Source organism: Panthera onca, chromosome A1, assembly GCF_046562875.1.
Source record: "Panthera onca isolate mPanOnc1 chromosome A1, mPanOnc1 haplotype 2, whole genome shotgun sequence".
NCBI classification, from domain to species: domain Eukaryota; kingdom Metazoa; phylum Chordata; class Mammalia; order Carnivora; family Felidae; genus Panthera; species Panthera onca.
Genome location: NC_138339.1, coordinates 183577681 through 183649769, shown reverse-complemented (window position 1 = coordinate 183649769; position 72089 = coordinate 183577681). Strand labels below are relative to the sequence as shown.

Sequence of the window (72089 nt, the reverse complement as noted above, 5' to 3'; positions counted from 1 at the left end):
ACTGTGTTGTGCTATACTCTATTTTGGCTTATTCTGATTATCAGTCAAGTTAAATACGGGTATTTTGGATTAACAATTCAAAGAATGTTAATATTATCCATACTGCAAAACATATACAAAGAAATAAAATTATTTCAATGACTATTTTAAAACAAATATTTAGAAAAGTAAAAGAACAGATTCAAATATAATATTACAATATATATTAGAAGTTCTAAAATGAAATTTAAATTTCACCTTATGCAAAGTTGAAATTAGTTAAGAATGTGTTTTTGATTTGTTACTTAAACAAATTGTTAATATTTACAGAAACCTTTTATTTGTTTAAAATAAAAATATATTTCAACAATTTGCCATCTGCATCTATGAAGAGGAAAATATGAATAAGGTTTTGGGTCATGTGAGTTGATGAGGGAGTATGGGAGCAAAGTGCAGGCTACCAGCAACCCCTCACACACAAATACCCAAGGTGGGACACTCCTGGCTGCCTAAGAACAGGGAAAAGGAAGGAAAGCAAATGGTTGACTGATAGAGATCACAGTCATGCAGGACAGGAGTCTCCTTCAGTTTACAGATAACTTAGTTAACTGCAAGAAAAAGGCAATCTTAGCCATAGCCTAATCTCCAGAAACCTATAGACTCTGTTTCCTGGAGCCCTAATGTCACCCTCCTCAAGAGGTCAGGGGATTTAAGTGCTTGCCATGGTGATGTGGGAAACAAAGGCATATGAAAAATTAAATTTCCTTCCTGCCTACAGCCCATTGACAAGTCCTTGAAAGTGGTAGAGTGACCTTCTTCTAGGAGCTCAGCTGCCCTGATGATGACACTTTGCTAGGGGCAAAGGGAATCTTGGCTTAACATTATCCTGACCCCCAAGGATCCTGTGAGTCTCTTTAAACACATAAAAATTCCTTTGGAGACTTCCTTTATCTTTACCCAACCCCCAAGATATATGTTGGCAATCATACTCCAGGCTTATGGCCCCCAATATACATCTGAAGGGTCTCATGACTGAAGTTTTACTAAACAGTAATAAATGATGTTATCCTAACAACAAGTAGTCCCTTAAGGCCCTGGAAACCTTGCTTCCAAATTTCCTAAAGGCCTACAGTCTCTAACCCCTTCCCAACCTGAAGGTATATAATCAGTCACTCTTCATAACCCTAGTGCAGCTTTTTTGCCCACGGGTCCTGTCCCCATGCTTTAATAAAATCATATTTTTGCAACAAAGACGTCTTTAAGAATACTTTCTCCGAATCCCACCATCACCCCAAAACCCCATCAAGAGTCACTGACAACACAACACTAATAAGTGCAACCACACATATTGCACAGAACAGCCATTCCTTTATTCAGGTGGAATGAGAGTCAGTGAAGAAACTATTTGAAGGTGTTTAAGAGCTGCCTCAGGTACACGTTGGTAGTATTTTTACCATCCTAAAAAGTATTTTCCCTTCAAAAACAATGTCAGGGGCTCATAAACACGGGCATTCCTTAGGGAGTCATCATTGTCTTAAAAGACCATTGAATCTGAAGAAAATAGTGCCATTTTTAGGACTGTAATTTATAAAATTGTTATTTTGTTCATGAAACAGTTTTTTTTTCTAGTTTCATGAAGAAATAGCCAATATATATACATGTACCTAATAGAATTGAATAGAAGATGTTGTTTCTAATTTATAAGCACCTATGGTTTCTTATCTTTTTAAGGATTGATGTGGAAACATGTTCAATAAGTGGAGGAGATGAACGCTGTGGAGTTATTTGGGTAAGTAAAACTAGGATTTGCTGGATCAAAGTAATATAACTGTGCTGGCAATTTTTTTCAGTGAGCTAAAACATAATACAAAAATGTAAGTCAGAGAAAACCACTCCTTTCATTAATTGATTTCTTTTAATCTTCACTTAAGATAATCTTAGAAGATATATATCTTTTTTTCTGAGATTAGAAAGAGAATGAAACTATGTTAACCCCAAACAAAAGCATTTTATATAAGTTGTAGAAAGATACCTCTGCCAGTAGTTGAATACATGAGCAACTGAAAATTCCCATGTTAAAGATACCACACTGGTAAGTTCAGAGAGTCATTAGCCATTTTACATAAAGATTTTTAAAAATATAAAAAATAAGTATGTATATTGAAGAAAAGGGGTTCTATAAAAATAGTTTATGTATGTTTCCACAGTTCCACACATTCCATGACACTATTCTTACAAAAACATTAGTAAAGAATTACAGTCAGGCGTGCCTGGGTGACTCACTTGGTTAAGCGTCTGCCTTTGGCTCAGGTCATGATCTCCAGGTTCGTGAATTCAAGCCCCACATCGGTCTCTGTGCTGACAGCTCAGAGCCTGGAGCTGCTTTCGATTCTGTCTCCTTCTCTCTCTGCCCCTCCCCCACTCACGCTGTCTCTCTGTCTCTCTCTCTCCAGAATAAACATTGCAAAAAAAAAAAAAAAAGAATTAGTCACAATAATGAATTTCCTTGTATGAAAAGGAATCGTTTTTGAATTTAAAGGATTAAAATGTCTCATTTTGAGAAGTAGTTAAAAGGTATGAAATAAAGATCACGTCTTACATAAGCCATTAATTAAATAATAACTTAACAATTGTGAGTATTTTGCCTATTGTCATAGAGGATGCAGACATCTTTTCATTAAAATAGTTATCCAAATTGCTGTGACTCATGTATAAGTATTCAATTTATCAGATCAACAGTCAAGAATAGTTTCATTTCTGGGGCGTCTGGGTGACTCAGTCAGTAAAGTGTCCAACTCTTGGTCTCAGCTCAGGTCATGATCTCGCAATTAGTGGGTTCGAGCCCTATGTCTGGCTCTGTGCTGACAACTTACTCAGAGCTTGGAGCCTGCTTCAGATTCTGTGTCCTTCTCTCTCTACCCCTCCCCTGCTCCTTCCCTGTCTCTCTCTGTCTCTCAAAAATAAATGTTAAAAAAAATTTAAAAAGAATCAAAGTATCCTCCTTATATTGCCATTATTGATTAATATCAATTATTTTGAAGTAATAGATTTGTACTTTTTAATGTTTATTTATTTTATTTTTGAGAGAGAGAGAGAGAATACATGCAGAGAGACAGGGAGAGGAGAATCCCAAGCAAGCTCCACACAGGACACGAACTCAGGAACTGTGAGATCACGACCTGAGCCAAAATTACAAGTTGTACGCATAACCGACTGAGCCACACAGGTGCCACTGAAGCAATAGATTTTTTAAAAATAAAGCTAGATAAAAATACTTAAAAAATTAATTTTTGTATTACTCATTTATGTATGTGGAATTACAAAACAATAAACATGCTTTACATTGCTGTTTCAATATTCAGAAATATGCACACCTGGTGGGTCCTAAGTGTGTATGTGTGTTTAAATCTTAGTTATTTCTTTTCAATATTCCACAGAACATTTCGAACATATACAAAATAAGAAAGGAGAGCATAATCATTCCCCATAGATCCATCAAACAACTTCAGCAATTACCAAATCATGCCCATAGTATCTGATGCCCATGACACAACCCTTCCCTTGTGCTACATTATGTTTAAATTAAAAACATCCCAAACATCATTTATTTTCATCCATAAATATTTCTGGGATATACGCATAAGGTTATTCTCTTTTTAAATGAATATAACCAAAATAATACTAAACTAATACACTATACTATACTAATACACTAAACTATAACACTAAAATAATTAATGATAATGATTAATGATAATTCTTTACTATTATCAAATATCCAGCCTATAGTCAGGTTCTTGCCCCCCCCATCCCCCCAGCCCCCTCTTTTTTTTGCTTTCTCTCAGCACATAACTTAAAGTAATAGTTATTTCTTCTCAGTTGATATCTATCAGGTGGTGTATCTCAAACTTTCTGCATTTTCTCTCCCTGAAGAAGTGTTTTTAGACATTTATTTTCTCTAGTTGCCACCCTTCTCCACGCAATTTTATTACCACTGATATACTATATAAAACTGCTTACGTACTGTGGCGCTTTAGAGGGCCAGACAATATTGTAATATCTAAAATATTTTTGTCCACCAAGAACAAATTTTTGTCTCTTGGGGAAGATATCCTCTCTATTAAAATGTATTTCACATATTCCTCCTAACTTCTTGCACATTTTTTATTTATATACTGCATCTACTACATTGGGAAGTCTTATGGCTATTGTATATAATACATTCTGTTTTATAGCCGTCATTTATTTTTAGTTCTCCTGATAAATATGTATCTAATTATCACTCCAGTTCTTATTTACTGTCTCTCTGATTGCTTTTATTCTAATACCTCATTCTCAAGTCAATTCCTCAAGAATGGTTCATGGGAATAACACTCCTTACGTTCTTGACTATTTTTAATAGTATGCTGCTTTTACATTTCAAGATTATTTGGGCTTATATTTTTTTCCTTGAGCATTGAAAAAAATGATACTTCATTTTCTGGCATAAAGTGCTACAGACAAAATAGCTAAGGCAATTTGATTTTCTTTCTATTATAGGTGGCTTTGTTGTATCACCTGAATGACCAAAAGATATTTTATAGTTTTGGAAATATAATTTTACTAAAATACACTGTTATGTTGTACATTCTAGCTTATTATTAGTTTAATATTTATATATTTATATAGAAACTAATATATTTATCTGGTTTATCTTCCTAGGAGTTAATGTGACTTTATAATATGTACTCTCCTTTTGTTCTTTCCACAAAAGTTTTCTGGGATAGTTCTTATTTTTTATTTATTTTTTTAATGTTTATTTATTTTGACAGAGAGAGAGTGTGTGAGTGGGGGAGAGGTAGAGAGAGGGAGAGAGGGGAGAGACAGAGAGAGAGAGAGAGAGAGAGAGAGAATCTGCACGGAACCTGATGTGGGGTTCAAACTCAAACTGTGAGATCCTCACCTGAGCCAGAATCAAGAGTTAGACACTTAACCAACTGAGCCACCAAGGTGCCCCCTTGGATAGTTCTTAGAATGTGTGTTGCTCAGTTAATTTTGGCTCTTCTTTTTTGTGAAGTCCTATGGTATGTGGATTTTTGTCTGTCTTCACGTCTATTCTTTCTCTATAATTAAAAAAAAAATCTCTCTCTCTCTTCATTTCCTTTTGATTAAAAAATTCTCCACCTGCCCAACTCCTTTTTTTCTTAAAGTGATACCCACTGTGTTACACACTTGTGTTTCTTCCAGTTTATTCTTCAGCTGCGATTTTAAAGTCTTTGTTTTTATTGAATTCTTCATCTTTTTTATCAAAATTTAATTTTCTTCAAATTTATTTCTTCTCAGGTGTTCCAGAACATATTTATGCTGTTCTTTCATATTTCTTTTTATTTTAAAAGTTATTTTAGCTCATTTGGAAATATTAGGTGGCAGTTTTCTTCTCTTCTGTATATTTTTGGTGTAATTTTATTGCCTATAGGGATAATATTCTCTTTATTCTCTTAGTCTCTTTCCTCTTATAAGACTTTGTATAGAATTTGACAGCAACCCTTTTTTGCTGCTTATGTTTATGTGATATGGATTTTTCTATCTTTGTGCAAGGGACAAGTGGCTAGAAAGTTTTTCTGGGTTTATGGCCCTCAACTTATTTTTCTGTCCTTTTCAGAAACAGTTGAATATATGACCTTTTACTTCAAAAGTCTTCATCCACTGAGTACTTCCTCACTTCTCTTTCTTTTTTCCCTGCTGACTGCATCCTGCTCATTTGTTATTCAACACTTAGCAGATTCTTCTAAGAGTAGGGTTTTGATTTGGAAAGAAGATTTGGTAACAAAGCAAAGAATACCTCTTGTCCACATGACTCCAGTATGATTTTTTCCCTTTCCCTCTTCCCTTCCAAGTTATGATTGCTCATTTTTACACTGGATTGCCAAGCTATGAGAAGAACACCTACAGATAAATTAAGTATTTCTAGTTCTCAGTGCTTTAGGAAGCCCTGCTGCCTTCCTTTGAGTCCTCCCATCAACTTATCAACATGACACAGGTTCTGTAGCTGTTACAAAATGCATGGAGACTACTGCTGCAAAGTGGAAATTAGAAGGACCCAGTCTGGAAATTTAGGGATTCATGGAGTGGTGCTTAGTACACCATATTCGGCACTAGGAAATAACAAAAATGACAACAACACTATTGAGATAGAAATAGATCTTTTGACAATGATAATTTAGATAGCCTCAAGATGATACAAAATATACAATTAAATGAGAAGACCAATTTGGGTACTAGTAGAAGAGGAGGGAACATGGAATGTGTTACAGAAAAAAAAATCCAAATATTATCCAAGATAGAGGTATATTGTGTTATCACAATGGGGACTATAACTGAACACATCATTCTTCCCCTCTTTGTGGCATTGCCTTCTATGAAGAGTCGTGATGGTGGCTGGTAACAGTTTAGTTTCCAGGTGGTATGTAAAATAACTAAACATCATGCTATAGCAAAAGAGTGGCTGGCAGGAATTTGGTTCTCCTGTATTTGAGATATGAATTTCTTCATCTAACCAAAGGACATGATTAGATACTAAAAAGCTGAGTGGCATACTCTACTGGTTATTCTTCATTTACTCCCCACCTACGTTCCACATTCCATTCTCTGTACTTTTCCTGACTTGCTCTTTCTATCAAAAGTCTGACAACAAAACAAAACAAAACAAAACGAAACAAAACAAAACAAAAACAAAAAACAGAACCAACCAAACAAAAGAGTCTGACCTCCACAGTCTACTTTACAAAAGAACCCCGGTTGCCAGTTCAGTGTTGCTTCCCTTTTCAGTAATCACATCCAGTTTGCCTCCCTTAGTTAAATGCTACCTTTGTTCTCTACACATACTATCACTCCTACAGTGAGTAAGAAGCCTATTTGCAAGGCAGCATCTCTCCCTGTTAACTCCAAACAAGACAATATGGGCCCCAGTGAGTTTTGCAAAGATGTTCTCTTGGTTCTTAGAATCATCATTAGTTAAATCCTGTAATTTCTCTTTAGTGTATATTATTTCCTCAAAGAGCAAGAACTGTATTTCCCTAAGACTTTTCTGAGACCAGACTCCAGTTATCAGCATGGAGACAATAGGGAGAGTGGGCATCTGAGTGTTTTCCGGTAGGACACTTGCCTCACTTGAGGCAACAAATATTTCACTCTACAATAAAAGATGTGTATATCCTGAGATTATTTATTTATTTATTTATTTATTTTTTTTTAATTTTTTAATATATGAAATTTACTGTCAAATTGGTTTCCATACAACACCCAGTGCTCATCCCAAAAGGTGCCCTCCTCAATACCCATCACCCACCCTGCCCTCCCTCCCACCCCCCATCAACCCTCAGTTTGTTCTCAGTTTTTAACAGTCTCTAATGCTTTGGCTCTCTCCCACTCTAACCTCTTTTTTTTTTTTTTTTTTATTTATTTAGACGCCAAGACCCCATGTGTTAAATTGTTATTAGTGCACAACTAATCAAAACCACTTATAAACATAGTACACATTTTGATGAATAATTATAAATATAATAAGTAAGATTTTATTAGAAGTGCCCAATTAAATAAGATAGTTGAGAATCATCTCCAATTATTTTAGGTATCCATAAGACTATTATTACATGTTAGAACATACAGAATTCATTTTTATAAAATTATCAAAATATGCTACCTTTAATTTTGAGTGAAATCAAACCTGAAAATGCTTCTTATTCTACATAGAAATACATAGGAAAGGAAAATGTTTTATTTTTGTTGGAATCATTAAGTTCTTGGAACTTCTTCCAATTTTAATGCCAAAGATCCTGAAGGGAACAGTATTTAAAAAAAATTAATCAGCTATCACCATTATGTCCCCCTTCAATGTTTTTGAATCAACAAATTAGAAACAACCTGATTTTTGAAAGGAGTTATGACTCAGTTATTACTATTATTCACTTCTTAATGCAGATGCCAATAGTCCAAACTGCCCTTTTGTTTGGTGTCTGGGAAGTTTTATAGCTTGTCAATTGGGAAACTGCATTGTAAGGAGAGGCAGAAAAAAAAGAGATCACCACACATCTTCAACAATAGGCCTAATTTCAGACAGATGCCTTTTGGGAAGGAATATATTTGGAAGTGAGTTCTGGACATTGGTTCTCTCTGCACGTAGGGAAAATGTTATGCATTTTTGTTTTACACAACCCAGCTTGATGACCACTCTGCTATTCTTTCCTTAGAATTTCTTATAGCTTGTGCATGGAGAAATATAACTAATTCTATCTTTCTTTTGAAATACACACACATGATAATTTTTCTACATTTGTTAATTATTTCTTAGATTATAAATTTTAAAGACAACATCCAGCTATGCTTGTATTTCATTAGTAGAGCCATGGGACTTATCATACAGCCAATGTATACCGAAAGAATATTGACTAATAAGAGATATTTTGTATGGGTCAAAATATCTGCATTTGCGTCCTGCTCCTTTCCTTCTCATATTTGGGACTGATGCATAACTTCTCAGATCCTCCATCTATGCATTTGTGAAGCAGGCATTTTAATAGCCTTTATCTCAGGTAGTTCTTTGTGAAAATTAAATAGTTTAATATACCAAAAGCACTTACAACACCATGAGGAATATGGTGAGTGCTCAGTAAATGTTAACTGGTATAATTCCTCTTAATATATACTATATCATCCCCATAGTATTAGTTATAAAACTAATGGCATCAAAATTTTTAGTTAGACTTGCTACAAAGTTTTTATATCTTTCATAATTTTGAGTCCTTTTTGGTTGCAACCCAAATTAATACTAACATCTCTAGAGCCTGAAAGTTTTTGTGGTTCTATTCTTTCATATCTGGCTTTTCTATGAAAAGACAGACATTTTGGGTTGTGCACTCTATCTTCAAATCACTTAGACACTTCCATACAACTTTCTGATACATAATAATGAATAGGCTCTCTATAATCTCTGTACTCCAAATAGTATCCAAGTTGAGGAAAAGGCCTGTAGCTGAATTTCCTTATAAATCACAACAGGTTTCTATTTTGAGATAATTTAGAAAGGTGTTTTTTCATTTGTTTGATTTTTGCCTTTTGGAAGTTTTTTTGCAAATGTAGAAGAAATCATTATTGAACCTTCACTCGTAATATCAGATTGAGTTGAGGACCAGCAAGTATCCCAGATCACATCTCAAGAAATTTGCAAAAGAATAAAATCAAACCATTCAAAATTAAGTATGTAAATTAAGTGTGTATTGCTTTTGATGTTTTATAGAAATATTCAATTAAACAACAATATTTAAAAAGGTAAGTGTTATGTAGGACTCATGTAAATTTGGGGAGCTTGATAAGAAAAAGGGATCAAAAGAGAAGTCAGTTTGAGGAATCAAAAAATTAATAAATCTCCACACTCATCAAGTAGATTGCTAAAAGAAGTGTAATATACTCCTGATTCCCATCAACTCACTTGAAATGTCATTCACATCAACATCTTTGAAAATTTAGTACAAAGTTTAAATTTCTATCATCTTTCCTCTTCAATATATAAGAAAAAAAAGCAACCATTTATTATAAAATACATTTCCTAGATTCCATGATTCATAGCAGACCTCTTTTTTGAAAAGCAAAAACAGCAAGCGAAGCCTTGCAGTTTCCAGTACATAAATCATCACGATAGCAATAACAAGGGGGTGGGATAATGTTGACTATCTTATGCAGAAAATTCTGGTATAGCTCACTGTCGTGTGCAGAGCATTCGAATGGATTAATCACACCTTTTTTATATTACCTTAAATGATGCATTCTTTTAAAAAAATATTATTATTGTCCAGGCCATTTCCCTTCATAAAATCCTTCCCACAATGCTACCATAGAATCTTAATTAAATGAAATTCCAATGGCATGATTATTTCATTAATGGAGATTAAGGAAATGTATCCTTGCTAAAAATCTTTAGAAAATATATGTGCCTGTGTGTCACATTTTCCTTAAAAAATTATACTGTGAATGGAATATTTTATAATTCTTTGCTGACCATGTTTTTTTTTTCCAAGTCACCATTAGGAAAACTAATTCACTAGTGAATAGAAGAGTATTTGGTAAACGTGAAGGAGACTGTACCAAATCTATCTACTCCTCCAGAATTGAAGAGATTTGTTTCATTTGTTTTCTTTTCTCTTAAAAAGATAGTCTAGAAAAACAAATACCCTAACAGTTTTGTTGGTTAGTTTTCTTTCAGAAAAGCTACTAAATATACAACCTCAAAATATACTTGACAGTTTACCAGGCTAGCTTATTTTAATTTCATATATATTACCATCACTCCTTTATCAATTATCCTTATAGGCCTCCATTGCCTTTAGAGGTGCTTCAGAAAATTATAAGAAATAGCCCATATCCTCTCTTAAAAACACATCTAAGTAGAATGTGCTGTATTTCTTAGAGATCACTTCATTCCCTTTGTTAACAGCAGACATACACTTGTCTTCTTCTCCCTGGTTAATAGCACATGTCCAAAAAAGACCTCAGAATTATGAAATCATCCACATCTATGCCTTTTCCCTCAGCTTTGTGAAAATTATCACCTAAATACCTTGGTTGCCCCTTTTCTGAGAAAAATTCTATGAGTCCTGTTTCTTTCCAATCAATTTTCCATAATCAGAGTGATTATTCTGAAAGAAAATCTGTTCGTGTCATTCCCTTACTTAAAATCATTCTGTAACCTTGCTCTTTACTTGTCCTTCCCAGACACACACAAAACTTAACTCATCAGTTTTATGAGAGGCAGTGTACTGTTATGCAGTGTTTTTCAAGCTGTGCTTTATGATCTAATATTAGCAGGTCATGAAATCAATTTAGTGGGTCATGTGACCCGCAGTTTTAATAAAATAAAATTTAATAGACTATGATATAATAGAATAGAAAATAACATAGCGCACACGATTACTAAACTCATGGAAGATCTAGGGCCTTGGAGAGCAATGGTGAACCACAAAGAGACATGTATAGACAAGATAGAGAGTATTCTGTATTATCTGGAGATCACAGACGTTTACCAGAAGGAACTGATTGGATGGATTTTTTTCACCCTTGGGGAGGCTGTGAGTTTCTTTTATGTGTGTGAGAAAAAGTGAAATCCACATTTGGTGATGTTTCAGCTTTCCATTGTTTCATAGAAGACAATCTCTAAATCTTGTGGTTTAATAGCAACAACTTATTATTTATTATCATTCTGTGGGTTGAACAGGTAGTTCCTCTGTTCTAGATGGTGTCAATTAGAGTCATCAACTCAGTTGTATGCAAGTGGCTACTAATATGTTTGAGGTCTTGGAGACTGTAGGCTGGGGCTTCACATGTTCTTTGGCTCCTTATGGTAATTTATTTCCCATGGGCTCTCTGCGGAACTTTCTCCAAAAGAATATGCTAGATATCCTTATAGTTCCTTAAAGACTGTACAGCAAAGGATCACTTCTCCCATATTCTATTAGACAAAGCAAACAGGCCAGCTAGATGCAAAAATGGGGTGGGGGAATATATTCCTCTTCTTCATTAGAAAAGTGGCAAAGACCTTGTGGCATTCTTTCTTTTTTAATGTTTATTTATTTTTGTGTGTGAGAGAGAAAGAGACAGACAGAGCATGAGCAGAGGAGTTGCAGAGAGAGAGGGAGACACAGAACTCAAAGCAAGCTCCAGTCTCTGAGCTGTCAGCACAGAGACTGATGCAGGGCTCAAACTCATGAACCACAAGATCATGACCTGAGCCAAACTAGGAAGTTTAACCGACTGAACCACCCAGGTGCCCATACTTCTGGCACTCTTTAATCCACACAGATTATCGACAGGACCCACTTTGTCAGAAACAAAGCCTGGGTAGCTCAGTCGGTTAAGTGTCCAACTTTGGTTCAGGTCATGATCTCACCATTGATGGGTTCAAGCCCTGCATCAGGCTCTGTGCTGACAGCTTGGAGCCTGGAGCCTCCTTTGGATTCTGTGCCTCCATCTCTCTCTGCCCCTACCTGCCCCCTGTCTCAAAAATAAATAAACATTAAAAAAAAGAAACAATATGTAAGTGCCTCAAATCTCTTTCATTTTTCAAACTGGGCACTTAGGTAGACTATAAACTCAAATCCCTTTGCATTTAGGTGGAATGAAAACTTCTTATGGTCACTGGGGTGTGAGCAGAAATATTTGTTTCTGCAAGTAAATTCTAAGAAAATGTGTATGCCCTTAGACTGTAGTCTTTTTTGATCCCAGGTTGACTAGAAAATTCCAGTGAAGGACCTAAAGGTCATAGGTGATGTTCAGCTACTAGGTTCCTAACTGACTACTTGGATCAGAAAAATGAAAGTGGGAAAAAAAACACAAACCTTTCTTGGGTTATAGAATTTAGTTGTTTTTACAGCATCTACTATTACTTACAATGACTTATACATAAGAAAATATACTCTTTAGTGAAACTCTTATTTCAAAAGTATTTGTATGGGATTGGTGTAGTGGTTCTGGTGTGTGACATAAAATCTATTTCTTTATGTAGATCTCGGTAAAAAAGTTTAGAAGCTATTAGAATCATAGTGAAAAGCACGGAACTTGGAACCAGACAACTTGGGTTCTATTTTTAGCCCCATTACTAGTGGTGTGATCTTGGGCAAGTTACTTAACTATTCTATACCTTATTTACTCATCTATTAGTGGGAATAAAAAGCACCTACTTTTTAAAGTTGTTTTGAGAAGCAAATCCCTTAACATGTGTGTGTATTGGTTGAAGTTCTAGAAAGAAAATAAAAACTAACCAAAGTAGAACAGAGGAATTTAAGATGTGGCACTGATTACAAAAATGTTAAGAGTTGATGTTATAAACAAGATGGTAAGATAACCCACAGATTAACATTGAAAAGAAAATATCTCTCCTAAGGCAGGTGTGGTCCCTCAGGATCTGGAACATCTATCCAGAATTAGGAACACAAATGGAGGAGCTTTCAGGCAGAAACTTGGAAACCTGATGCTGGCCTTGCCCTAGACAGAGACCCTGCCAGATCAGCAAGAGAAAAAGAGGAGACAGACACTGATTTTTCTCTACTTCTTGCCCTTCAATCTCCCTCCAAAGCCTCCCTTGCCTGAATCTAACTAGAAACCAGCTGGCAAAAGAGCCTGGTTAAAGTAATTTTCTGGGGCAGTCTCCTTAATACAGAGCAGAGCAAGAAAGGACAGGGAATGGATCTGAGAAAAAACAAAATAGCATAACATGTAAGAGCTTAAGAATGTAAGCGAACACTAAATAAATATTGGCTATTATATTTCCACTGTCCTTTATGTCAACTGGTAGCTGTGAATCATTTTAGAGAGTTTAAAAAGTGATGTACCAGTTACGAACTCACATAGAATTCTTGACGCAGCACTAAAGGAATCCATCTCTCCCTTTACACACTAAGTTCCTTATTAGCAAATACTAGTTTTATTCACTGGTTTGTCTTACTCACCAAACAAAGCATTCTTCAATGAATGTTTTGTTACTAAACCAAAGAATGTTGTGCTTTCTGAAACATTTCTGTTACTGACCATATTCAAGCAATTAGCACCTCCTTTAGGTAAGATAATTGTTCTTCTCCCAGTCTCTCCCCATTCCACTTGCTATCATACTTTCCATTATTAAAAACAAATATATTAACATAACAAGCTATTACTAATATGACAAACTGGAAAAAGAAAATATAAAAATATGATAGTCCGTTTACTTAAAGGGTATTCTGATGTAACTCCATTATCCAGTTTCAACCTAATTTTCCAGTTCACATTTTCCCTCTGTTCAAGTACAAACAGTCTGTTTGAGCACACTTGGCACAACATACTCTTTAATGACCTTCCTACTTCCTCTCATGAAATATTCTTTCAGTAGTACTTTGTAAGCTGCCTAGTGGTGACCACTTCTCCTTCAAGATTCAATTCAACCTCTTTGGTGAAGTCCTTTTCAATACTCCTAGGAGAAATTGTCAAGTTCTTCAATTGTAATTACTTCCATTAGAGCTCTGTATTGGTTATATAGCTTTGATTCTCAATCTTACCTGCACATTAGAAACATCTGGAGATTTTAAAAAGCTTGTTTAGACCATATCCATATCAATTACATCAGAATTCTGGGCACTGGTAATGGAATCCAGGCACCAGTAGTCTGATAATGTCAATATCAACTTTGAAGAGCACTGTACTAAGCTTTGAATTCTTTTAGAGAAGTGATGGAACCCTTTAAAAACATCTTATTTGTATGGGCCTTAATACGTATAATAGTTTCTAAGGCACAGCACACCCTCAAAAACGTTGATTAAATAAAATAGGGAATGCATACATCTACTCAAGGGTGAAATTTCTCAACTACTTTTAGATTTGAATTATAAAAGGATGGGAATGCTAATATCACTAACGTAAATGAACATTTTTCAGTCCTCTTTTAGAAATAGATAAATGTGGATAACACTGAAAAAATGATAATCAGTCTGGCTACCAACTAATTACATTCACTGATTAAGCTTAGAAAAATTCTCATTCTTTCAGCAATATAAATCTAGATGAGCTGTTACACTTTTATTAGAAGCTGTAGGTAGACTACATATACTGATATATTAAGAAGTTCACACAAATGATTTACAAGTGATTTCCTGTCAAGAAATCACCAGTTTAATATGATCTATTATGACATATCCAAATATTTTGGATTTGTTATGATTTAAATCAAACTTGATTGAGTTCAAGCTTTCCAGAATTGACAAAAAAGTAATCCTTCTAGACATTTAGTGATGTTTTTCCCAGTTAACTATTTCAGTAAGCACTTATCTTAGAGACATGTATTGATTAAGTCAAGTGTATGAGTTTGCTAGTCTTTCATTAAAAAATTTACCTGAAATTTTATCTACTGAGTTTTTAAACATGTAGGATAATAATGATTATTCAATAAAATATTGGGAAAAATTTAAAAAATTTATAAACAATACCAGTCTAAGGACTTTAACAGTTAAATAAAAAAGACCATTGAAAAAAGCCCATTTCAAAATAAGTGCTTTAAGCTAGAGAGAAAAATAATAATAGTCATCTGTGAATTCATGCTTAAAGCCAATAATACTTCTTCCACTAATTAGATATACAAAAAGTGTTTCCTTTACAAAAATCAGAAAATAAATTTTGATTAAAGAGCTATATTATATATCTGCCTCCTGTTCTTACCCTCAGTTTCTAGATTATTCACTTTGGTTGGTTTCCCTGGCATGATATTTTATTCTCCTTTTTAAATGAGAACTATCAGTGCTTTTTTGCTTCTTCCTGGGTATCATTTGGATCTTGCCCTTCTGCTGCACTCTTTCTCGGCTCAGAGTAAATTCTCATATTCTTTTTTTCAATCGAAGTATAATAAATGTACAGTGTTGTATTGGTTTCAGTTGTACAACATAATGATTCAACACTTTTGTACATTACTCAGTGTTCACCATGATGAGTGTAGTCACCATCTGTCACCAAACAACATTGTTAGGGTTTTGTTGATTATATTCTCTATGCTGTATTTTCCATCTTTGTGATTTATTTATTGTGTAACAAAGTTTGTACATCTTAATCCTCTTTATTTTATCCATCCACCTACTCAGCTCCCCTCTTGCAGTGACTGGCAGTTTGTTTACTGTATTTAAGAGCTTTTTGGTCTTTTTTTGTCTTTGATTGTTTTATTTCTTAAATTACACATGAGTGAAATCATATGGTATTTGTCTGTTTCTAACTTATTTCACTTAGCATTATACCATCTAGGTCCATCCATATTGTTGCAAACAGCAAGATCTCATTCTTTTTCATGGCTGAATAATGTTCTATTCTATATGTATATACTGCATCTTTTTTATTCCTTCATCTATTGATAGACACTTGGGTTGCTTCCATATCTGGGTATTACAAATAATGTTTCAATAAAGATAGGGGTGTATACAACAGGCCAATATCTCTGATGAACATAGATACAAAAATCCTCAGAAAAATATTAGTAAATCAAGTTCAACAATACATTAAAAAAATACATCACTATTAAGTGGGACTTCTTCCAGGGATGTAAGTTGTTCAAATATTTGCAAATCAATCAATGTGATATATCACAACAAGAAAAAGTATAAAAACCATAAAATCATCTCAATTGATGCAGAAAATGCATTTGACAAAGTACAACATCCATTCATGATAAAAATTCTCAACAAAGTAGGTTGAGAGGAAACATACCTCAGTATAATAAAGGCCATATCTGAAAAATTCACAGCTAACATCATATCCAATGTTGAAACACTGAGAACTTTTCCTCTAAAATCAGAGATAAAGCAAGGATGTCCACTCTCAGCATTTTTATTCAACATAGTACTGAGAGTCCTAGCTGCAGCAATCAGACAGGAAAAAGAAACAAAATTCAATCAAATTAATAAGGAAGAAGAGAAACTGTTACTCTTTGCAGATGACATGATACTATATATAGAAGGCACTAAAGACTCCCTCAAAAAAGCTACTAAAATTGATAAATGACTTCAGTATCATCACAGGATACAAAATTAATATGCAGAAATATCATATTCTTTAAAAGTTCCCTTCCAGACGTTTGAAGTAAAGATCCCATCATTCTTTCCTGCTGGCATCCGTATCCAATATTTAACAAACTTGGGACAAGCTCCAGATCCCTAATTGCTTGATTCTCTGTATGCATTACCCCCCAGAAACATCCCTAGAAATTTCATACTTCTCAGGGGCAAACAGGAAAGTTAAAGTCCACTACTAATTAAAAATGGCATAGAAAGGCAAAATTTGTCTTCACGTTGACCATGATTTGATCACAATTTGAAAATATTTATGCATACACATCTATACACATACCTATGAGTATGTATGTATATTTCAAACAAGAATGGGTTGTCAATTATTTATTAAACATTTATATTTCAAAAATGTGTCGTGCCATTGAATAAACAAAAAATATTATGTAGACTCATTGCCTGACTACAAACAGCTAACATTCCAGCAGGAATGTTAATAAGTACAGGAAATAGAGAATGCATCTATAGATCCTACTTATTAACTAGATTGCAAAATAATATGCAAAAAAAAGTTAAGGACATCTATTGATCAAATTGACATGTTTTCAAAGAGAGATTATGTCGTGGAAGAATTTAATAATTTATTAAACATGGACAAAGACTATTAAATCTCAAATAAACCATAAATGTGATTAAATGAGACATCTAAATCTCTAGAGTAAAAAGGTAATTTATATTAATAATGGCTATTTTGAATTGAAATATTTAATTTTTAAGTGTGCTTCTCTTCTAATTTATTTTGTGATTTCTCATTCAAATCTATACTGCATTAAAAATGGGGGACACCTGGGTGGCTCAGTCAGTTAAGTGTCTGACTTCGGCTCAGGTCATGATCTCACATGAGATGGTGAGACCTTGGTTGGTTCGTTGGTTCAAGTCTTGCATCAGGCTCTGTGCTGACAGCTCAGAGCCTGGGGCCTGCTTGGGATTCTGTGTCTCCCTCTCTCTCTGCCCCTTCCCCTCCCTGCTTATGCTCTGTCTCTGTCTCTGTCTCTGTCTCTGTCTCTCTGTCTCAAAAATAAATGAACATTAAAAAATTATATAAAAATGAATCCTGGCATGGCATATCTGGTATTTCCCAATTAGCCAGAATATTTGGATAAGCTACCCCATTCTCCAACAAGAATGATTTTAATTCATAGAGTGCATGTTGTTCTAGGCTGCAGGTTTATATAATCTCATAATCCTCACTTGAGAAGAAGCTTATGGAAGCAAGGTTAACCAACTTCTTCAAGGTCACACGGATCATTAGCATCAGCCAATATCCCACTTTAAACAGCTAAATTGTCTACTCCTGGTATGACACAAAATTAATAGAGAGACTTATGTACCTTTGAAATAAGGATAACCCTCTTGTTCATTTTCTTCTCATTACACTTAACAATTTGTCCCAATTCACACAAACTTTTACATAAATCTAAATCTTCTTTAAAAGGTAATGTGTCTTTTTCACACTATTGTCCCTGCCAATATTTCTAATATGTCTAACTTGTTTGAGCTAACACTAAGCTTTTCTCACTGAATGCTATATTTATAAGTACATAGCTCAGTTCTATTAATGTCAGGATTTTCTGCCAAAATACATACCTCTATTACCCTTGCCCCTTCAATCAATTTTTCCTTTTCTCCTAAAGTGGCTGTTCCTGCTCTAGTGACCCAGAACCTCTTATATCATAATTTAAAACCAGTGCCAAATATGACCTAAGAATAGCAGGATAATTTCAAATAGTTTTTAAACATAACCATGAAGGATAAAAGATAAATCTATTATTAAATATAAATAATTTTGTCGTACATTGTCTTTTTTGCTCTATAATCTGAGTATATACTTCAAGAAAACTTTGAATTGATATATTTGAATATCATGAAAAAATCCCAGCATCATTACAGAAAATTCTTTCAAATAAAATAAATATTTATTTATTTATTGTCTTTCCAAAGATTAACACCAAACATCTCTAACATCTTAACATATAGGCCTTTCTACATTTTATAAAAAATTGTTAATGTTTATTTAGTTTTGAAAGAGAGAGAGTATGTGTGTGTGTGAGTGGGAGAAGAGCAGAGAAACGGAGACACAGGATCGAAGCAGATTCCAGGTTCTGAGCTGTCAGCCCAGAGCCCGATGCGGGGCTCAAACTCATGAAGTGAACTGTGAGATCATGACCTGAGCCAAAGTCAGACGCTTAACCTGCTGAGCCACCCAGGTGCCCTGGCCTTGTACACTTTTAATAGTTTTTGCAAGTAGACATGTTACAATTTATTTTTTTAACAACATCTTTCCAAAATTAATGTATTTTGGCACAAACCATCAAAATCAGAGATAACACATCTAGCTACCAAAGTCATTCAGTGACTCCATCAGTAGCACACACTCTGTAGCAGCATTAATCTACCCTCAGGAAAAGAGTTATTAACATCTATAGATGCTCATACTAGGAATCACAACTGTCAAAGTTTCCTAGAATTATTCTTGCCTTATTGACCACTCTCTTACTTAATGTGGAGAAAGATATAGTGGTTACTTTGGAATTTGTAAAATTATATTGTCAAAAGCTTCTTTTACATAACATAAACAAAAACATACAAATAATAAAATATTATTAATTCTTAACATTTTACACATGTGTTTTATATTAAATCAGGTCTTAAATGTAAACAAAATGTTACACTTAGGTCTTCATATTTTCCAAACATGTCCCAAATATGGTGATGAAATGTACAATGAAGCATTATAGTGACTTGTCTCTCTCTCTTGGTAAAAGTTGTCTAACTTTTTTTCTCCAAAGAGTAAATTTGTCAAAAGTGGTTAAGTTGTCAAAATAGTTTGCAATTAAAAATAAGACTTACTGCAGGTGAGATTATAAAATGTTGTATTGTGAACTTAATGAACCTTAAATTATAGAGATGGATATTGAGGAATAACCTAGGAAGCATGTTGATGTCTCATGATAGTGATGACTACTGAAAGGTATGAATGACAATGTCAGGAAACTACTGAGAAAATCTACCATACATTTTTTTTTAATGTTTATTTATTTTTGAGACAGAGAGAGACAGAGCATGAATGGGGGAGGGTCAGAGAGAGAGGGAGACACAGAATCTGAAGCAGGCTCCAGGTTCTGAGTTGTCAGCACAGAGCCCGACGCAGGACTCGAACTCATGGACCGTGAGATCATGACCTGAGCCGAAGTCGGACACTTAACCGACTGAGCCACCCAGGCACCCCCCTACCATACATTTTAAGAAGAATCCTTGTATAACAGCATGTCATGGAGACCCATCCATTGAGTGAACACAAATATTTTGACCATAAAAATTTGATAATTGCATTATTGATTATAAATTAATTTTCAAAAACATTTGTTTTTGTTTGTTTGTTTTAATGTTTATTTATTTTTTAGAGAGTGGAAGAGAGAGAGACAGAGTGAGAGTAGGGGAGGGGCAGAGAGAAAGGGAGACAAAGAATCCGAAGCAGGCTCTAGGCTCACAGCTGTCATCACAGAGCCCAGCATGGGGCTCAAACCCATGAACCATGAGATCATGACCTGAGCTGAAGTCAGACGCTTAATCGACTGAGCCACCCAGGTGCCCCAGAAACTAATTTTCAAATGAAAAACTGAAAACATTTCGATTATTAAAATGTTAGAAGGTCGTTGTGTTTCCCTAATTAGAGGACATTTTGTCCCTGCCAATGATACATTTTAATCAAGTAGAAATAACTATTGTTTTCAAATCCAAAAAAGCACACAGAAGTTAGTTTATAATTATTTTCCTCATCTGGATTTCTTCTTATGTTAGGTACTTGTTGCAATTTAAAATCAGAGTTAATTTCAATTTAAATAAAAATATGTGGCTTTATCTGTAATCATTTTATAAAACTCCCATGTTATTAAGGGGAGTGACTTTTACAGGAGGTTGTCTGTATGCTTAAACATGTCTGCTAAATCCAACCATGGTTGTGAAAGAAAATGGATTCCTTATTATCAGTGCCTATTTTTCCTGATACTATTTTGCTTTTTCTAAAATTCAGAAACTCTGAACACTCAGTAGTTAAGACATCTCTAAGTACACAATGAACACATATTGAATAAATAAGTTGGTGGTGTGTGGGAACTGTATACACATAAATTATCTCAATTATTCTCCAAACAAGTCCATTACTTCAGAGATGCATAAATTAAGTCCTATAAAAGGTTGCTGACTTTCCCACGGTCACATAGCATGTTCAACTTTGAACCAGATTTCCTAACCCAAGTTACCTTATTTGAGGGATTTCAGGTTCATCTCTGAATGAGACTTTTTTGATGGTCAAAGTTTTCTCAGTTATGCTCCTGTGATACATCCCTTTTGATGTTTCTAATCACGACTGGCTATTAACCTGAGTTTCTATCTTTAACATCCAGCTTGGATGTAAACAAAGGTAGCAATTTAGATAATGTACTCAGGAAAAATTATGAACAATCAGCCTTTTTAATATATAGACACCTATAAGAAATCTTTGCTTCTCCATTTAAAACTTATTGATAAAAATAGCTCTCCTTCCAAAACAATTACCTTATGAAGCAATCTTCATCAAATTAGTATATAAATAATCTGTTATCCTTTTTCTTTCTGTTATCGGTTCCCCGGACTCACCTACTATTCCTCTGCATTCAGGTCTTAATTCTCTTCCCCCTCATTCTGTCTACGTATACTTGTTGTACTAGCAAGCACATCTAATTATAGTTGCTTGAGGGTCTAGTGGGAAACTGCAGTATTTGCTCCTATTTAAAAAAAAAAATCAGGAGTTCAGAGAGAAACTATGGCTTTCATTTCTGTAATTTCATCATGAAGTTGTGATTTCTTCATCTACTCAGTGTTCTGTGGTCATGTAATCTTACCCTTTAATTTACCGTATATAATGACAAGTTCTACTTTAAAGGGAGGGATTTTCTTTTTTCAAATAGGCATAAAGATAAATATATAGTATGTGAAAGAAGTAAAGGAAGTTTCTGAGAGAGAGAAAGAAGTAGGAGGGGATTATATGTTGGTCTAGAGTGAAAAGAACAAGCAGAAGATTCACATGTAGTGTTACTAAGATAAACCACAGTGTATCATGTGTCTATAACACAAAAGTTATCTTCATGTATGCAGTGAGAATTAATATTTTGGCCATGGTAACCTTAAATGGACAAAACACCCAAATAGTGAACAAGTAGTCACTACTATGACTACAATGAGAAGTGAACAAGAAGTCTATATATTTGAATGGAATTTAAAATAGTTAGTTTAAGCCTGGATTCCTGAGGCACTCAGCAACCAAGAAGCCAGTGTGGAGGCTGGGTGGGGGGGGGGGGGTTTCTTTAACTCCATCCTAGGTCAAAGCTGGCCATGCTATTGTACTCCCTAGGAACTAAGAATTACTTTTGCTATTAAAAATATTTTTAAAGTTTTATTTATTTTTGAGAGACAAAGAGATAGAGCATGAATGGGGGAGGAGCAGAGAGAGAGGGAGACACAGAATCCGAAGCAGGCTCCAGGCTCTGAGATGTCAGCACGGAGCTTGCCGTGGAGCCGGAACCCACAAACCGTGAGATCATGACCTGAGCCGAAGTCGGACGCTTAACTGACTGAGCCACCCAGGCACCCCAGTGAGAGCATTTTTAATTTGTTTTTTTTTTCCTTTTCCCACATACTTTCTTCAAAATGAACAAGTTTGAGAGGACAAAAATGTACATTGCAGGAATTAATAATTAACTAATCTGTGCTGTAATAGCCTTTCAACAATCAAACATAATCTCTAGATTATACTTTTCAGACTAGGAGCAGTTCTAAAATGATGGTAACTGTTTCTTTTTTTAAATTTTTTTTAATGTTCATTTATTTTTTGTAGTAGAGAGATAGAGCGTGAGCGGGGGAGGGGCAGAGAGACAGGGAGACACAGAATCCGAAGTAGGCTCCAGGCTCTGAGTTGTCAGCACAGGGCCTGATGAGGGGCTGGAGCCCATGGACCCTGAGATCATGACCTGAGCTGAAGTTGGACGCTCAACCCACTGAGCCACCCAGGTGCCCTGATGATAACTGTCTCTTAATTGTTTTCATACATTTAAACAAAATAGACACTCTGCAGTATGTTTAGATTATAAACAGGAGAAAACAGGGATTAAAAATATGAGCAAATACATTTAGGGAGAGAAAGAAGGAAGCATGACTCAAATATTTTTAAATTAAAGGTGACTTTCTAAAGTCCAAAACAATGGGGAGATTTGACTATTCAAGGCACCAGATAAAACATCCCTTGGTAACCCTACTTAAGTACCATATTTGAAATTTTCATTACTTAACACATATAAATTTAAAAATATCTGTTACTATAAAAATTACAATGAAAGCAGTTGAGTTTTAAAAGGCTTAAAGATAAAAAACACAAGCAAACTATAATCAACTTTTTGGTTTTGCATTGTAGTAAGCATTTTATCAAAATAACCTAACATAATGTCTTTGTTTCTCTCTCTCTCTTTCTCTCTCTCTCAGAGGAATGGGGGCTAGAAGTTTGCTGGGCTAATCTTTTTTTTAAGTTAGTTTACTTATTTTGAGAGAGAGAGAGAGAGAGAGAGAGAGAGCATGCAAGCACAAGTGGGGGAGGGGCAGAGAGAGACGGGGAGAGAGAGAATCCCAAGCAGTCTCCATGCCAGCAACACAGAGCCAAATTGGGGACTCAAACTCACAAACCCTGAGATCATGATCTCAGCCAAAATCAAGAATCCCTTGCTTAACCAACTTAACCACCCAGGTACCCCTGAGTTAATCTTATCTTACCAATTAACAGTTTCAGTGTTTTGTGCTTTGACTTCAGTTTTTGTGCCACAAAGATAAGAATGATAAGCAAAAGGCAAATTAAGAATTTCCAAAGTTTATTCTAGTCACAAATGTATTTTTTTCTATGACATTTAAAATTAATTGTAGTCATTAGAATTAACTCATAGTATTTTCTCCTTGTAAAAGGATAAAACATTAACTATAAGGCTTGACCTTATAGCTGTCGACCAGTCCAAACACTTGTACCATTCAATCTCTGAGTCAAAAGAGCTGAATGCCAAACTGTCAGAACCAGGAAACAATTAGTGCAAAGAAAGTAGGGGAACTATGTTAGTTGCTATAACTACATATATTATTATTTAAAAAGTATACAATGAAAAATCTGAATAATATATTTCAATATATAAATTGAATGGCAATCCTCTGATAGATTTGTCAAGTGGCTTCCCATTTCATTCAGAGCAAAAGTCAAAGTCCTTCTGAGGAGCAACAAGCTTCAGTCAGACAATTTTCACACCTCATTTCCAATTACTCACTCATTCCTCAGTCCAGCTGTACTGGTCTAATCAGTGCTCTAGAACACGTCAGGCTCACTCCCATTTAAGAGTGCTGTCCCTATTCCCACTGCCTGAGATGGTGTTCCCTCAGACATACTCTTGGCAAACCCTTTAATTTTTTTCAGGTCTATGAATAAAAAGTCACCTTCTCTACAAGATCTGCCTGAACTCCTTACCTAAGTTTCCACCTAACCTCCTTATTCATCTCTTTATTTCATGGAGCATTGTGTTTCCTTTGCCTTCTTTCCATGCATTTTTTTTTAGTTTATTTATTTTTGAGAGAGAAAGAGTGATCAGGGACGGGCAGAGAGAGGGTGTGAGAGAGAGAATCCCAAGCAGGCTCTGCACTGTCAGCATTCACGAAACATAAGAGTACGATCTGAGTCAAAGCTAAGAGTCAGACGCTTAATGGACTGAACCACCCAGGCGTTTCTCCATGCAGTTTGATTATTTATCTAGTTTCTTGACTAACCCTCTTATAGGTATATAGGAACTGAATCCAGGGATTTTTCCCTGATATGTTCACTGAGGAATTCTTGGTACTAGAGGAGTGTGTGTCATATGATAGGTGTTCAATAAATATTTGTAAGAGGAGAAAATGTATAAAGAAAACCTTTCAATATTTCAACCTGTACACCTTTCATATGAGACCATTTTATGTGTCATAGTCAGTGAATTTGTTCAAATTTTTATTTTACAACTGACATAAGCACAAATTAGAGTAACTTAAATCTCAAAAGTTAGACTGAAATATTTCAAGGATGTCATTAGGACTCTAACTCTGTCTCTTGCTTCTTCTGCTTCCTCTGCTATTTGCCTCCACTTTACTTCATTCTCACAGGATCTCTGTTGGCAAATGGTCCTTTGTAGTTTCATAAATTTTCAAGTGTACAAACCTAGCATCATTCCTAGTTGTTCCAACAGAAGTGAAGACAGACTTTACTTGTTTTGGCTGTTCTTGTGTCTATTTCAAACCATTGATGATGAATGGAGGTTTCAGTTATATAATACCTCAGGTTGCAATTTCATATCCAGGTGGCAGAAAAGATCTTCCCAATTCCTTCTTTTGGATCAATGGTTTAGCAATCTATAGGAAAACATCCACAGAAAAGGATTTCTCCATTTGCATTGAGTTGCAACTTCTTCTGGATTTTATGTAATGTGCATTCAGAAACTCTGTTGTCCAGAAGTAGACTCTTAACCATTCTGGAGGAGGTTCTTGGGGGAAATAAAAATAAAAATCTGCTGCCAACCCAGAAAATCTATTCATAAAAGTAGTAGAGAAAGAAAACGATTTTATTATTGAATAAGCATTAAACCAGAAGGTGATGTGCATCAAAGGAAATCTAAAACATTAAAAAAATGGAAAGAAATCTCACTCTTTGAGATAAACAAGCAGACACAACCTATTACACACATGTTCTCAAATAATAATTAGTTCTTAAGTAAAAGGACTGAAAGGACATTTTGTCACACATATTCATCCTAGATTTACGTGGTGATTAAGTGACTATCTAGGTTTGCTATTTGTTTTTAACTGAAGGAATAATGAACATATATCTTTATGACAAGAGACAGTTCTACAACTTGGAAGGAGAGGCCTATCTGTGTTAGGCTTCTGGCCTCCCATGAAATTTGGGAGGTAGGGACTCTATCTACTTTGATGATTACATTTGAAAGAGATGGATTCTGTGTTCCTAAAAAAAGACATTTCTGGGTCCTGGCAAGAGGCTTATTTAGCAACTAAAAATATTTACATGCATTTCAAAGAGAGAAAGCACTTAAAATTATAAGTTTTCTAAAGTAATGCTCTAAAGGGAGAGTCTCTTTCTTTACTTTCAACAGGGGGAACTAAGCCTCTTATTTTTAATTTGCATTTCTCCTTTCAAGGTAAGTCTGACAAAGGAAAAAGTAGAGCAATATTGAATAAAAGTGTGTTTTTGTGTGGGCAAGTGTAGTAAATAGTTGATTTTTTTAAGGGGACAGCGTGAAATTGTTGGATGTAAAGAAAGGACCACAATTTAATAGAAGACAACATGTAAAAGCTTAGCACTTTAGAGAAAAAAGATCCCCATAACCGTGGTAAATAACTGCAGAAAACTGAGTATGTAGTGCCCCTAAGAGAATGTCCTTTACCATATTTTTCCCCACAGGACTAGCCCTATAAATTGCATTTTTATATCTTACACTTAGAGATAGTAGCTTCATACTGCCCTTCAACGACATTTAGTTAGTTCTCATGCTAAATTTTCCATTTTTAAAAATTAAACATCAGTGTCAGATTTACCTCTTTTTTATTCCCTTTTTTCTAAGTGTCTTCATCTTTTGATTTTTATTTTTACTGTTATAAACACTCTGGTTCAAGTGGCAGGACAAGCTAATATGCAAAGTTCTTCTACCCCAAACTCACTGAAATACAGTTTGAAATATAATAAGAAAATGAGTTATACAACTGAGCTTTAAAAAACCAAATTAAGAAAATAAATGAAAATCCCTAGATACCAAAGTGAAAGAAGGAGGAAGAAAAAGAAGAGGCAGAGGAGGAGGAGGAGGACGAGGCACAATCCAGACTGAGTAAACACAAGTAAACTGTTCAGCCCATGGCAATACCCAATGGGCAGGCCATCTTGTGTACTGGAGCTTTAATGCCCTCACTGTATGTGGTGTGTGTGTGTGGTGTGTTTGGGGAGAGGGACTGATGTGAAAGCTGCAAAACTCAGGCTTGTAGGTCATCTAAAACACTTAAGAGATTGAGTACACAAAAGTGCAGTGGTGAGATCAAATAAAAAATTAAAACTCTCATGCACAACCTCTGCAGTAACCAGTCCAGGAAACTAAACTGCAGCCTCTGTAGCAATCATCCCCAACCTGTTGAAATTTGCCCAATAATTATCAGCTGATCTAATTATTGCCCCTCCCTTATAACTCAGGACCAACTAAAGAAAGCCAAATATGTTTGTCAAATACATCATATAAGATGCCCTGCATCTAGCTAGCCAGGCTCCAGCTTCCCCATGCAAACAATGTCCCATCAGGGAGTGCCTGAAGCTTTTCCTTTTTTCATCCCAGGAACTCAGGGATTTTAAATCACTTTGTGTATGCAGGACTCCATTAAAAAAATAACTCACCCAGAAAATAACCCATTTAAAATATTTAATGTCAGCAAGTAAACAAGATTTCCATGAAAGGCAGCACAGGTAACAAAGAAGAACTAAACAAGAAACGATAGATAATGGACTGTCTTTTCTTATATTCTATCAGTTGTTTTGTTTTACATTCGGGCCATAAATTTGATATAGGTTTTTAAAGGAAATAATTATTTATTTGTTGTTTTAATTTTTATGTTGTCAGATCTTTTTATATATCTGTTGATCTGCAATTGTCTATTCACACTCCAAAAATGGCTTGGTGGATTTCTGCATTTTTTTATTTACTGTTGTATAGAAAGAACTTCTTGTATATTTCTTCTTTGGGTGGGAATTCTGTGAAACAAGGTAGTTTTCCCTTGAAGTATGTGGATTCTCCAGATGTCTGTGGGGGAAGGATTTTTTCCCCAGAACCATGGCGTGGAACTAAGCTTCTTGCATCGTTGCTTGTCTGTTGGGCAAGTTGGTTGGTTTTGTTTTTCAGTTTGGAGAAAATATATCTCAGTTTTGCCAGTCCAAACTTAATAGCCTTTGTTCTGTCTGGGAATGAGGGAAGAATGTGAGAACAGAATGACACAATTGCCTGGTTTTATATCCTTTCATGAGCTCTTACTATCCAGCCCTGCTCCTCAGCTCAGTTTTCTGTAGGCAATTCTGATAGGAGTCCTGAGCCCCACTGATGTCCTAATGGGCACATTGACTCTCACAAACTCTAGAGATGCTCAAAGTATATTCCATAAATCTTACCTTTGGAATTCTGCACATTCCTCTTTCATCTACACCCTTCATGAAATCTGATGAATTATCTCACAAATTGTTGATTAACATCACCTCTCTGACCCAGTCACTATCTTCCCTGCATTGTTAGTATTTTCTTTCTTGCTGCATCTTAACATTTCATTTTAGTGCAATTTTCAGTAAACGGGAAGGCAAAAACATCTTAATATGTGCTTAATATTCATCTGGAACCAAAAATGTTTTTTATACCTAATTACAATGCTATACATTATAAGTTAAAGAGAGTTTTCCTTCCTCATTTTCTGATATTCATGGTTAAGTTTTGTCTTAGAGTGTGTCAAGGAAAAATTGCACAGGATAAAGTTAAACAGGGAAGGAAGACTACTCAAGAGTAAGCAATAGGAGAGAAATGCCGGAACTGAGTGTGAGCACACCCCCACCCCCCACCCCTGCCCCCAAACCAAAAGTGGGAGAGATTTTAAGAGTTGGAGTGGGGGGTGGACAGGACAGGAGATAATTTTACAATATGGATTAAGATGCTCCCAAATGTTAGGCTCCTGTCCTCCTACAGAAAACTGGGAATAGGGATGCCACCTTCCTTCAAGTTTATATTTCAAAAGGATGGCTTCCAGGTCCTTGAGAAATACAGTCCTTGGTCGTAAAACTGACAAGAGGTTTTATAAAAAGATTTACATCTCAAAGGGGCAGAGAAAGGGTTGACAATTACAAGTTTTCTAAAGTAAATGTTCTAAGAAAAGGGAGGTCAGAAGACAAGAATCAAGAAGAAACAGGTCTAAAGGTTTTTAGTCAATCTGAGGGGGATGCAAAGGCCATGATGGTCAAGTGCAATAGATTTTCAGCCAGATTTCATTAACTTCCCTCCTAGACTAGGTCAGTATTTAATGATTAAAGAAACCATTTGGTAGGAAATCCTAAAGACTGAGACACCTTTCCTAATTTATTGTATTTGTCACACCCTAGACAGTCATTTTGCTTGCGTCACTCAAGGAATGCAGTTCACAAAACTAAATAGTATTCTCTTTAAAATTTGGCTTGTCTTCACTCTATTTCATTTTGTTCTTTATTAGAGAAATGTCCTTGAAATAAACAAGGCAATGTAGGGTATTTTATGAGTTGTCACGCTTCATTGCTATTGAAAAAATCTAGTAAATTACAATGCAGTGCAAGTTCAATATCAATCAGAACTTCAAAGATTGTGAATTACTAAACAAATATACAATGGGAAATGATTCTCACATTAAATTTCAAATATTTGGTAGAATGTTAAGGCAGTTCATTTATGTATTATAAATTGAGTAAAGATATCATTGGCACAAGAGATTATTTTTATAAAATAAAACAAGATATACAATTGACACAAAATTATTTAAAAACTTTGATTTGGAATAGATGTCCAACTTCTATGTTAGAGGAATGTTCTGGGAAGATTTTGGCCTTTTTGTTTTTTGAATAATCTGACTGTGCTTTCATTGCTTAGGTTGATCCAATAACAAAAATAATTAGAATTTTTAGTTTGGGTAGCTATAATTCAAGGAAGTTCTACCTCAGGCTGCAGTGCATAAATAAGCAATAACTCATACATAGGAGTTTGACATACAGTGACTGACAAATGTTTGCCCTTGAGTGTACTATTGACTTTAATTATTTTAACTGTTGTTTTTTGGGGGGGGTGAAGTTATATAACCTGTGTGAATATAGACATCAAATAAGCAAACATCTCAATACGTAGAAAAAAAAAAAGACTAAAACTTTTTAAATTGTCAGGTATTTGTAAAGTTTTGAAGTGATCAACATCTTACCTATCATATTCTTAGCCTCCCCCAACCCCTGATAGAGTTTTGAAGAATAGAGTTGTAGGGACAGATCTTCCAGAATCCATTTACTCTATCCTTTTGCCTTTAGGAGGATTTTGTATCATTCTTATTGCACAGGTGGTTTTATCTAGTCTTATATCATATATTTGAATAATATTTTTACTAACACACAAATATGCACAAAAACACAGAAAACTAGGTGGGAAGTGAAACAAGAAATTGAAAGATTCAGTTTAGGATCATGACCATATATTCAATCTGTCATTGGATAGAGATCATATACTTTGTCATAATAACTTTACAGGGTTGTAAGAATTATATTTGTAAATATAAAGAAAAAGACTTTCTGAAATATAAAGTACTATATCAATATAAGGCATTTTTATTAAAGTTGAATTTACTAAACATAAATTCCTGAAATTTCAATCTTCATGCTAAATCTCTTATATTAAAAAATATTTATCAAGTTTAATGTATGCAAACCCAAGCCATGGACTACAACAATCATATATCAACCAACTATAAGTGATCTTGCTAATTACAAGTTGATTCACAATATTTTGAAATCTAATCTTTACAAGGAGGTTCATGCCATGTTTCATCAATATTAAGTCTTATTTGTGGACCAATGTGATACCTGAGCATAGTTAATCCCATTCCCCTATTATTCCTACCAAACTATATTGAGGAAATGATTGTCAAAAAGGTACATTCATGTGACGGTAAGAAGTGACTACGAAGCACTTATTTTATTACTCCAGGGTAGATAAATATTTAGTAATAACTATCAGCAAGTGCAATGTTTGAGAAGCAAAGAAGTTCTTCCCAAGACTCCACGGAGCATTTTGATTTCATTTCAAGTATTGTAAAACACACAAATTTGAGCTATTTTTTTGATATCAGTCACTTAAATAATCAAATGAGTAATAAAGAAAATATGGGCATAGTTGGCAGAGTAATAACATCCCAAGGATGTCCATGCCCTAATTTTCAGGTATTTCAGAATATGTTATTTTGGATGTCAAAAGAAGACATCAAAGATGTAATTTAGATTACAGACCTTAAAATGGGGACATTATCCCAGATTATCCAGGTGGGTTCAAATAATCACATGATTTATTAAAAGCAAATAACCTTTTCCATTTGCAAGCAGAAGAGAGAGAGAGAATGAAAGTACTCAATGCGCTGTTGCTGGCTCTGAGATGAAAAAGTCCACATGTAAGGGGAGAAGAGAGACTTTTAGGAGCCAGGAAGAGCTGCGAACTGACAGCCATCTGGGAAACAGGGACTCAGGTCCTACAACTGCAAGGAACTGGACAACTTAAATGAGTCTGGAAGCATTTTCTTTCCTAAAACCTCCAATAATAACACGGCCTAACTAAACAACCTGATGTTAGTCCAGTGAGAACTGTGTTGAACTTCTGGCCTCCAGTCCTTTAAGATAGTAAGTCTGTGCTGCTTTAAGCTTCTTAATTTGTGGGAAATTACTAAGGCAGCAGCAGCAGAATTCTAATGCAATGGGAAAGCTTCACAAGGAAAAGGGCCACTATTTCTTGATGTACTGGACTCATTTATTTAATCAATAAGTTTTACTGAAAGCCATATATAATAAGTCAGGCACTGCATTGTACTGTGACTTGTCAGTGAAACCAAGGGAATTGGAAACATATACCAACTGCCTAAAATATGGAAAATTAGAATGCAGACTAAACAAGATATCCGTAATTTTCAGCAACAGCATTTAACTCTACAAAAAGCCAGTTTACTTTCACAAATTCAAATAAGAAGGAAAAAAAGAGGTAGGGAAGGGAGAATCAGGAAGAGAAAAAAAAAGAAGAAAAATGAGACACTAAAGTCTATTTTATCAGTATGTAAGAGAAATTAAAGTATTGTATAATACTTAGGTGCATGGAATCACATTCCTTTTTTTTTTTTGTCTTAATCTAATTGTTCTCTGATTAAGAACAATTGCCAGTATGGATGGCACATTCTATTCATAATTAATATGTGAATTTTTGTTAATATACCCACAGGGCAAATTTCTAAAGGCTGGCCTCTTTCAGTTTACTCTGAAAAAATATATTCCTGCAATTTTTACCAATTTTATATAATTTAAAGCACTTATGACACTTTTATTTATAAAAAAAAGTTCTCCGGGCGCTTTGGTGGTTCAATCGGTTGAGGGTCCGACTTTGGCTCAGGTCATGATCTCTCAGTCTGTTAGTCTGAGCCCCACGTTGGGCTCTGTGCTGATAGCTCAGAGCCTGGATGGAGCCTGCTTCAGATTCTATGTCTCCCTCTCTCTCTGTCCCTCCCCCGCTCATACTCTGTCTCTCTCTCTCTCTGTCAAACATAAACATTAAAAAAAAAAATTCTCACTTGTATTTACTTAAATCGGAAAGGAATTAACAAATTATTAGGATTTAACTAAAACAAACAAATAAAAAGCCTACTCTCACCCTGTTTTAACCGGTATGTACTCTTTTTCTTTCTTTTTCCTTCCTTCCTTCCTTCCTTCCTTCCTTCCTTCCTTCCTTCTTTTTCCTCTTTCTTCTTCTTTCTTTCTTTCTTTCTTTCTTTCTTTCTTTCTTTTCTTTCTTCTTTCTTTCTTTCTTTCTTTCTTTCTTTCTTTCTTTCTTTCTTTCTCCTTTTGCTTGTTCTTTCCCACCCCAGCCCTGGCCAGCTTTTCATTTTCAGGACTTGAAAAAGAATTTTTGGTATATTAATTACTCAGGCATTAATAGCAGAAAGAGTGATAACTGACAGTTTATTCTGTTTCCTAAAGCCCCTCAGTTATTAACAACAGCTATATTTAGATGTAAGTAGCTCATAAAATGGTTGTATATGTTTTTCTATTCTCTACTGTAAAGATGTTTGCCATCCCATCTGGGTTTGACTCCCTGTACAATATTTGCTTTATGAGATAGTGATGTATAAAATCATAATAATAATATAATTATTGTGATGGTCTATAATTTACTTTCCAAACTTTTCTTCTGCAGATTTTAGAATTTGGATTTTTTTTTAAAAAAAGATACCAATTCCTAAATATAAGCAATTCACTATAAATTAAATTCAGTCTATAACACCTACCATTCACATCTGAAATTTTTCTAAAAGTTCTGTGATTTTGTTAAGATCATGAGAAAAAAAAGCCTTAAAATTATTGGGTTTATACTACACAAAATGAAAAATTCATTTTGTTAATATTTTCTCAAAGAACAGTCATTCAAGTGGTTGAGGTATTGGGATGGAATTTCTGGCAAAGGAAGGCAATGTCATTAATTCTCAGAAAACATATTTCTTCTGTTCTCAACTCCACCAACTATTGCAGGACATCCAATTTCACCCAAAGATTCCTCCTCCCATTTTATGTGCTGCTCAAAACTAGTCCTTAGTGGTGGACAGGTTGGTGGTGATTATCTTCTGTGTGGATGACAACCTCTAATTTTGTCCTGGGTTACCAACTTTTTCTAATAAAGAAAAAAAAGCTAAGACTCAGTGTAATGGTTGATTTAACATTTCTGGATGGGACAGTACAAAATTTTCCTTATCTTTCAAATTTTTCAAGTTTATGAAAAAATAAACAAGTAAATATAATTGGATCTACCTAACAGGTCAATACATTTAAACTTAAAACTGAGAACAAGTACCTAATCCTTTTATGTACCATGTAATCAGCAATAAAGCACCTTGAATACAATGAAAGTTTGTTAAAAATGACTGATATTTAAATGGTACCAAAAAGCCTGCAAATGGCATTTGAATGTAGATTCAAATAACTTTTACTGAACACCTGCTACGCACACTGAGTACAGAAGAAGAAGACTGTCTTTAAAAACTTTTATGATCTATTGGAATATATTGGCATGTTAATAGGTAGTTTATGGTAGAGATTTCACTGAGACCTTTGGGAGCATATAGGTAGAAGTAAATGCAAGTGAAGTTGAAGATACAACAAGGCTTCCTGAAATAGACAGATGGGCCAATAAATAGGATGTAGGGAGAGAATGATGTACGTTTTTAGGAGCAATGTGTAAGGCAAAAAACAAGAGAAAGCCTAGGGAATTTAGGAAATTCAAATATTTCATCATTGGAGAAGTTCAAGGAATAGAGAACATATTCTAGACTTTGCATTATTTCAATATCATAATATCTGTAAAGTGGGATATTCATGACCAACTTTTTAAATGGACTTTTCATGCCCACTACCTTTTGGTATTGGTTTTCTTCACAGATATTTAAGTTGGATTTGGTCAGTGTCATGCAGCATTTACTCACACTCCTACTCTGAATGCCATAAAGCTAAAAACAACATCTTTACTTGAGCCTTGGAAGGCAAAAATGGAACATAAGCAATCCTCTTGCCATTCAGCTCCTTTCTTCTGGAAAGCAAGGATGTGGAATTGGCTTTGTCTGAAACAGATTTCCAGTGTGCCGTGTGTAGGTTGTGGGTGTTAAAAGTGTTAAAAGGTGATCACATAAGTCAGTGGTCAGAATCAGTGTCCAGTGTCCATCCCCAACTGGTTTATGTCAATACACATTTGTATCTGTGGTGGCATCAGCTTTACGGTCCTAGCCTTCTAAAGAGTAGATAGAGACTATGCTTTGGAATGCAATGAAACCAATGGCAACTTCCTAGTAACTCATGCTCTGAGTGGACAGAGGGTGTAGCTCCCCTGGAAAGTGGAAATTTTCATATGTGCCTTTCTGAGAAGTCTTTCCTTTTATCATTTCCTCCTTTCAATAATTTCATTAGTTTTCATATTAAAATATTGTCTGCTTAAAATATTGTACAGTGGTTTCTGTTTCCTACATGAACTCAACCCTACTCATTGCTATAAAACAAAATGGAGGAAACAATTCCTTGACTAAACTATTTGCATATAACAGTTCAAATGAACATCAATAACAGAAACAAACAAAAGGGTTTTTTTTAAGTGTTTTTTACCTATAGGCAAAATTAGCTTAAGTTATATATTTGGCAGCTTGTTTACAGCACTGAATTATTTCATTTTAGTTGATCCATCCTTATATTTCCTCTATTTCTTAGAGAGTAGTTAAGCTAGGCTTTCTATGCCTCACCAAACAATAAGTTCCTCCATTTTGATATTAAAAAGGACCTGATACCTAAAACTTAAGTCTCCAGAATATAAAATTACAAATTAAATTAATTCCTATTTAATCCATATCTCACCAACAGTTATAACAAAGGTATAGAAAAAGGAGATCCTACTTAAACAGAAATCTGTCAACATTTTGTTCAAAAACAGCAGGTAAACTAAGCCAGTATTTCAATTATTGATACATAAAATGACATTATTGAACTCCACTTCAGATAATGTTTATAACCAGACATTCTCTAGATACTCTTCTTTTTCTAGGCATACTCCAATACAGATATGTAGGGAATTTAAATGTAGCATTCAAGTGAGAGAAGGTATGCTGATCAATTCCCTGAAGGAATATGTAGCTGAGATATAGGATAATGTTGACAATTTATGTAGATCTGTAAGAGGAAATTAACCTGCACCATGAAGCATATAGCATCACTAATAAGGTAGAAAGTAGCCTGATCAAAATGAATGATGTCAGATGCCCTGTAGGCACCAAAGTAAAAGCAGTTTCTCCCTTGGAGCAGAGCCTCCCACTCTGGCTGCAAGCAGGTAAAGACCTCCTTAGCGTTAGCATAGACACAATATCTCAAGAAGAGAAGAAAAAGCTGCCAGTTACAGATATCAAGTAAGAAAAAGAATGTAATAGCAGAATATGATTACTTTCAATGAGAGAAAGGAACAGCTGAAAACCTGGTGTTTCTAAAAATTGTGAAAACACAGAGGAGATAGCAAATCTTTGACCTTGTCTCTACTTTTATATATATATATATATATAGAGAGAGAGAGAGAGAGAGAGAGAGAGAGAGAGAGAGATACAAATGTTACTATTGTAATATGAGCACAGTAGCTCTGTTAATCCATTCATCTAAAACAAATATATATTTTGTGTGTATTGCCCTGTATGATGTAAGGTAAACAGAGACAAGATGGCTAGAATATAAAAGATGATGAGAACAACTTAAGAAAAGCATGTACAACATTAGTGTCTGAAATTATGGGGACAGACAGGAAGCAGGTAAAAATGACACAAAAATGTGTGTAAACTATGTTCCAGGAAGAAAATGAAATGTATGAAGTTATATAGGACAGAACCCTAGGGAATTTCATATATGGAGTTTGAAAAAAAGAGGTGGGGGTGGAAACCTAGAGAAGAATAAGGAGAGTCTGATGGTACAAAAGTCAGGAGAGATGAAATGTTTCCAGGAGTGGTATGTCAATAGTATTGAATACAGTGCTTGTGAAGTGTTGTGTAGGTAGAAAGAATACTGGATTTGGCAAGGTCACTGGTGGCCTTGCCTGGATTGGTTTTTATAGGTAAAAGATAAAAGATTTATCACCTAATAATTTCTTCCTTCTCACTCATGTGGGAGGCAAGCTCATCAGCTGAGATGGCAGAAGAAGGGGGGGGGGTAAGATAATATGTATTTGGAAAAAGAAGAAGACATGATATAATCTTCCTGGGAATGAGAAAGTGAGTAAATTACTGGAATAGTAGAATTATCAGTGTTGCAGCCCACTTGAATTAGAGATATTGAATGTGAAGTAAAATTGGTGTGTTTGCTTGGATGTGTGATTTAGCTGCTTGGTCACAGACCCATGGAAGACATGTTTGTGTTTGTTGGGGAGGAAAAAATTCGCCTCTTCCTTTAGGGTCTCCAGCTGGGCCTAGGAATTGAACTAACAAGAGAAGAAAATACAAACTTTGTTAAATTTTTACATTTTACATAGGAGACTTCACAGGACAATGAAGACTTGAAAAGGTGTTGGAACAAAAACTTTTATGCCTTTTAGACAAAGAAACAATACATTTGTCAAGAATTGACAACTCAAAGGGGTTTGGATGAGGGATAGTAAATGGTAAAGAAGTTAACAGGAAGATAAAATTAGTTTAACAAGGTTTTTTGTACAGGTTTTTGGTCCACCATTTCTGGCGATGAGAATGTCTTCCTTTCTCCTGGTATGGGGGGGGGGCAGTAACTTTCACCTGAGTTTTAACTTCTGATCTAAGGAAGAAAAAAGGAGGGTCAGAGTGTCTTTCTTGGTTCTGTGGTTTTTTATGTGCTTCTAATTCAAAATAATCAATATGCCAAAATGTCATATTTTGGAGTGAGGTATTCAGGTTTTCTTTAGGTTCATTCAGATTTGGAATTTTGGAAGGAAAATGTGGTGATGGGGATAGGGAAGGAGCAGAGGATGGATTAAACACGTATGGAGGTATAGACGAATAATTACATCGTGCACCATAGACTCTAAGCTACTCAAAAAAAGTGAAGTGAGGGAAATGGATAACGGACATATTATGAGCAAACCGTAAGATTAATGGTTGGGAGGATATAATGTTGTGTAGGTGACAGAAGAGTTGAACTGAAAGTACATGAAAAAGTCAACTAAAAGGAAAGAGTTTTGGGGGAAAACTAGAGTTTTTGCATTCAAATTTTTGATAATTAGGGTCAAGTTTTGATGATTGTAATTGTCCTGAGTGTTGTTATAAGAGAAAACAGGTGCTGAAAATTTGGGGAAAATTTTATTAGAGATAATAAACTGAAAAATTATGTGTTGTCTGAAACACCTAGTGGATACTGATGTTGCTGAGAAAATCAACTGTTGGAAAGTAAAACTTGGAGTTAAGAACTACATTTTGACTGGATGAATGGGAGTTAGCAGGAGTTTGGCACATCATGGAAACAAGGAAGATGACTAAGCAGTTCATTCTATGTCTTAAAGAAATGGAAATACTTTTTAGCTTGGAAGATCTGATAGTTACAATAGGGTAAAAGATGACCGCTATTTGTTTCCTATGGAATTGTGATATGAATAAAAATAAGATAAGCACCATGAGATTGAGATGGCCACAAAGGAAGTGAAGACTTCAGGGTACAGTCAAGTTTCTTTAGGAGCTAATAAGTAAAGGAAACATTCTGAAAAGAGATTCAGGATTCCAAGAAGTTTGCTTATCAATGATGTTAAGTTCCAAAAAACAAAAGACCATAGTTTAGGAGGTGGAGATTAGGAACTATGACAGTTTAGGAGAGGCCAAGAAAAGTGAGATAAGAGCTTAGATCATAATGCATGTCTTGGGGTACACAGAAGAAGGACTATGCAACATCAAGGAATCATTCCTGGTTTACATTGAAGCTGGGTAGTGGGTTCTGGTTCCGTGGGTGCTAATGATTTATTCTGCATAATTGTGATATCCAGGAGAGTTATACAATCACACTTCACTTAGAGGTGGCTGATTTTTCAAGCAATATGGAGTTGTGTGACAGAAGAAGAGCTGCTCTAGCTTTCTTGTCACTTATTACATTCTATGACTCACTATCTTGTCTTACCCAGTGTCTCATCTTCCCCAAAGTACAGAACTCCTTTAGGACAGTGACCAGACACATTTATCTTTCTGCTGTGCATATTACTTGCTCTCTGGAACAATGCAAAAAACAATTTTCATGCTGAATTAGGTAGGAGACATAGAAGTTATCTGATACAAATGCTTCCTATTTAAACTTTTTCTCGATTTAAAGGGTGAATTTAATTAATTTATTAAATTATTAACTATTCATTTATTTTTTTATTTACTTATTCACTTATTTAATGGATCAGTTATTTAATTAGGTTCTTTGCAAGAAATTTAGAAAAAAAAGGAAATTTAGAAAATCAATTTTTCAGGATAAACTCAATTTGTGAGAGAAAACACAAAGCAGGGGTAGCCCTCAAGATGAGGAACAACTTTGATTTTTGGCAGAATTTGTGTGTCCACAGCTTTCTGATCAACCTGGTGCTGCTCTGTAATCTCCTATTTCTCCTCTGTGTCGAGGATCTCACCTCCCTGTTTTCTGGTTTTACTCAGCTTCTTCTTGAAGTAAGCATCAGAAAGACGTTTGGGGACTTTCACACTACTGACAGCAATTTCGGGTGGGGAGTGGCAATGATGAATTTCTGGTGTGTTCTACACAAAAGAATTCGATTGAGGGCTGGAGGTCTGGTCACACATAGTGAGTCACTGCTTAGTTGCCTCAAGAAAATCATCCTCTTGCTTCTGTGGTACCCAGTGAGGATAGTCAAAATGGCCTCAGGAGCAGTGCTAGCTCTTGGGTTCTCACATGCTGCCTGAACAGCTTTCAAGGCACATCTTCAGTAGGATAATACATAGGCATTTTGTGAAGTTTAACACTTGAGTACCTCAATTGTTGTCAGCACCAACTGGTTTTGTGACAGCAGCAAGAACTCTTTCCTTCTATTTCTTTTCAACCCTGGATTTAGCCACTGAATGCTTCCTCTTGGCACATGGTCTTTCTGGAATACATAGCTGATCAAGAATATCTACCAATTCCTCTATCTCAGACAGAGTTTTGGCTGTAGTGTGGCTTCCTCTTCTTTGGCATTTTAGCCTTGAGGTTACCCTTTTTAACTTGCCACAGGCATCAGACTTCTTGACTTCAGGTTTCTTCTTAGTAGCCAGCTTCTCAGATTTTTCACCCACCATTGTGCAAGATGGGAACGAGCTAATTTTTAAATTTTTTTTAACGTTTTATTTATTTTTGAGACAGAGACAGAGCATGAACGGGGGAGGGGCAGAGAGAGAGGGAGACACAGAATTGGAAGCAGGCTCCAGGCTCTGAGCCATCAGCCCAGAGCCCGACCGGGGGGCTCGAACTCATGGACCGCGAGATCGTGACCTGAGCTGAAGTCGGACGCTCAACCGACAGCCACCCAGGCGCCCCACGAGCTAATTTTTAAATCAGTTATTCACATACCTTAAAGAAGCACCTACTTCTGCAAAGGTTTTTAAAACAAACAATGAATGGTCTCCAGAATGGCTTCCCTTTTCAATGACCCGCATTTCATTTAGGTGATTTAGTATTTACCTCCTGTCTCCAGTTTAGTTGGATTTAGTACATTTTTATTTTTTTGTTTTTAGAAATCATCTATTAAACTGACATTATTTATATTTAAACCCAAATTTTCCACGAAGTCTAAAGTTTAGAAATGATAAAAATGCCTACTTCATAATTAAAAATATTTTTGCAGTTTTATTTTTTATTTTTGGAAAATATCAAACACACACACACACACACACACACACACACACACACACCTCAGAATAATATTAATTCCTGAACACTTCATGCTGACATTTGGAGTTTTGAATAAACAGTTTTCAATGGTCTTGATCTAAGATGCATGAAAGTGAGATAATAGTTTAAAGCCACAGGTTCATTTCAAAACTGAATTTTCACTAAATGTCACCGTACAGTTCTCTGCCATTTTTCTAGAATGAGTGTATTGGTTCCAGGAAGGAAAATATATTTATGGAAAATCATACCCAGTAACTCAAGGGTAATGTTGTGCTGGCTTTTAACCTGAAAGATCTCTATCCTGCTGCACATTCCCCTTTGTAATTTAAATGCAACCAAGTGCATATAACAAAGAAGTAAAGTCTCCTGTAAAATTGTCTAAATTTACTTGGTTTGAAGCTTATGCATAAGTAGTTACAGCACTTTACATGTGGGTAACAACAACAACAAAAAAAACTTAAACAATCAAATTTCCAGTGAGAAAAATATAGCATTATGCTGTCAAAGCAAGGGGATTCTGGTCTGTATATATGTGTGACTATGTGAGTGTGTGTGTGTGTGTGTGTGTGTGTGTGTTTTGTATTTCTACAATAACTGCATTGCATTATATTGTTTATGCACTGTATTTCTACAGTAAGTGTGTGGTATTTTTAAAATTGGAAATAGTATATAGATATTTTTAGACACACTGAGAAAATCTATGGATATTTCATAAGAAAATATCCAGTAGGTTTTGGATATATGGATTTAAATTCTCAGAGATGAAAAGTCATCTTGAATATTCCAGCCCCAATATACAAGATGTAAAGAACCACATCTCTAGTTAGTTGTAAGGCCAAGCCAAGTTGGCCCAGCCATCTCATCATCCAAGCCACTTTAGCTGAGGTGTCAAACATCACAAAGCACATATGCCATTCTTTCTTTATCTAGAGGAAAAGAATCTAAAGACAAAACAAAACAAAAACAAACCCCACAAACTCATTTTTCCTTTTCTGGTTTCTGGAGAGCCATTGGTGACTATTTACCTCTTCTGAAATAATGGAATGTTAACTAATCACTTTTAACAGCGTTACTTCTTCAAAATATTCAACTCCTTGTAAAATATACTCCTTTAACAAACAAAAACTATGGTTTTCGTGTTCTAGGTTAGCATTAAATAATACCAGTCCTATTAAACCAAAATATCAGTCATGTTAAAACCAAAACCACACTTGAGCATATGAAGGGTATTTGTGGGGTACAGACTGTTTCTTAATCTGGATACTGATTAAATGTGTATACTTCTGGTAGGGGTTCATTATGCTGTACCCCTAATCAGTTACATACTTTTCTCTGTGTATATTGTATTAAATAAAATATTCAATAAACAGTTCATATGATTTGCTCTAAGCAACATGGTTAAATTTTTTTTTTCACATAAAAAGACAAAAGAGTGAAAACCTCTTCTTTCTGCCTTATATCCTTGCCCTACCCTAGTATTTCTCTCCAAAATGATTTATTTTAAAAATTGGTGTGCTTCCTTCTACAAAAAGGACACCTTTCATCTCTTATCTACCTATATGTCTACTTATCCAGCCATCAATCTAATACTTATACCTAACTCCATATCTATCCACTAGTTTGATTTATACATAATGGGTGATAATATATTGATACATTTTTTTGTATCTTACTTTTTACTTTTTTTGTTTGTTTAAATATCTTGCTAACCTTCTACAGCATAGTCATTATTTAAAATAATACTTCATCAAATGACTATACCATAATTTATTTAATTGGTCCTCTGTTGAGAGTCTTTTGGGTTGACTCCAGATTTTGTCCAATATAAACAATAATTCACCACAATTAACTTGAATTAAGCAATTAAGCTTATGGAGGCAAATACACTCGACAACTCTTGGTTTGTCAGTGAAAAAAATATGGTTTTTAAAATTTTTGTTGTGGACTGAATGACTCCCCTGCAAATTTCATATGTTGAAATTCTAATCCCAATATGATGGCATTGAAGATGAGATCTCTGGGAGGTAATTATGTCATAAGAGTAGAACCATCATGAATGGAATTAGTGCCTTTATAAGCAGAGGCCAGAGAGCTAGCTAGCTCTCTTTCAGGCATGAGAGGTCACAGAAAGAAGACAGTTGTCTGTCTGGAGACCAGTGATAGAGCCGAACCAAGAACCAGATTACACTGGCACACTGATGTGGGACTTTCAGGCTCCAGAACTATGTGACATAAATGTTGTTTAAACCACCCAGTCTATGGTAATTTGTTATAGTAGCCCAAATTGACTAAGACCGTTTTCTTTCTTAAAATTGGATATTCAAAGTCTTCACTATTTTTGACGTTTTAAAATCTTTTTGTCTTTTAAATATTGATATATTTTGTCTGGTTTCCCAATGAATTGACTGTGGTATATTTCCTGATTTATATCAGCTCTGAATTAGATTTAAAAAATGAGAATTCTCATTGTCTTTTTTTCTCAGTTTGTTATAATCTGATAAATTATTTTATGTAGCATTTAAAATATTTATATAGTTATATATGTCTATATTTCATTTATAATTTATGAAGTGTGGTACTTAGAAAAGTCTCTTGAACTAAGTGAGCCAGGAGAACCTTGCAGAGTCCTGTCTTTAGGCTCATATTTGTTTCCCAGATTGCAATTGTTCCTTATTTAAAGAAAATAAACAAAGAAAACAAAGCAAACTGAAGTAAATAAGCTATAGCTTTTTTTTCTGTATAGCTGGGTACTTTAAGCCTTGATATTCAAATCTTAAGAGATGTTCATGAAGGATGCAACAAAAAGTATCTCATACTTTGCAGAATTATATCTTTTTCTCTCTTCAGAAGTATTATACTAGTGTAATCTTTTAAAGATTAGGAAAAATTATCTTTATGAACAATACTTAAAAGAGCAAAGTAGTGCAATTGGCCCTAATTGTATCATATTCCAGTCATTAACAAAGAGGCAAACATCTCAAGTTGGGGGCAGAAAGGTAGAAAACTGTTTAGGTACTTTAAAAAAGTGACACAATAAAGTCTCACTTTTACCAGAATGTGAAAACAACATAAATGCATCCAATGTGTTGATTATTCAGATTAAAAATAAAAAAATCCCCCTAATATTTGTATTGGTAAGTTTTAAGTGTTGCTCACTCTACAATTAAGCCAAGCTTTAATCAGGAACTGGATAAAAGAAGGGGCTTCTCTCCTTTCCATGGAAAAGATTTCCTAATAAATAGTGTTCTAATAAACACAATTTATTCTAATTTTTATGTTCTTGTTTTTGTTATTAGAACTTGATTTATGTGGAAATTATTTTTGTAATAAAGGATAAATATACCTTGGCACACACACACACACATGAACACATACACATAACCTGCTTCCAGTATGAATCACTTTTCATTTCCTCACTGACTTAAAATGCCACTTTTATTGTAGACTAAATTTCATGCATATTTTGGTGTTATTTCTGAACTCCTGCCTGTACTCTTCATCTATATGTTTTGATGACAGTAACAAAGTGTTAATTATCCTAGCTTTCATCTTTAGTATCTGTTAAGATTATTTTACCTCATTACACTTTTTAAAATACTTCTCCTGACTAGTTTACCATATTTATTTTATCAGATATATTTGAGTTTCATTTTAGTAAGTAAAATGAATTCTGTCCTGCTGCTATTTTAATTAGATTTCAATTAAATTTATAGATTAATTTAAGGGAATTTTATATCTTTACAATTTGAGTTTTCTTATCCTGAAACACATTATGGTTTTCCTTTTAATTTAGTCCTTTTTATGTCTTTCAGTAGATATTGCTATTTTCTCTCTCTCCTTCTCTTTCTCTCATGTTTCTGTATATATAAACATAAATACAGATGTAGATCTATAGATGCTAAACAATTCTTACAAATTTTATACATACTTTTGTTAGTACTGTAACAGAGTTGCTTGCTGTCATATCTGCTGGTTTTATTTACAGTAAGCAAAAGTGATTTATTTTTATACATTAATTTTATAACATGCCATTTTAGTGAATATTTTATTTTTTATAAAGAGCTTTTTACTTTTTTTTTTCCTTTGGATGATTCCTATGTGTTTTGCATTCAAGTAATCGAATTGTCTCCATATTTTTCTTTCTGGCCTATTGTTTCGTTTTATCATTATTTTTTTTTATTTATTTATTTTTTTAGGGAGAGAGAAAGCAGGAGAGCATGAGCAGACAAAAGGGGCAGAGGGAGAGAGACATAATCTAAAGCAGGCTCCAGGCTCAGCATAGAGCCCAATGTGGGACTTGATTCCATGACCCGGGGATCATGATCTGAGCCGAAATCAAGAGCTAGATGCTCAGCCAGACAGGCGCCCATGGCCTATTATTAAAGCTGATATTTTAACTAATCACATTGGCTAGTACCACTAACATAAGTAAAATAATATTAGTTATAGTCAGAAAAATTAACTGTGTTTTTCTTTAAGCATTTCTACATTTACATATAATATAGTTGATAATATTAGTCAAATAAATGGATATTTATACATATGTATGTGATGTATTAAAAATATAGATATTTATATTCCTTATTCAACTTCTAAAAATTAAATATGAATGTTCTCTTAGTCAATTGGCTTAAAAAAAACTTGATTTTTTAAAGCAGTTTTAAGTTCACAGCAAAATTGAGAGAAGCATACAGAGATTTCTCATACGCTCTTGCCCCAATACATGTGTAGACTCTCCCATTATCAACATCCCCCACCAGACTGGTATCTGTTACAATTGATAAACCCACATTGATACATCAAAATCACCCAAAGTGCATAGTTAATCCAAAATTTCACTCTTGGTGCTGTGCACTCCATGGGTTGGGACAAATGTATAACATGTATCCATCTTTATAGTGTTTAGGAGTAATTATACTGCCCTAAAATTTCTCTGTCCTCTATTTATTCTTCCCTGACCTGCACCTCTGGAAACCACTAATCTTTCTACTGTCAACATGGTTTGCCTCTTCCAAAACGTCATATAGTTGGAATCATACAGTATGTAGACTTTTCAGATTGTCTTCTTTCACTTTATAATATGCAGTTAATGTTACTCCATGTCTTCTCATGCCCTGATAGCTCATTTCTTTTTAGGACTGAATAATATTGCATTGTATGATGTACCACAGTTTATTCACTATTCATTTATTGAAGGACTTCTTTATTGTTTTCACATTTGGCAATTAAGAATAAATTTGCTATAAACATCTGCATATAGGTTTTTTGAGGACATATATTTTCATCTCTTTGGGGTAAATACCAAAGAGTGCAATTACTGGATCATATGCTCAAAATATGTTTAATTTTGTAAGAAACCACCCAAGTGTCTTCCAAAGTGTCTGTCCATTTGCATTCCCACCAGCAGTGAGTGAGAGTTCTTGTGGCTACATGTCCTTGCTAACATTTGGTGTTGTCAGTGTTCTGGATTTTGCCCATTAATAGGTCTCAGGTGGTATCTCATTTCAATTTCTATTTCCCTGAGGATATATTACGGATAATCCTTTCATATGCTTATTTATGATCCACATATCTTTTTTGTGACATGTGTGTTAAGGTCCTGGACTCACTTTTTAATTTGGTCATCTGTTACATTGTTGAGTTTTAAGAATTCTTTGCATATTATTTTGGATTAACAGTCCTTTATCAGATGTTCCTTTCGTAAATATTTTCCCAGTCTATAGTTTGTCTTCTCATTTTCTTGACATTGTCTTCAGAAGAACAGAAGTTTTCCTAATGAAGTTCAGTTTATCAGTATCTCTTTCATGAATCATGCCTTTGATGCTGTATCAGAAACGTTCTTGCCATACCCAAGGCCATCTAAGTTTTCTCCTATCTCATCTTCCAGAAATTTTATACTTTTACATTTTACATATAGGGTGTGATACATTTGGATTTAATTTTCATGAAAGATGTAAGGTCTGTGTATAGATTCATCTTTATGCATGTGGATGTCCAGATTTTCTTCATCATTTGTTGAAAAGACTATCTTTCCTCTATTGTATTGCCTTTGTTCCTTTGTTAAAATCAGTTCACTATATTTATTTGACTCTAATTCTGGGCTCTCTGTTCTGTTTCATTCATCTATTTGTCCTCCTTTAGTCACTGCCATGTTGTCTTGATAATTGTGGCTTTATAGTAAATCTTGACATTGTGTAGTGTCAGTCCTCCAGTTTAGTTCTACTTCAATATTCTACTTCAATATTGAAGACTATTTTGGGTCTTTTGCTTCTTCATATAAACGTTAGAATCAGTTTGTGGAATATAAAAAAACTTTTGAGGATTCTGATTGGGATTGCATTAAATCTGCAGATCAAGTTGGAAAAAACTGAAATCTTGTTAATATTGTCTCCCTATCCATGGACATGGAGTAGCTATTTATATAGTTTTTTCTTTGATTTCTCTCATCCGTTTTGTAGTCTTCCTCATTTTATCACTTTTTAATTTTAATTTTATTTTTTAAAACTTTATTTATTTTTTAGAAAGAGACAGAGTGTGAATGGGGGAGGAGCAGAGACAGAGGGAGACACAGAATCCGAAGCAGACTCCAGGCTCTGAGCTGTCAGCACAGAACCTGATGCAGGGTTTGAACTCACAAACTGCGAGTTCATGACCTGAGCTGAAGTAGGATGCTTAACTGACTGAGTCACCCAGGTGCCCCTCTTAAAATTTTTATTAAATACAAACCTATTTCTTATTTTCTTAGATGGGAGTATAAATAGTATTGAGTTTTTAATTTCCAATTCTCCTTGTTTGTTGCTGGTATATAAGGAAGTGACTAAATTTTATATATTAACCTTGAATCTTGTAAGCTTATGGTAATTTCTTATTAGTTCTAGGAGTTTTTTTTTTTTATTTTTGTTGATCTTTTCAGATTTTCTACATCAGAATCATGTCATCCATGACCAAAGATGGTTTTATTTCTTTCTTTCCCAATCTGTATATGTTTTATGCATTTTCTTATTTTTAATGCATTAGCAAGAACTTCCATTATGAAAAAGAATTGTCAGAAACATCTTTGCTTTGTAGGTGATTTTAATGAGAAAGTTTCACATTTTTCACTGTTAAGTATAATGTTAACTATAGGTTTTACAGATATTCTTTATCAACTTGAGAAGAATTCCCTCTATTTTTCACTTTATTGAGAGTTTTTATTTTTTTTATATTTACAATCTTAGGGTTATTACTGGAATTTCATCAAAACTATAGATTCACTTGGAAGGATTGCATACTTTCACATTGAATTCTAACCCCTGACCATCATATGTTTGCATATTTATTTCAGAGTTTTTACATGTCTTTTGTTAAAGTTTCATAGCATATTTCATAAATGGCTTCTATATTTTTTTCCTATAATTATTATGTGTTTTATGTTGTTATTTTATACGTCTTTGTAAATGGTATTTTTAACTGTTGCAGGTATACAGACATCCAACAAAGTTTGGTCTACTGAATTTCTTTTCAGCTATTTTGAAAAATTGTCTTAATAACTCCATAAATTATCAATGGGGTTTCTGCTTTTTTAAAGTAGGTATCATGTGACTTGGAAAAATGATAGAATTTTTTTTTCTTCTCATGTCTTTTCGATTTTCCTTCTTTTTTTTGGTTTCTTCCTTGTCGTTTTTCTTCCTTGTTTTTCTCTTTTTCCTTTTCTCTTCCTCCTTTTCTTCTTTCCTTCCTTCCTTCCTTCCTTCCTTCTTATTCTAGTCAGTATTTGCATATAATACTTGTATACACATATTGAATAGCATTGGCTACAATAGACATCCACATCTTGCTATTTTGAAAAAGCATGTTTTTAGTGTTTGATAATTAACTTTGCTATTTGCAATAAATTTTTGAAAATTCTGTTTATCAAGTTAAAGAAATCTCCTATTTCTGGTTTATTAAGAGTTCATGTTAACTGATATAGAGATTTATCTGTATTTTTTCTGTATTTGTTATGGTCATTATATGATTTTAATCCTTTAGTATACTTATGAAATCTTATCTCTCTTACCTACAGTTTTTATCATGGGTTAGTATCAATATTATAGTAGCTTAATAAAATAAGTTGAATAGTGTTCCCTCTTATACACTGGAATAATTTTTATACAACTAAAATTATTTATTATTTGAATGTTTGGCTAATTGAGGATTTTAGGCCTACAGTTTTCAATTAAAAAAAAACAGGGGAGAGAAGGGGGGAAGATGGCGGTGTAGGAGGGTGCTGGGCTCACCTCATCTTGCTGATCACTTAGATTCCATCCATATCTGCCTAAATAACCCAGAAAACTGCCAGAAGACTAGCAGAACAGACTCTCCAGAGCCAAGCGTAGACAAGAGGCCCATAGAAGAGGGTAGTAAGGGTGGAGAGGCAGTGTGTGCTACACAGACTGGCGGGAGGAAGCCGGGGCAGTGGAGGGGCAGCACGCCCAGCAAGGCAGAGCCCCCAAGTCTGGCTTGCAAAAGCAGAGGGGCCGGACTGTGTGAGTTGTGACAGCCAGCAAGACTTAACATCTGGAATGTTATAAGTCAACAGCTCTGGTCAGAGAGAGGGAGGGTGAGAAGACACCGGGAGGGAGAGGTGTTGAGCCCTGGAAGACAGAGCTCAGCTGGTGGGGAACAAAGGCGCTGGCCAGCACCATCTCCCTCTCCCATCCCCCAGCCAAAATCTCAAAAGGAACCAGTCCTGTCACTGAACTTGCTTGCACTGGGCAAACACCCAATGCTTTGCTTCTATGGATCCATCCCTCCAACGGGTCTGCCTCCCTCCTGGTGCTGTAGGGCCACTCCTGCAGGGGACCACTGATGGCAATGTGAGCTAAGCCTGCCCTTCCCATCCCTGGCACTTGCAGATCCACCCCAGCTAATACGCCAGATCCTATCAAAGCAGCACCACAAGCCTGGCAGTGTGCAAGTAGCCCAGACAGAGGCCACACCACTCCACAGTGAGTCCTGCCCCAGGGAGAGAGGAAGATAAGGTACACACCAATCTGACTGTGGCCCCAGCAGTGGGCTGGGGACAGACATCAGGTCTGACTGCAGCCCTGCCCACCAACACAAGTTACTCCAGACAGTACAGGGGAAGTGCCTGCAGTTGGCGCCACCCCAGGGACTATCCAAAATGACTACAAGGAAGAATTCTCCTCAAAAGAAACTCCAGGAAGTAGCAACAGCTAACAAATTGATCAAAAGCAATTTAAGCAATATAATGGAACAAGAATTTAGAATAATAGTCATAAAATTAATCGCTCGGCTTGAAAAAAGTATAGAGGACAGTAGAGAATCTATTGCTACAGAGATTAAGGGACTAGGCAATAGTCATGAGGAGCTTAAAAGTGTTATAAATGAGGTGCAAAATAAAATGGAGGTGACCACAGCTAGGATTGAAGAGGCAGAGGAAAGAATAGGTGAATTAGAAGATAAAATTATGGAAAAAGAGGAAGCTGAGAAAAAGAGAGATAAAAAAATCCAGGAGGATAAGGGGAGAATTAGAAAACTAAGTGATGCAATCAAACGGAACAATATCCATATCATAGGAATTCCAGAAAAGGAAGAGAGAGAGAGAAAGGGGCTGAGGTGTACTTGAACAAATCATAGCTGAGAACTTCCCTGATGCGAGGAAGGAAAAAGGCATTGAAATCCAAGAGACACAGAGAACTCCCTTCAGACGTAAATTGAATCAATCTTCTGCATGACATATCACAGTGAAACTGGCAAAATACAAGGATAAAGAGAAAATTCTGAAAGCAGGTAGGGATAAACACACTCTAACACAAAGGGAGACCCATAAGACTAGTGGCAGATCTATCTACTGAAACTTGGTGGGCCAGAAAGGAATGGCAGGAAATCTTCAATGTGATGAACAGAAAAAATAGGCACCTGAGGATTCTTTATCCAGCAAGTCTGTCATTCAGAATAGAAGAAGAGATAAAGGTCTTCCCAAACATATAAAAACTGAAGGAATTCATCACCACTACCAGCCCTATAAGAGATCCTAAAGGGGATTCTGTGAGTGAAATGTTGCAAGGACCACAAAGTACCAAAGACATCACTACAAGCATGAAACCTACACACATCAAAATGACTCTAAACCCGTATCTTTCAATAATAACACTGAATGCAATGGACTAAATTCTCCAACCAAAAGACATAAGGTATCAGAATGCACAAAAAACAAGACCATCTATTTGCTGTCTACAAGAGACTCATTTTAGACCTGAGGACACCTTCAAATTGAAAGTGAGGGGATGGAGAACTATCTAGCATGCTACTGGAAGTCAAAAGAAAGCTGGAATCGCCATACTTATATCAGACAAACTAGACTTTAAAATAAAGGCTATAACAAGAGATGAAGAAGGGCATTATATAATAATTACAGGGTCTATCCATCAGGAAGAGCTAGCAATTATAGATCTCTATGCGCTGAATACAGGGGCCCCCAAATATATAAAACAATTAATCACAAACATAAGCAACCTTATTGATAAGAATGTGGTCATTGCAGGGGACTTTAATAATCCACTTACAACAATGGATAGATTATCTAGACACAGGATCAAGAAAGAAACAAGGGCCCTGAATGATATATTGGATCAGATGGACTTGACGGATATATTTAGAACTCTGCATCCCAAAGCAACACAATATACTTTCTTCTCGAGTGCACATGGAACATTCTCCAAGATAGATTACATACTGGGTCACAAAACAGCCCTTCATAAGTACAAAAGTACTGAGATCATACCATGCACACTTTCAGACCACAATGCTATGAAGCTTGAAATCAACCACAGGAAAAAGTCTGAAAAGCCTCCAAAAGCATGGAGGTCAAAGAACACCCTACTAAAGAATGAATGGGTCAACCAGGCAATTAGAGAAGAAATTTAAAAATATATGGAAACAAATGAAAATGAAAATACAACAATCCAAATGCATTGGGAAGCAGCGAAGGCATTCCTGAGAGGAAAATACATTGCAATCCAGTCCTATCTCAAGAAACAAGAAAAAACCCAAATATAAAATCTAACAGCACACCTAAAGGAAATAGAAGCAGAACAGGAAAGACACCCCAAACCCAGCAGAAGAAGAGAAATAATAAAGATCAGAGCAGAAATAAACAATATAGAATCTAAAAAAATCTGTAGAGCAGATCAATGAAACCAAGAGTTGGTTTTTTGAAAATACAAACAAAATTGATAAACCTCTAGCCAGGCATCTCAAAAAGAAAAGGGAGATGACCCAAATAGATAAAATCATGAATAAAAATGGAATTACTACAACCAATCCTTCAGAAATACAAGCAATTATCAGGGAATACTATGAAAAATTATATGCCAACAAACTGGACAACCTGGAAGAAATGGACACATTCCTAAGCACCCACACACTTCTAAAACCCAAACAGAAAGAAATAGAAAACTTGAACAGACCCATAACCAGCAAATCAATTGAATCAGTTATCAAAAATATACCAACACATAAGAGTCCAGGACCAGATGGCTTCCCAGGGGAATTACACCAGACATTTAAAGCAGAGATAATACCTATCCTTCTCAAGCTGTTCCAAAAAACAGAAAGGGAAGGAAAACTTCCAGACTCATTCTATGAAGCCAGCATTACTTTGATCCCTAAACCAGACAGAGACCCAGCAAAAAAACAGTACAGGCCAATATCCCTGATGAATATGGATGCAAAAATTGTCAACAAGATACTAGCAAATCAAATTCAATAGCATATAAAAAGAATAATTCACCATGATCAAGTGGGATTCATTCCTGGGATGCAGGGCTGGTTCAACATTTGCAAATCAATCAATGTGATACATCACATTAATTAAAGAAAGGTAAGAACCATATGATCCTGTCAATTGATGCAGAAAAACCATTTGACAAAATTCAGCATCTTTTCTTAATAAAAACCCTTGAGAAAGTTGGGATAGAAGGAACATACTTAAACATCATAAAAACCCACACCTAATATCATCCTCAATGGGGAAAAACTGAGAGCTTTCTCCATGAGATCAGGAACACGACAGGGATGTCCACTCTCACTGCTGTTGTTTAACATAGTGTTGGAAGTTCTAGCATCAGCAACCAGACAACAAAAGGAAATCAAAGGCATCAAAATTGGCAATGATGATGTCAAGCTTTCACTTTTTGCAGATGACATGATACTATATATGGAAAACCCAAAAGACTCCAACAAAAGTCTGCTAGACTGATACATGAATTCAGCAAAGTTGCAGGATACAAAATCAATGTACAGAAATGAGTTGCATTCTTATACACTAATAATGAAGCAACAGAAAGACAAATAAAGTAACTGATCCCATTCACAATTGCACCAAGAAGCATAAAATACCTAGGAATAACCTAACCGAAGATGTAAAAGATCTGTATGCTGAAAACTATAGAAAGCTTATGAAGGTAATTGAAGAAGATTTAAAGAAATGGAAAAACATTCCGTGCTCATGGGTTGCAAGAATAAATATTGTTAAAATGTCAATACTACCCAAAGCTATCTACACATTTGATGCAATCCCAATCAAAATTGCAACAGCATTCTTCTTGAAGCTAGAACAAGCAATCCTAAAATTTGTATGGAACCACAAAAGACCCCGAATAGCCAAAGTAACTTTGAAGAAGAAGACCAAAGCAGGAGGCATCACAATCCCAGACTTTAGCCTCTACTACAAAACTGTAATCTTCAAGACAGCATGGTATTGGCACAAAAACAGACACATAGATCAATGGAATAGAATAGAGACTCAAGAATTGGACCCACAAAAATATGGCCAACTAATCTTTGACAAAGCAGGAAAGAATATCCAATGGAAAAAAGACAGTCTCTTTAACAAATGGTGCTGGGAGAACTGGACAGCAACATGCAGAAGGATGAAACTAGACCACTTTCTTATACCATTCACAAAAAAAAAAAAAAACAAAAAACAAAAAAAAAAAAAAAACAAACAAAAAAAAACCTCAAAATGGATAAAGGACCTGAATGTGAGACAGGAAACCATCAAAACCCTAGAGGAGAAAGCAGGAAAAAAACCTCTCTGACTTCAGCCACAGTAATTTCTTACTTGACACATCCCCAAAAGCAAGGGAATTAAAAGCAGAAATGAACTATTGGGACCTCATGAAGATAAAAAGCTTCTGCACTGCAAAGGAAACAATCAACAAAACTAAAAGGCAACTGATGGGATGGGAAAAGATATTTGCAAATGACATATCAGACAAAGGGCTGGTATCCAAAATCTATAAAGAGCTCACCAAACTCCACACCCAAAAAACAAATAATCCAGTGAAGAAATGGGCAGAAGACATGAATAGAGACTTCTCTAAAGAAGACATCCAGATGGCCAACAGGCACATGAAAAGATGCTCAATGTCACTCCTCATTAGGGAAATACAAATCAAAACCACACTCAGATACCACCTCATGCTGGTCAGAGTGGCTAAAATGAACAAATCAGGAGACTATAGATGCTGGAGAGGATGTGGAGAAACGGGAACCCTCTTGCACTGTTGGTGAGAATGAAAACTGGTGCCGCCAGTCTGGAAAACAGTGTGGAGGTTCCTCAAAAAATTAAAAATAGATCTATCCTATGAGCCAGCAATAGCACTGCTGGGAATTTACCCAAGGGATACAGGAGTGCTGATGCACAGGAGCACTTGTACCCCAATGTTTATAGCAGCACTTTCAACAACATCCAAAATATGGAAAGAGCCTAAATGTCCATCAACTGATGAATGGATAAAGAAATTGTGGTTTATATACACAATGGAATACTATTTGGCAATGAGAAAGAATGAAATCTGGCTTTTTGTAGCAATGTGGATGGAACTGAGGAGTGTTATACTAAGTAAAATAAGTCATACAGAGAAAGACAGATACCATGTTTTCACTCTTATGTGGATCCTGAGAAACTTAACAGAAGACCATGGGGGAGGGGAATGAAAAAAAAAGTTAGACAGGGAGAGAGCCAAACCATAAGAGACTCTTAAACATTGAGAATAAACTGAGTGTTGATGGTGGCTGGGAGGGAGGGAAGGGTGGGTGATGGGTATTGAGGAGGGCACCCGTTGGGATGAGCACTGGGTGTTGTATGGAAACCAATTTGACAATATATTTCATATTAAAAAAATAAATTAATTAAAAATAAATAAATAAATAACAAACCATAGCTACTCATTCCTTTCCATTAATGGTTCTAGAATTATTTGTGTCCTCTCATCTCTTGAGTCAATTTTTAGCAACATTCTAGAATTCTGTAAAATGAATTTAATATTTGGGGCCTAAATGTACACACCATATCCTTTCACCAATTTTTATACTATTAAACTATGTATTATATATCTATATGATACATAATCTATATCTACATAAAATGGTCATTAAAATCTATAATATATATCTATATCTCTTTATTACTAATATTTTTTATCTCTGCCTTCTCATTTTCTTATCAATCTGTCTAAAGTTAGTCAAATTGTTGATGTTTCATAAATATCAACTTTGGGTTTTTTTTCAGTATCTCTCTTTTCTAATATTATTATGTTTTGCTCTGATCTTTTTTTTTATATATATATTTGTTTTTGAAAGAGAAAGCAAGTGTGTGCATGAGCAGGGAAGGGAAGAGAGACACAGAGGATCAGGTTCTGGGCTGACTGCAGAAAGCCTACTCTGGGGCTTAAACTCATGAACCATGAGATCATGACCTGAGCTGAAATCAAGAGTCAGAGACTTAACCACTATGCCACCCAGGTGCCCCTGTTTTGCTCTGATCCTTATTATTCTCTCTTCTTTCCATCGTTTTATTCTCTTTTTGTAACTTCTGGAGCTTGATCTTTAGCTCATTACTTTTCAGATTTCCTTCTTGTGCAATGTGAATTTTCTCTAAGCACTGCTTTCAGTATATCTACCATCCTATTTGTTATGTTCTATTTCATTTATTATCAAGTTCTCTTCCACTGGCTTCCTGTCCCAAATTGAACGCTTACTCTGCTTGCTTGCTAGAATTCTGAGGATAATACAGAAATTCCAGAAGTGTCAGAAACTATATACTAAAGTCTTCTCCATTCCTGGTGGGTGTTAATGCTGGTATTTTACATAAAACATAACCGTAATTTTATTTTATACAAAACAAAAAGGTTAGGCTAAAAAAATAAAATAAATATGTATTTTATAAATGTATATAATAATATGTATTATCTATACTATGTAGACATTTATGATTATATACATTATTTATGATTATTTTTAACCTGACGTTTTTGTTTGTTACCCATCTTTAGTCTTGGATTAAAAAGCTTTTGAGATTTAAACTGAAACTCTTATTTCCAACCAGAATTTTGAACTATGATTTTTATAATTTTTTTTCTTAATTTGCCTTAAATTACCATCTTACCTGTAAGCTACCTCAGAGCAGGAATTATTATATATATTTTGATTGTACCCTTCAAATCACCTAGCTCAATTTAAGACCTAAGAGAAATTTTTGATTGATCTGTTTCCTTTTTCTAACAACATCAAAAATTAGGTTTAGAAAATGCTTATACAAAAAAAATTTTTATAGATGAAACATTCAAGTTGTTGTTCAGAGTCTGTCATACTCTGATTTTTTTTTCTGACTACAGTAAAACATGCACGCTAAGGAATATACGGTACAGATGTTTTTTAAGTGTTGTTCATTAAGGTCTCTCTGAACTTCTAATTTTGGGGAAAAAGTTTTGGGGAAAAAAAAGATCACAATAGTCTGTCAGACAATATTTTTAAACAGACTTTCCCAGCACTGAGCATCATCTTATACTTCAGGCTTTAGGTGATTGATGTGTTTCCATTCCAGATATGTCAGGAGTCAAAGTAATGTTTTATTTTACTTTTATATCCAAGGTGTCATTTCTACAAATCTTAAACATGCTCTGGAAAGTTTCGGGCCAGTTTTGAACAGCTATTTAATGAACTGTGAACAAATCTCTGCAGTAAATTGTTTTTATATATAGTAGAATCACTTTCTATATAAGAACCTTAAAGCTCAGTTATCAAACATTACTAGAAATGGAATTTGCATAATGTAGGCCAATTTTTAACTTGTTGCCATCATTAAAAAATATTCTAGTGAAGTTTATTTTATTTATCTACTTGGAAAAATAGCACAATCAGGTCTAGTGTGGTTTGGCAGAATTAACATCAGACTAGACTAGGGGCCAATATTACTGTGGTGGGTTAGGTTATTGTTTATACAGATTTGTTCTTCCTCTCAGTAGATTATTTTTGCCTGCCCATGTGGCTTGCCCACGTCACTTCTCTTCCCCACTCTACTGGAAGATTGTGCATGCATGTCCATTTGAACTAGGATTGCCTATATGATTTACCTTTCTCAATTAAATGTAAACAGAAATACATGTGGCATTTCAAAGAGTAGTTTTAAGAAGGAGATGTGGTTAGCAATGTTCTTTCCTTCCTCCATAGAAAGTAGCAATGTTGAAGATAAAAGCTCCTTTTTAAGCCTGAGTTCTAACATGAAGATACCGTGGATTAAAACAACAGGTAAACATGTAAACATCAATAGTCATTTGATGTGGGAGAGAAAAGCCTTAACTGTTGTGTTCCTACTACAATTCTGAGGTTGTTCTTTACTACAAGACCTAGCCTATGCTGACTTTATCTTTAAACTATCACTCTGGTTTTATAAATACTTGTTAAGTTGATCTCAAGCTGTTTCAATTCCTGAGGTGTCACGGTCATTCAAAAAGAGTATATATATATATATACTTTTAAGTGAAATTCAAATTCATTTATTCCCCCTTTTATTCATTCAAAAATATTTACAACAGTTCTATTGTGTGAATGACTTTGTACTTGTACTGGTAACACTTCAATGAGCAAGAAAGACAATGTCTTCATCTAGCTTATATGGAGAATACAGAATGCTGTTGAAGCTCCTTTTAAGCTTGATTCCCAGAGATTCCTCACTATGAGTTTTGTCAACTGGTTCCAATAAATTGAAAATTGTTAGGTTGTATAACACTGACCTGACTTAGACCTTCCCCAATCTGAGCAGTCTTTTCCCCTGGAGGAGAAAATAGAGATAATTGGTTAATATAATCATTATCTGAAGGGATGGATGGCAATTGAGTGGAACAAACTAAAAAACTTACAAAAAACTGCTGGGGAATGAGATGCCATAGGTGTCTTTGAAGAAATCCCTGGGTCTCTAGACTATATGTATGTGTAGAACTGTGAAGATGCTCAAAGAAATCTGAAAAAGGCCCTGAGAACTCAATTTTGGTAAACCATGAGACTTTGTATCTTCACAAAATGTAGATTAAAGCAAAGCTGAAAACTGTCTGGCTGAGTGTTTAAGACATGCTACAACGTGTTCATAGAGCTCTTTGGCAAAGACTGGAAGACTTATGGTTCCAGGAATTTGAATAAATTTCTGTCCAATCATTAGCTAATCACTAAGCTACAAATCACATAGTGGTCACAAATGAAAAACAGTATAAACTTTACAGAATTTGCTCAGAAAACTAACTAAAAAAGCAAAGTACAATACAATTGGCTACCTTAGGACATTAAAAAAAGACTAGCAAACTAACCTCAAAACAAGCAAAAGGAAAGAAATAATAAAGTTTTGAACAGAAATAAATGAAACAAAGAATAGTGAAACAATAGAGAAATTTTTTTTTAAAAAGTTGATTCTTAAAAAAGATAAAACTGACAAACCCATAGCTAGATGGACCAAGACAATAAAAGAACAAACTCAAACTACTAAAATTGGAAAAGGGGACATACTACCTACTTTACAGAAATAAAAATGATCAAAAAATATATAATAGTTGTATGACAACAAATTAGATAATCCAGCTGAAATGAGCAAAATCCTAGAAAGAGTCAAATTACTGGGAGTGATTTAAGAAAAGGAAAATTGGATAAATAATAAGAATCAAAGGGATAAGTTAGTAATTAGAAAATATCTCACAAACACAATCTCAGAATCAGATGTTTTCATTATTGAATTCTACGAAGCAGTTAAATAAAAATTGATGTCAATCTTTCTCAAACTCTTCCCCACTAAGACAGAGGAGCAGGAAATATATCTCAACTCATTTTGAATAGCCAGTATTACCCTGATGCCAGCATTAGACCAAAGTACTACAAGAAAATAAAATTATTGGTCACTATACCTTATAAATATAAACAAAAAGATACTCAACAATATACTAGTAAAATAAATCCACCCAAACAAAAAGAGGAATAAATCTTATAACCAAGGTGCAATGATCTCAGGAATGCAAGAGTTTTTCAAAATACAAAAAAACAAAAAACAAAAAAACAATGTATTAAAACATAATAATAAAAGAAAAAGCCACTATGTCATTTCAATAGATGCAGAACAATATTTTACAAAATGGAACACTCTTGTGTGATAAAATATTCATCAAACTAGGAAAAGGAGAGATCTTCCTCAACCTGATAATGGGCATCTAAGAAAAACCCCTAGTTAAGGTTGTACTTAAATAGGAAACACTGAAGGATTTCACCCAGAGATCAGGAAAAAGACAAAATATCTGCCCAGGCAACTTTTATTAAACATTGTACTAAAGAATCTAGTGAGTGCAATTAAGAAAAAGAAATAAAAGGCACACACATTGGAACAGAAGAAATAAAACAATATTTGTAGATGACATGATCTTCCACAAAGAAAACGCGAAGGAGTCTATACTTTTGATTCCCCCAAAACCAATTAGACAAATGAGTTGATCAGGTTGTAGGATACAGATCAATATAGAAAAATCAACTGTATTTCTAGGCATTAGAGATGAACAATTATAAAATAAAATTCAGCAAACAATTATATTTAAAATAACACTGAAAAGAATAAAATATTTAAACATTTAAAATAAATTTAACACAAGAAGACTAGTATACTAAAAACTTCACAGAAGTCTTAAAGAAATAGAAAGATACCTCATGTACATGAATTGAAAAATAATATTGTTAAGATTGCAATGATCCACAAATTTATCTATAGTTCAAAGCAAACAAACAAACAAAATCCCTGTGAAATACCAGGTGGCTTTGTTATCTATAGTTCAAAACAAACAAACAAACAAAATCCCTGTGAAATACCAGGTGGCTTTGTTGTAGAAACTGACAAACTAATTCTATGGTACTCTTTTTTCCCTAGCTTTACTGAGATTTGGTTGACAAGCAAAAATTGTATATATTCAGATTGTACAATGTGCCTTTCTTCCTAGGGTGTATAGTGTGATGATTACACACACACACACACACACACACACACACACACACACTGTAAAATTACAAACTAATTCTACATTTTATTTGAAAATACAAGGGATTAAGAATAAACCAAACAAAATTGTGGAAGAAGAACAATCCTGGAGCACTCACACATCTAGACCTCAAAACTTATTAAGAAACTACAGTAATCAAGACTTTATGGTGCTGGCATAAGGAAGATATACAAACCAATATTATTTATGCCAATTGATTTTCCACAAGGATGATGAATATATTTTAAGGAGAAAGAATAGTCCATTTTATAAAGAGTGGTAGGATAATTGGTCCACAGGTATAGCTGGAAACCAAATTTGTACCATATACAAATATTGACATGAAATGGTCCATTTCCTGGACCTGTATGTGTGGTAGAAACACTCTACCAGCAACCACATCATACACACCAATGACCGTGCATGCATCCAGATGAACATGGTGGAGGTTGACAAAGTGACAGGCAAGTTGAACAGTCTAAGTTTAGTCATAAGTTTAAAACTTATGCTATCTGTGGGGCCATTTGCAGGATGGGTGAGTCATGATTCAGATGACTCCAATCTTCCAACTGGCCAAGACCTCTGGCACCATTTCAAAGAACTTCTGACTGGAGAGGATCATGGGTGTGGAATAACTGTCATAGATAAACAGCAATGCCTTCTCCACAAAAAAAAAAAATATTTGTAAATCATATATCTGACAAGAGTGTAACATCAAGAATATGTAAAGAACTTATATATATAACTTGTGTATATGATAGATAAATAACTCAACAATATAAAGACAACCCAATTTAAAAATGGGCAAATGTTGGGGTGCCTGGGTGGCTCAGTTGGTTAAGCATCTGACTTCAGCTCAGGTCATGACCTTGCAATTTGTGAGTTTGAGCCCCGTGTCGGGCTCTGTGCTGACAGCTCAGAGCTTAGAGCCTGCTTTGGATTCTGTGTCTCCTTCTCTCTCTGCCCCTCCCATGCTCATGCTCTGTCTCTCTCTGTCTCTCAATAATAAACATTAAAAAATATGGGCAAATATTTTGAGCATACAGTTCTCCAAAAAGATATGCAAATGGGGAATAAACACATAAAATGATTTTGAATATCATAGGTCATTACAAAACACAAATTAAGACCTCAATGAGTGACCACATCACACCCAAAGCATGAATATAGTAAGACAGGCAATAACAAACATTAGTGAAGTTGTGAAGAAATTGGAATCCTCGTACATTGCTGCTGGTAATATAAAATGGTGAGGCTGCTTTATAGTTTCACTGTTCCTCAAAACATTAAACATAATGTAATCATAGGACTCAGCACTTCCACTCTCTACCTATATACCCACAAGAAGGGAAAACACACTGAAATTTGTACAAGAATGTTGGTAATATTAGTCATAATACATAAAAAGGGAAAACATTTCTCTATCAACTGATGGATAGATATGGAAAATGCACAAAATCCATGAAGTGGAACATTATTCATCCTTGAAAAGGAATCATATTCTGGTACATGCAGCCACATAGGTGATTCTGAAAAACATATATTTATGTGAAAGAAACCAGATATGAAAAGTCACATGTTGCATGATTCCTTTTATATGAAATATCCATAATAGGCATATCTATACAGACAGAAAGGATAGCAGTGATTTCCAGGAGCTGGAGGAAAGGGAAATTTTTTTTATATAACTATATAACTTTATAGAGTTATATAGTTAAAATATGGACTAGGTGGTTGGATATAGAAATCTTTATCTCCCAGGACAAATGCAGTTTGAGGAAAAACATTTAGAAATGATTCATGTATTAATAGTATTTAAGCCTTGGATCAATATGAATTTAGGAAGAAAGTGTAGAAAACAACAAAATAATCAGACACTACTTAATTGACAGGTAGAAGCGGAGGTGGCAAGAGAAGACAAGAATGAACGAGAAGAGGAAGGCAGATATTGCTGTGGAGGAAAAGGGGTAGCAGTTTTTCAAGCAAAAGTGAGTGAACAATAGGTCCAAATGATGTTAAGGGCTAGGAAAGATGACAACAAATGTGCATATTGGACATTGCCATAGCGAGATGACCAGAGCACCTAGGAACTTCACTAGTGGAAAAATTAGGGCAAAAATTATATTCTCACGGGTTAAAGAGTGACTCTTAAATATGCTCTTTGCAAGAAATTTGTGATTAGGAGAAGAGCAATAAGGCTGCGTGAAAATTAAAATTGTGAAACTTCCTCTACACTGAAGAATACTTACTAAATACAAATGCAAATTCATTAGTTATGTTAACGGTGCAATCCAATCTCAATGTTCCTTTTATGAAAAATAGGGGCTTTGGGGGCGCCTGGGTGGCTCAGTCGGTTAAGTGTCCAACTTCGGCTCGGGTCATGATCTCACAGTCCATGAGTTCGAGCCCTGTGTCAGCTGTGCTGACAGCTCAGAGCCTGGAGCCTGCCTCAGATTCTGTGTCTCCCTCTCTCTCTGTCCCTCCCCTGCTCATGCTCTGTCTCTGTCTCAAAAATAAATAAAAACATCTAAAAAAATTAAAAAAAAAAAGAAAAAAGGGGCTTTAGATCAGATAACTTAAGAATCTTTGCAATTTTGTGATAAAGAATTGAAAATACTGTCAATATTTTTAATTTTATGTTTCCTATAACATTTGAAGAAGGATTATTTTACTATTTTTACTTATAAAAACACATGAATATTATACATGTAGTCAAACCAAAATAAATTAGTGATTATTTAAATGGAAAGAAACGACATAGAGTATTGTTGTAGGAATATTTAAACTGTATATTAAATCTGCAGAAGGAATGGTGGGATATATGAATATTACATTAATTTGATTGAAGTCCCCCACGGTGACATCCCGCTTGAACCAGCCTGTGCAATTAACACTTCTTGCCCTCCCCTCACCAAAAAAAAACCACTCTCTCCTTCCATAAGAATCTCAATTTATCCTGAGTGTTAAGCAATCTAATTATCAGACATAAGTGTGAACATCTAAGAAACTTAAGCTCATGTTGTTAACCCTTGAGAGGAAGGGCTTATTTGCATTTTTAGGAGAATTTGTTACCAAATTAATTTCTGGTTATGCAATATCTGTGAAACTTTCTGGCCTAAAAACACCCACCAAGCACCCTGATACTTCAGTCACACATTCTGCATCATCTCTTACATTACGCAGGCTAATTTTCATTTTCACCATTTTGTTCAGTTAAAATATTAAACAGATTTTTCTCAGTAGTATTCTCTGGATGGCATTCTGATTGTTGCTAGGGTAAACATATAAATATGAAATAGTCAAAAACTCAAGCTTTTTGAAGGAATCCAAAAGATTCTAGGTTGAATCTCAGCCTGTCCTATTACTAGCTGTGTAAAATTAGGCCAGTTACTTAATTTCCCTAAGCATTGATATTTTCATGGCAATTAATGTAGTATTAGAAATAGTATGAAATTAGGGGAGCCTAGGTGACTCAGTCTGTTGAGCATCGGACTCTTGATTTCAGCTCAGGTCATGATCTCATGGTTTGTGGGTTTTAGCCCCACATTCTGTTCCACTTTGACAATGCAGAGCCTGATTGGTATTCTCTCTCTCCCTCTCTCTCTACCCTTCCCCTGTGTGCTCTCTCTCAAAATAAACAAATAAAATTAAAAAAAAGAAATGTTATGAAATTAAATACAAACAATTCAGGTAAGACATGTAAAGCAAGTAAAACAGCACTACTGACCCTTGAACATCATAGTACTTGCCTGCCATTGTACTTGAAAATCCCCTATAACTTTTGACCCCTCCCAAACCTAACTAGTAACAGCCTACTGCTGACCAGAAGGCTTACCAATGACATAAACAGTTTATTAACACATATTTTGTATTCTATATGTATTGGATACTGTATTCTTATAATAAAGTTAGTGAGAAAAAAGAAAGTGTTATTAAGAAAATAACAATGAAGAGAAGATGCATTTATAGCATTGTACTGAATCAAAAAACATCTACATATAAGCAAACCTAGGCTTTTCACACCCCTGTTGGTCAAAGGTTAACTGTACTAGGCACACAGTAAACACTAGATAAATCTAATCTATGATGATAGCGATAAGGAGCAATGTTTTTTTATCTCCTTTAACTAAAAACTTTGTACCCTATTAAATTATGACAGCACAAACTCTCAGAATTATTTTCCAAACTAGAAGGATACTCTATTATTACAATGAAAATCCTCATTTTTGAAAATGCCTTCAATTTCACTAATTCATTTTTTTTCATCTTGAGGTTTTCAATCACCTCATGAGATTTTCTCTAAAATTTAGCATGAATGGTGACTCTAGAAACTTATAAACACTTGTTAAGGTTTATTCCAGATAATTGCCACCTAGTAGTCTAAGTATATAAAATTTAATATGCCAAGTAATAAAAATATAATTTTTCATGTTTCAATGAAAGAGTCAAGCTTAGGTTTTCCAGTCATATAATTTAGAAGTGTTTTCTATCAAATAATATATTTATTCACACCAACCATTGTATTCATTATAAGGCGTTGTTAATGCTATGACAAAAAGAACACCTAGCAATGTAAATATAGTGACTGATTATTATGAATATTATAAACTCCATACTCAGAAGGTACAGTCTTTTGGCATTATAAATTATATATTTAATCTATCTGTGCATCTATATGCATGATACCTTCTATGGAAATACTAAGGCTCTTTGACAATATTGCCAATAAAATGTGAAAGAATGTCTTTATTGTCTTAAACTGCGTAGTGCTCTGAAGCCAAAGTGAAGGGATTAGCACTGTGTTCAAAGGCCTATGCCAAAAGAAGCCCTTTCATCTTTTAGTGAATTCCCAGATGTCTGGGCAAAGGCACAGACTTCAAGGGGTAGAGAATTTCATAACCTTGGTTATACAGTGTATTTCTTAGGTGATTATAAAAGAAGGCAATAATTTGCTGAGCTCTAAAAAAGATACCATATTGCCAAGGTGGGCATTTTGTTTCACATTGCTTCAGAGTCTGTTTGCATGCTGTAAAAACAGGTAACAGAAAGTTGAATTTTTGAACAGGATATGGGGTTAGAATTATCATGTCGATAATTCTACATCTTCAATATTATATTAACAGTCTTTTAAATTTTTATCTAGGTTCTTTGTTATATATATATATATATATAAACACACACACACACACACACACACACACACACACATTCCTTTTGGGAAGAATTTATATGCAGTAAAATAGTTATGCATGCATGCTTATGAGCAGTGTGTAATATTTAAAGGCATGCCTTATGCTGAACAGTGTCTTCCTCCTATGTCTTTGAGTCATTCAATGTTATGCCCTGGATTTCTGAATCTCCTTGATGGCTCTCCATATTTTTGCTAAATCAGTTTAATTTCATTTGGATCAATGTTACATAAATGTTAAACAACTTCTATGTTTTTGAGGTACTGGGAATAATAAGAGAGAAAAGGGGAGAAGAGGAAAATTAGAGAGTGGAAAGCAGAAGGGAAGAAGAGGAGAGAGAAAAAGCATGCTTCTAAGCTTAGATATGTGAATCATTTAAAGTTTTTTTTTTTTTTTTCATTTAAATCCAAGTTAGTTAACATACAGTGTAATAATGGTTTCAGGACTAGAATTTAGTGACTCATCACTTACATATAACACCTGGTGCTCATACCAACCAGTGCCCTCCTTAATGCCCATCACCCATTTAGCCCATCCTTGTACCCAACACCCCTCCAGCAACTCTCAGTTTGTTTCCTGTATTTAAGTGTCTTATGATTTGTCTCCCTCTCTGTTTTTATCTTATTTTTCCTTCCTTTCTCCTATGTTCATCTGTTTTGTTTCTTAAATTCCACATACAAGCGAAATCATATGATATTTATGTTTCTCTCACTGACTTATTTCACTTAGCATAATGCACTCTAGTTCCATCCACATTATTGCAAATGGCAAGATTTAAATCAGAAAGACATAGACAAAGTCATATTGATTAAAACAAAGGCTCACACACCTGATGAAGTAAACCAAAAACATCAACAAAAAGTTAATACAGCCTAAAAGTAAACTTAAGATGTTTGTATCTGCTGCTATAATTTTAGTATATGATTCTGAACGTGTATAACCCATACAGGGCATTTCACAAGATGTGACTGCACTGCTACTTCCCCAAAAAAGGAAGAAGAAAAATGAAAGAAAAAAAAAGACTATCATTGATAGCTCCAGTGTCAAGAGGTGTTGCCAAACATGCAACTATCTCACACTAAATTAAAATAAGCTAAGAAAATAACTTCATATTCAGTATAGCTTGATGCCTAGAATATTTGAATTAACTCCTATGTGAAGTTCACCATAGTCCACATTTTAAAAAATCGCATTAGCTGTGTGATGTCAGTAAGCATTGACAAATTACAAAAAATAGCCAATGCAGGGAAACGTGACCTTTAAGATTTTAAAAAGTCAATGATTTCCCAGAAGTTTTTTAGCTTATTAGATAAAGCTTGTCTTCTTTCATACATAAAATTCATTTACTCAACAAATACTAAGTATTTGATACATGCAAGGTACTGGGCTGAATTCTATAAAGAATACAAAGATTTATAAAATGTGGTGCCCAACCTCAAGAATTTACAACTGAGTTTGAAAGAAAACAAAACAAAACAAAACAAAACAAAACAAAACAAAAGCAACCCAGACCCAAATATCACATAAAGCAATATTATTGTTACAGTATAAATGGCACATAGGAAGTTCTCTTGACCTTCTAAGAAAGGGGAAATGATCCTTGAGAGAAGCTATTAGGATCTTGAGATGACCCTGTAAATATATTAAACCAGTGGTAGTTATAAAAGGTTTTGTTTAAACAATGATATTGCATAATCATTGTGTGTATAATATCTGTCAGCTGTGTGGAGGATGAACTAGAGGTGTTAAAACATGTGAAAATGATTAGCCAGCTGTTGCCATTGCAAGTTTTGTTTTATCATGTTTATACAAATGTTTACTATATTATTAATTCTTTTTCATCCTTTTGAGAAACAAGAGTGCTTCTCCAAGATGTTCATGGTTGACAGTTGCCCAGTTATTCTAAATGTAACCAAAATATTTTAATACACTGGGACTCACAGAAGTTTAAATATTTCTGATGAAACTATGTAATGGATCAAAAAACTGTTTCAGTGGGAAATTTGGTGAATTTCTATTTTAATAGTATTAAAATAATATAATCAAGATTAGTAAATCTTTGAGACAATTTTGAGCACAGCATAGTATCACTAGGATGTATCTCATAGCTCAGCCCCCTGTGAACTCATGTCTGACCAGCCTAGATGGTTGGGAAGTATTAATTAAACTTGATAGAGTAATTAGTGAATGTCAACCATTTTTGACAACAATATGAGCTATTCTACTCCCATAACAACCAACCTTATCGTGGCCCAGCTCTGCAATTTCCTTTTATAAGGACTGGTAAATTTGTATTACTAAGCCAATTTGGGATGAATTTCTGTTACTTTCAATTAAAGAAAATCTTCTGACACAAGAAATAAAAGTTAATTTTAAGCCACATGGCCATGTGGAACAATGCTACCATTCATAAAACTTGGAAGATGCGGCAGTGACACCTATTTAGGAATGTGAATGGTATTAAATTGAAGATGGAGACCTCTCTGGCTGAGCAAAATAATGGCAATGATTGTTCACTTGCATGTTTAATACATAGCACTAAGGAATTAGAAATAAAGCAAATATTAAGTCAAGAAATAAAATATTACAAACTAGTGAAAAGAAAAAGAGAGAAAACTACATGGCTCAGAAGTAAACAGTATTTATGGTACTAAGGGTGATTTAACAAAAATAGTGATATAATATTTGAAGGAAGAAAGTATAATGATGAGATATATTCCATAATTATAAATTAATAGTATATAAAACTGAGACAATGCAGTATGGATGTATTATTTGTAAATGTGAAAATACAATAAGAAATAAAAGAATTTGGAGAGGCTTGTTTTGGAGCAGAGTTGGGTGAAGAAGGCATCCAAAGTTTTTCTTTATAAAGGTTTAGTTTCATTTGATTTTTTGAATAATGTTCAAATATTGAAAGGTAATGTTCAGGTTTAAGGCACAAATTGAGTGCATTTTTGCTACCTATCATAAATGCAAGGGTTTTTTTACACTGAGTAATAATAATAAGGCATTTATGAATATCTCTGAATATTTTCCTATTTTAGTGAGATCTTATACTCCCTGACTAGATGTGTGCAAAAAAGGAAACTTTTAAATGGCTATTTTTAAATTAACATATTATTAAACATTTACTATAGTCAGGCTTTATAGTAGATCCTAAGGCTATAAATATAATGGAATATATTTCCTGAAATTGAGAGCTCATAGTCTTCTGGAAGAAATAGATATATGGTTATAAATATGTTTTCAGTGTGTTAATAGATGCAACAGTAATGCTGAAAAAGATTTACACAAAAGACACAGGCTTCAGATGGCAGAAGATTAATCATGATTGATAAGAAAAATAATCTAGAATTTTTAGAGAATTACAATGAAAGGAAGAAATGGTACTTTTGAAGGAAAGCAGAGAGAAATTTGGAAAGACAATCAGAGACAATAATATGAAGCTAAAAAGGAGTTACTGAAGTATTTTAAATAGAAGAAGGAAATGATAAAGTATAGCTTCCCTGTGTGAGCCATAACTGTCCTTACCCTGCTTTCATTCTTGGTGATGTATGTTGGACTTTTCACTTCTCTTTAATTATACTCCCACACAGATTGAAGTGATTATTTTTCTATATTTTATATTCTATATTTTCTATAAATATATCTTCTATATTTCTATATTTTCTATATATTTCTATATATTCTATATATTTCTATATATTCTATATATTTCTATATTTTGGTAATTGCAAAGTCTTTATTAATGTCATTTTAGGTATTCTTCACATTTAAAGTTTTTATCTTTAATTCCTCTTAGTTAACATACAGTGTTGTATTAGTTTCAGGTGTACAAGATAGTGATCTGACATTTCTATACATCCTCTTCACCTTTTTGAAACTGCAGAGAACTGTTCTTTTTCAAGAATACTGCACCTAATTTTCCTTCAAAGTTCACGCTAAACAATAATTCTTTGAAGTGCTTCTAATTTGAATACTTATTTTATACATTCCTTACTGAGGGTTCACACAGACATACACATATACACACACTTACTGCTTTATCATTATTATAGCGGATGTTAATTTTTTTAATGTGATGAGTCTACAAAATAAGAAAACAAAGCATAATCTCTATTGATTGCATCCCCTAGTGTTGAAGCTTCCCACAGTGTTGAATCTCAATAAGCTACATTAATGGTATGACTAGTATTATATATTATTCCAACTAATAGATTATCCACAGGCACACTAAAAGATAAAAACACAACCAACCTCAAGTATATACACAGCTTCTTTGCAAAATGTCTTCCACACCATCTGTCCTTTCTGTCATTAGAAGTTACATTACCTCCCCTTGAGTTTTTGTTTTTAAATCATACTCATTGATATTTAAGATTCAATACATAAAATCATATCAGTAAAAACATACATACCTAAGTAATTTGAACTTTTAAAAAAGAGACTGAACAATTTTCCAGTTTTGAGTTTCCTTTTTGAACATATCAATCAACCACAAATTGCACCAACCATATTAAGATTACCAAAATACCAAGAATCTTTTGTCCTGATAATTTTTTGACTAAAACTGATTTAAACTGACAGAGATAAAAGAACTATAAAAGGAAGGGTAATAATGAATAACATAAGAGTTTTAAAATGTTTATTCCCAGCCTTTGAATGTAACATTTTACAATTTACTAAGTTTACATATAAAACGAGTTAGATTTTTTTTTGAGAGTACAGAATATACGTTACTATGCCTGTATGAAAGAAATTAATGAATTAATTTTGACAAAAGATGTGAAGTTGTGACTCCATGTAGATTCCAGCTCAATATTTGAAGATTGTCTATTGCCATGAAAAAAAGGTACATAATAAACCATTCTCATGAAATGGAACTAGCAATATTTTCCTTCACAATATATTACTACATGTTGCCCCTTAAACTAATTATTAATATCTGTAGGTGGTAAAGGACAAGACTGTCTTCCAAAAGAAAATATCTAAACACTGGTTCCATAAACCATTCCATGTAAATGAATGGATGAATGAATAAATAAATGAATGAGGGGTAGGGAGAGTGCTACCACCCATACTTTTGTACATTTTGAAATATTTCTGCTAGTTGTTGAAAGTATTTGTTAAAGACTAGCTTATAACTTCATGTACTCTGAAATAGTGGAAAAGAATGTCTAGCAGGAAAAACTAAAAGCTGATACCCTGGCAAACCACAGTCCCATTTATTAGAATTGTCCCAAGGTATTAATACCATAACATCTCGTTCTTATTAGTACATACTTTGGAAAGAACAGTAAAGTATATGGTACCTCTCAGGGCAAAAAAAAAAAAAAAAAGATTCAGTTGTTCCTAAAAAGTAAGTCCACAGCCCTGCTAATAGCATTAATCAATATCCAATTTTGAATCCTACCTTATTATCTGTGGTAATAAAAGAATCAGTATTTCATTGGAGTATAATTTATATCTAGTAAAATGCACAAATACTAGGGTACAGCTTTATCAATTTTAACACATGTACACAATCCTGTATCGAAAGCTCAGATGAAAATATTTAATAAAGTGACATCCCACTGCCCCATTTAGTTAGATCCCTCCGCCCCATTTAGTCAATCACAATCTCCTTCCCCAGGCAACCACTATTCTGATTTCTAAGAATAGCTTTGTCTGTTCTAGAACTTTCTATAAATGGAAACATTCAAGTATACTCTTCTGTGACTTGCTTCTTTTGCTTAACATTATGTTTTTGAGAGTTATCTACTTTCTTTCCATGTTTCAGAAAGTGCTCTTTTTTATTGCTGAGTAGCATTCATTTTATGTGATACATCACAATTAGTTTACTTATTTTTATGCTGATGAAAACTTGGGCTGTTTCCAATTTGGGAATATTTCTAGAAAAGTTGCTTCACTGTTCTGGAATTAATATTTTTTTCTTTTTCTTTTTTTTAATTTTTAATTTTATTTTTTAAATTTACATCCAAATTAGTTACCATATAGGGCAACAATGATTTCAGGAGTAGATTCCTTAATGCCCCTTACCCATTTAGTCCATCCCCCCTCCCACAACCCCTCCAATAACCCTCTGTTTGTTCTCCATATTTAAGAGTCTCTTATGTTTTGTCCCCCCCCCGTTTTTATACTATTTTTGTTTCCCTTCCCTTATGTTCATCTGTTTTGTCTCTTAAAGTCCTTATATGAGTGAAGTCATATGATATTTGTCTTTCTCTGACTAATTTCGCTTAGCATAATACCCTCCAGTTCCACATAGTTGCAAATAGCAAGATTTCATTCTTTTTGATTTCTGAGTAATACTCCATTGTAAATATACATACACCACATCTTCTTTATCCATTCATCCATCGATGGACATTTAGGCTCTTTCCATACTTGGCTATTGTTGACAGTGCTGCTATAAACATGTGGTGCATGTGTCCCTTCAAAACAGCACACCTGTATCCCTTGTATAATTACCTAGTAGTGCAACTGCTGGGTCGTAGGGTAGTTCTATTTTTAATTTTTTGAGGAACCTCCATAATGTTTTCTAGAGTGGCTGCACTAGCTTGCATTGCCACCAACAATGCAAAAGAGATCCTCCTTCTCTGCATCCTCACCAACATCTGTTGTTGCCGGAGTTGTTAATGTTAGCCATTCTGACAGGTGTAAGGTGCTATCTCATTGTGGTTTTGATTTGTATTTCCCTGATGATGAATGATGTTGAGCATTTTTTCATGTGTTGTTTGGCCATCTGGATGTCTTCTTTGGAGAAGTGTCTATTCATGTCCTTTGCCCATTTCTTCACTAGGTTATTTGTGTTTTGGGTGTTGAATTTGATAAGTTCTTTATAGATTTTGGATACTAACCCTTTACCTGCTATGTCATTTGCAAATATCTTCTCCCATTCTGTCGGTTGCCTTATAGTTTTGCTGATTGTTTCCTTCGCTGTGCAGAGGTTTTTTTATTTTGATGAGGTCCCATTAGTTCATTTTTGCTTTTGTTGTCCTTGCCTCTGGAGACGTGTTAAGAAATTGCTGCGGCCAAGATCAAAGAGGTTTTTGCCTACTTTCTCTTTGAGGATTTTGATGGCTTCCTGTCTTACATTGAGGTCTTTCATCCATTTTGAGTTTATTTTTGTGTATGGTGTAAGAAAGTGGTCCAGGTTCATTCTTCTGCATGTCGCTGTCCAGTTTTCCCAGCACCACTTGCTGAAGAGACTGTCTTACTCCATTGGATATTCTTTCCTGCTTTCTCAAAGATTAGTTGGCCATACGTTTGTGGGTCCATTTCTGAGTTCTCTATTCTGTTCCATTGATCTGAGTGTCTGTTCTTGTGCCAGTACCGTACTGTCTTGATGATTACAGCTTTGTAGTGTAGCTTGAAGTCTGGGATTGTGATGCCTCCTGCTTTGGTTTTATTGTCAAGATCGCTTTGGCTATTTGGGGGCTTTTCTGGTTCCATAAAAATTTTAGGATTACTTGTTCTAGCTCTGTGAAGAATGCTGGTGTTATTTTGATAGGGATTGCATTGACTATGTAGACTGCTTTGGGCAGTATTGAAATTTGAACAATATTTGTTCTTCCTATCCAGGAGCATGGAATCTTTTTCCATTTTTTTGTGTCTTTGGCAATTTCTTTCAGAAGCTTTCTATAATTTTCAGCATATGACTTTTCACCTCTTTGGTTAGATTTATTCCTAGGTATTTTATGATTTTTGGTGCAATTGT

General features: G+C 34.6%; 1 pseudogene; it reads right to left on the bottom strand.

The window, feature by feature from the left end:
* Positions 1 to 38417: 38417 nt before the first annotated feature.
* Positions 38418 to 39254, bottom strand: LOC132680268 (large ribosomal subunit protein eL6 pseudogene; annotated as a pseudogene).
* Between the last annotated feature and the right edge of the window lie 32835 nt (positions 39255 to 72089).